Here is a 72,089-nt window from a genome sequence, read left to right as displayed (position 1 = left end):
AGCTTATAGTTAAAAAGTTAAAGTCCTCTACTCTTTAGCTATGCTGCTATAGGCCTAGGCTATTGGGGGAAGGACTGAGCTTCTCTCTCGCTCTCTCTCTGTCTCTCCCTGTCTCTCCCTGTTATCCTCTCTCCCCCTCTCCCTCTTTCTCTCTCCCTCCGTCTCACTCGCTCTCCTTTCCTACCACCTTGCATGCGCTGATAAGAACCATCCTTTTTAAAAAACACAGTTTCACCCAGTTCTAAGCATTTATACTGCATTTACTAACCATGTTCTGCCAAAGTCTCTCTCAGCTCCTCTCCTCTCTCTCCCTGTCCTCATCCTGCAGGTGTTGACTCATCGCCATCCCATGTTCCTGCAACACCTGCTGGTCCCATACTTCATGAATTCTGTATTACAGCTCAACTCCATGAACTTCATGCAGCACCTACACCCCACCCCCCTCCAATGCCTGTCTCTCTCTCTCTCTCTCTCTCTCTCTCAACCCAACCGGTCGAGGCAGATGGCCGCCCCCCCTGAGCCTGGTTCTGCTCGAGGTTTCTGCCTCTTAAAGGAAGTTTTTTCTTGCCACTGTTGCCATGTGCTTGCTCATCGGGGGATCTGTTGGGTCTCTTTAAATAAATTTCTAAAGAGTTTGGTCTAGACCTGCTCTATATGTAAAGTGCCTTGATGTAACTTTGTTATGATTTGGCGCTATACAAAAAAATCAATAAATCTGATTTGATTTGATTTGATTATGTAGCAGGGTCTTCTGTGGCCAGGGAAGGAGATGAAGACGTGCACCAGGGATTTAAGTGGCAGGGTAACACGTTTTATGGTGCGGCAAATTGTCCCTTTATTGAGGTTCTCTGCATCCCTAACAGAATAGAGGAAACTACCGCTTACAAGGACTGTTGACTCAGTTTTAGTGTATCCACCACTTCCTGTTTTATGTTGTAAGTCTTGTCCCCTCAGTGTTTTCCTTCCCTTTTGTGTTCTGTTTCCCACCTCTGCTGGTTGATTGCCTTCCCTGCCCTCATGTGTTTCACCTGTGTTTCTTTAAGTTCAGTTTGTATTTAAGTCTGGGTATCTATTTAGTCAGTGTCGGATCCTTGTTTGTCCTATTGCTATCCCTGGTTGTCTTGTTGTCCTCCTGTCCCTCTTGTTTTCCTCTGTTACCCTGTGTACTAGCCTCTTCATGTTTGCTCTGTTTGTCTTTTTGTGTAAGACCACTTGTCTTGGATTTTCCTGCCTATTTTGGTTGCCCGTACCTGCCTGTCGTTCCATGTATGACCACCTGCCTCCATCTGATTAAAGACCTTCCTTTGTTGGACTCTTGATACCTTGCATTGCTTCCCTTTTTGCTCCCACATGTGGGTCCTTACTCAAGTACAGACCACCGTGACACCCAGCAGCCGACACAAATACCTAAAGCCATCACCTGAAAATCTGTACCTCTCAAACAGATAATCATCTTTGAAGGCCAATGGGTCCGACCTGTCCTGGAACACATGCTCTCACCTAAATGCTCATCTGAGGATTAGGGCTTCCGCCTCTAAAACAGGCATGCCATTATGAAGAGGTAACAGGTGACCTGTTATATATATATATATACCCCGTTGCCCTCGTCACAGACTTAATTGAAACCATCTTTGCTACTTTATCAGCCCCCTTTTTTTAATGTCATTAAAGGCAATAATACACATTCATCAAACCTTTGATGGCAATTTGACAACCAGTCTTCCTTAGCATAGCATTACAACACTCAAATTGACAGTAATAATGCCACGACTGAATATAAAAAGACTGTTGCAATTAGAAACAGTAAACAGACATCAATGATGGGATAATTGCCAAATTGCTACAGTTACGACTATATTTCAGCTTCTCCAGTGGGATCATAGAGAGCACCTCTTTAACCCAGTGTTTCAATGAGGGAGGTCTTGCATACTTACATTGCATGAGAATTAATCTCTGTGCCATCAGCGTTGGGCACACTATGTCTCACACCGTGGTGACTTTATTTTGAAAGTTCTAACTCTCCTCTTGTTTCAGAGCACTTGCCCTTCCTCATGTGTCACCCGTGCGTCTACCCTGATTACCGATTGCCTCCACCTGTGCCCCAATTCCGTCCATGTGGTTAAATAGTCTGCGTTCCCCTTATCTTGTGCCAGTGTCTTTGTCCAGCACCCGAGCGCTCATCCATGCCCACAGCCCCAGAGAAATTTCTAGTAAGCCTTACTAGAAGAGTGATTTTGTTTGTAATTTCTGTACCTTAGCTTATGTTTTTTTTTTTTTTTCCTGATTCCTAAAGTTTATAGCCAGTTTTTTCTGCTTCATGAGTGATTTTTGATTTTAATAGATCATCTTGGAGCCTTTGCTTTGTAGCTTGAGTTGTTTTCGTTTGTTAAATTTCTTTTTAGGTTAGGTTTTCTCATAGATTATTTTAGAACCTCAGCTTAGTGGTGTGAGTTGTTTTGTTTATCTATTTCTTTATTAGGTCAGGATTTCCTCATGCCGTGTTTTGTGTTAGACCTTAGCTTATAAGCCTTTTTTTTTTTTTTTTTTGCCTTGTGACCTGCCTAGCCTACCTACCTTGCCTAGTAATTTTCACATAGCCTTTTGCCTTTTGTTTTGTCACTCTTTTTTGAGGTCATCAGTGTTACAAATAAAATCTGTAAGTCACAACATCTCTGCATCTGAGTTCTACCTAGAGTCCCTGCCTGACGCTATGGCATTCATCTGTAGGGTAATAAAATGTTTTTCTGAGAAAATTGTCCCAAAGATGGCGATTACTGGGCCAGGGTCTACAATAATACTACATATGTGAAATATAGCTGCAACGATTTTTGTCCAGAAGGTGTTTTGAGATCTGCACAACCAAAACACGTGACCCACTGTCACTGAACTGTGGCTGCATCTTGGGCATTCAGAATTGATTGTTAGGGTATAGGGTATGCCAGTTTCTCATTTGAGTAGTGCAATCTATGTACAACTTTAAATTGGATAAGACCAAGCCGTATGCAAAGATGTGTTTTTTGTTTTTTTGCCATATCTCCTCAGACAGTGCAGAGTGTACTTCCTTTTCCCATGCCAACCGAGTCTCAAATATCAATATCTTGCAACATTTGATAGATCTTGGCTACTGTTGCAACCGCACTTCCTATGCTCTTCTCATGGCTGCTGTCCCAAAGTCCGAATTAATGCAAAGACAGGTAAACCGGGTGAGGATAAACACTTCTTTATTCAACAATCGTTGGAGAGCATTACATGCAAGCGCCGTGTGTGAAAATGCTCTGAACAACAAAGAGAGGTCCCAGTCTTTTGCATCCCCGGATCCCCCTATGCTTCTGGTATATTATCTTATTATGGAGTTGTTTTTCTGCTTTCGAATGACAGTGAGTCTTTGCAGTTCTCGGGTCTCCCCCCCTTTTTCTTGTTCAGAGCAGTTTTCTCAAGGCCATTATTATATAAACTGCTCTGCTTTACTGTTACATAACTAGATTATGATTCTTACAATTGTTACAGTACCGGATTATGATTCAAACATATATCAAATCAAATCAGATCAGATCAAATCATAACAAAGTTACATCAAGGCACTTTATATATAGAGCAGGTCTAGACCAAGCTCTTTATAAAATTATTTAAAGAGACCCAACAGATCCCCCGATGAGCAAGCACATGGCAACAGTGGCAAAGAAAAACTTCGTTTAAGAGGCAGAAACCTCGAGCAGAACCAGGATCATCACCATCTGCCTCGACCGGTTGGGTTAAGAGTGGGAGAGAGAGAGAGGCATTGGGGGGGAGGGGGGTGTAGGCGGGAACATGTTGCTCCATGAAGTTCATGGAGTTAAGCTGTAGTACAGAATTCATGAAATATGGGACCAGCAGGTGTTGCTGCAGCAGGTGTCACAAAAACTTGCGATTTCACAACTATTAAATCCATATTATCAGCTATTCCACTTGCCTGACCTGTTTGAACCTATGTGCCAATTCTGAAGGGTCATTGCATCAGTGTGTCAGCAAGCTAAAATACATCAAATTAAATCAAATCAGATTTATTTGTATATGTACTTCATGGGCCTGTCGTAGATGATTTTGTGTCATGTTGTGACCAATCTTTCCTCCAACTAAATATGTCCAAAACCAAGGGCATGATGATTGGTTTTAGGAAACCCAGTATCCTTGTCCTGCATTAACCAGCAATTGTCACGGCCCTGGCCGTGTCATTTGTTCCCTGTGTTTTTTTCCCTGTCCTGTTTCCCCTCCCCCTGTCTGTCTCTGTCTGTGTCTGTGCTGTGGGCGTGGCAACTCCCTCTCTCCCCTGGGTTCCTAATTGCATCTTTCAACTCACCTGTTCCCTGCTGCTCACCTGAGATCCATCCAGTATCAACCCCTGCAGTTTAAAAACACCGGTGCTCTTCTCCGGTCTTTGCCAGATCGTTGTATCTATCACTGTGGATCTCCTGCGTGCCTGCCTGCCTGCCTGCCTGCCTGCCAGCCTGCCTGCCACACTTCCAGCCAGCTAAGATCCTCCACCCTCGTCTCTGTACCTTGGCCATCTACCGACTCCCCTCAGCCTCCAACCCATGGACATCTTCTCCTCATGCTACATTTATCATTCCTGCAATAAACTCCCATTCTTTCCTCCCCACACTCCGGTTGTCTGTGTTCTGCATTTCGGTCCTCCTCATTGATTATAACAGCAATAAAGGCTAAGATATTGAGCTGAGGGACAACTATAACCCGGGAGTGGTTGTGGACAATAAATTATGCTTCGATGCTCACATTGCCTCCACAATTAAAAAAAAGTAAAGGAACGGAATTCAGAGATGATGGCCCTCTTTTATAGAGGTTTTATTGAATCGGTTTTCATATTTTGCGTTGTTGCCTGGTTTGGAAACCTGACTCTGGCAAACAAAAACAGCCTCAGTAACCTTGTTAAAGTGGCCAGTAAGGTTACGAGGAGGTGCCAAGTCCAGCTCACTGACCTGTACAGCAGGCAATTAGGAAAGCCTAATTTTAGAGTGTGAAAATCACCCCAATACGTCCGGCTACATCTGCCCATGACACTTATTATGGGCATATATTGTTGTTGACTGTCTGTGTGTTGTGTTTGAATGTCTTTGTATACATCTTCCTGGCTGAAAACCCATACCCATAACCCAAACCCATTTGTCATAATGATTAAGATCTGGACCCAAGATGCAGAACAAAGGCTCAGGTTGATAGTAACAAAAAGACAGGATTTTGACAACCATGCACAAGGTGATGGCTGTTTTTCCACTAAATCACAGTAGCACAGAGGCTAAAGTCCACACAGTGCCAGATGGGGATGTTTGAACTGAAGCCCAAACAAGAGTGTGCCACTAGGTGGAGCTCAACATTTTATGTATTGAAACAAATTCTTGAAACATGCCATCTCCACCTTGTCTCTCATCAACACACCAGTTGATGCTCTATGTCAAGAGGAATGGGAGCTGGTGAAAGAGGTCTGCACCGTCCTGCAACTGTGCAGAAAGTAAAGGAATGGTTGCAGCTCTTTGTTCAGCCATGGAACAAAAATTTCTGCATATGCACTGTTTTCTCAGAAACCACATTGGATCCTAGGTTTAAAAAAAACTTGCATTCAACGACAACAGAGCTGTTGATAAGGCACTTCAGAGAGTTAGTGCAGCAGCAGCAAAATGCACCCCCAGCAGCCAGCCAACTCCACCACTAGAGGGCCAAGTGGAGGAGGAGACACAAACCTCTGCTGTTGAAAGACTCTTTGATGAAAGAGCTACAGGAGATACTGCAAGGAGAAATCCTACAGCTGATGATAAATGGAGGTGAGATCCTATCTTGAGGAGCCCCTCATCCAACAAGCAGAAGACCCACTGAGCTACTGGCAGGCCAAGGCCCCAGTCTTCCCACGCCTGGTGAAGGTGATAGAGGGGAGACTGTGTATTGTGGCAGTGTCTGTTCTTTCCAAGTGAATAGTCTCAAAAACAGGGCAAATACTTACAGAAAAAACTCTATATGTAAAGTGCCTTGATGTAACTTTGTTATGATTTAGTGTTAGGGTTAACCTATACAAATAAATCTGATATGATTTGAAATCTCATCCGCCCATCCAAGCTAAGGCATCAGATTTTTCTCAATGCCAGCCTGCACTGAATTTGCAGTTTATTTGCATTTATGTATTTATTTCTTATTTGCATATTTGTATTTGTGCAATTAAAAAGTGTGATTAAAATATTAAACAGAATATTAACAGAATAAATGCATAAAATGAGGCAATTATAGGGCATCTAATAAAAACACTGAATGCAAAAGGGTTTTCATGAAACAAACCATTAATTTTTGTGAAGTTAAGCTAAAATATGAGACTACAAAAGATTCTAAATTAAGAGTCGTTTGAGAGTGCCGGCTCTCCAAAAAATAGTTGAACTTCCCATCACTATTGTCTCGTTTCTTTGCTCTTTGCGCCACCAACCGGTGTTTCACAGTAGCGATATGGTGTGTTTAAGTGCAACCAGAAAATCAACATTATCAATCTGGCACAGGCGTCAAAATAAAACAACCAGTCAGTCATTTTAATCTTTCCTAAATGTCTTTTTTGTTGTTAAGTTTTTTGAACCGAACCTGAACCAGGGTCTGTATCCCCACCCTGCTTTCACTGGTGCAGTTGGTGAGAGGTCAGAGTAGGTGATAGTAGTGCTGTTTGAGATAGTTGTCTTTGTGTGAGGAGTGGTGATGGCTGGCATTAGGGGGGTGACTCTGGGACGACAGTGTTCACGGTCTAGCCTTCTGGAGGTGTTGTGGGCCTAACTAGACGAAACACCGGTGAAAGGAGGTTCCCACCTGATGACCCCAAAGACATGATAGCTATCACCGCTCACTGGTCTAGTTGGATATTATCTGTAGGGAACATAGAGCAGTGCAAAATTTTGTTGCTAGGAAGGTGATCACTGAGTCTGGTCCATTTTTTGTCGCACAAGTTTCTTGTGTTTCTCTAAATTCGTATGTGTTTGTTTTTTTGTTTTTTTTTAGTAATCAGATTTTACCTTAGGAAAACTCATGTTAATAGACAAAGTTGTTTTATTGCAGAAGCAGTCCATTAAATTTAGTAGTTCCCATACACAACCTATTTTTTGTCATTTCGAGTAATGCAGCGTTTCCGATGGTCTTTGAACGTCTTAATTAACCATGCTCTTGTTCACGTCATCACCATGAGACAGAAAGAGGTGAAAGTTGTGCACTGACGGTCAGGTGAATACCAGGACCACCTAGCTTTATATCGGCACGATGATGAATATCAAAAGATTGGCCGTCTTCTCGAAAAGTGTCCGGTTCGAAAAGAGGCTGCTTACCGCGAGGCATGCTAAGATAAGGGAGCTGGAAGTGCAGCGGAGATCCTTTAAAACTCAGTCAAGAACCCTGGCGTACGCCAAGGATCTTTTTCTGGGTCAGATAAACAAGGTGCGTCTTTTGTTATTGTTTATTCAAACTGACGTTGGCACAAAACTTAAATGTATACAAAAAATATGTCATGTCATCTGTGGAGGTTTAAAAAAGGTAACGAGCCTGTTTTTACAATGTAATGAGTAGAAAGTATAAATGTAGTGAGTAAAAGGAAAAAGTCGTCAGAAAAATTAAATACTCAAGTACAGATACCTGAAAAATCTACTGAAGTACAGTCACCTCTGATCAGCTCCCGTTTCCGGCTTCAACAAGCACCTCAACCCGTTTCCTCAGCTCCGGAACTCAGAACACGTCCACAGGATAGTCAAATGATAGACAACTAAAAGCATTCCTAATTGAGATACTTTAAGGCTATTTGCATATAGATCAGGTCTACACCAAACACTTAAAAGAATTACACAACAAATCCCTTCATGAGAAAACACTTGGTGACAGTGGGGAGATAAACTTATTTTGACACAGAAAATTCAAACATAACCAGACTGAGGGAGGGCAGACCATCTGCCTCAAATGGTTGGGTTGAGAGAAGGAGCAAATAGGAGAGAAAATATAATAAAAAATGCAAGCAAACTGACGTTGGCACAAACCTTAGATGTATACAAAAAATATGTACATAAGAGTATTAATGACTGTTACCTGCACATCAGTACGTTGCAGTAAGTAAAAAAAAAAAAAATCTGGTGATAATAGTAGTGATCAATAATAGGAGATAATTATAACTAAAAGCAGTTCAGCAGGAACAAGAATCAGCGATGATTTACCAGCTGTAGGACAGGGAGAGGAAGAGAGAGGGCAGGAGCAACAAACACGTGCTATGGGAAGAAACAAAGTTAGTGACATGGAATGTAAATTAGTTATGCTGCTACAGTCTCTGCCTGTAATAAGCATAATTTAAGAGCAGTTAAACTTTAACTGTAGGCTTAGTCAAAGAGGAAGGTTTTAAGATGACACTGGAAGTTGGTCCCACAGAAGAGGATCTGCCTACTGATTTACTCTTGCAGACTGTAGGTAAACTTCCATCAAGAGAGTGACTTGACTTACTGGGACAGTAAGGAACTATGAGCACTCTCTTCTCCAGAGATCCTGTGAAGACATTTCCACAAATATTATAGGACAAACAAACTGGTTGTGTTTAATGAAATTTACGTGCCTAGCAACAATTGTGGAAATGATGTGGGAGCGTGTGTGAAACTACTCTTTTGTATTTTCATGTTGAAACTGGATACACATTGCCATATTTGAATTTGAACTGTGCGGCTGTGGATATGTCCACTGTAGTTGTCTTGTAACACAGTCTGTGTCCATCCATCCCTGTTTTTCCTCCAGACTGAGGTCTTCCCTTATCCAGAAATTGGAAATGAGGAACTTGAGGAGATCAACCAACTTGTTGCACCCGTGGAGAAATTCTTCAATGAAGAAGGCAAGAAAAGAGACTGGGTACATTCTAAAGTTAAAAGAGCAAATGTCATTTGCAATCTGAAAATTTTGTGTGGGTGTGTGTTCAGTTGACTCAGCAAAGATTGACCATGAAGCCAAGATCCCTGCAGAGACATTGAATGGGTTGAAGGAGCTGGGGCTGTTTGGAATCATGATCCCTGAGGAATTTGGTGAGATTACTAACCTGAAAAAATGTTTGAAGCCCTTCAGTAGTTCTTACTAAATCATGTTCTAACCTCAGTTACTAGCCCAGTTTAATGTAACCATTGTTCACCAATTAAATGGAATCTAACTATTATTAAAAAACAGCACTAAATGCGGACATTACTTTGCTTGTTGCTTTGTTACTTTACTTTGAATATCAGTTGATACTTGTTTGCTTTGCTGCATGGTGTTAGCTGAGCTAACTGGTTCTCCTCTTCATGCTAAGCCCATTAGCTCCTAAAGTAACCTGATCATTGGTCATGGTCTATGCATAGATCAAAGAACAGTATCCTTTAATAACATTATAGTTTATAATAGTTGAAGGGCCCAGTGAATTTAAACAATGCAGTGTTCCTATTCTTCGCTCTTGTCTCAGGGGGTCTTGGATTGTCCAACACCATGTATGCACGATTGGCAGAGATCATCTCATTAGATGGCTCTATTGCTGTAACACTGGCTGCACATCAAGCCATTGGACTAAAGGTATAAAATTCACTCATGGGACAGTGTGCATGAAATCTATGGCTCATTATCAGACTTGACTGCTATAAAGTGCAAAGGCTCTAGTTTATGACCACATAATCAGTTGGGACACTAACATTTTTGATGATTCCTCTAATGCGTTTTGCTAATAGCTGTCTCGGGTTTCAGGGGATTCTGATAGCAGGAAGTGAAGCCCAGAAGCAGAAGTATCTTCCCAAACTGGCCTCTGGAGAACACATAGCAGCTTTCTGTCTGACAGAGCCTGGAAGGTAAACATACTGAAAACTAATTTTCAACTTGTTTACAATGTCCCTCTGCAGTTCAGGTATGCTTGTACAGAATATGTATGCACATGTATGCACAACGCGTTAAACACACACACACACATATAGGAGGTGGAAGTAAGGAAACAGACTCCCACGCCTTGTTGTTCTGGTATCTGAACACCTAAGAAGTAAACTGATCCAGCAGAGTATGACCATTGTCATATGAAGTGATTAGAGTCAAAGTTTGTTACACAGAATTGGACCATGGATGGTGGGATGAAGGTGGTCGGGTCTGTTTGATCAGGTTTTAGGCCAATATAGTTTATGCACTTGCAACGATGAAGATGATGATTATTATTATTATTATTAATATCATTATTATCAGGCTCAAGTGAACTGGATCACTTTAATGAGTGACTTGGATTAAACTGAGTCCATAAAATGAACCAAATTTGTCACCAGTACTGTTGCTCTCACCTCATCTCTACCTGGCATGGCTGACCAACTGACTTGGGAATGCACACTTCTCATTGGCTGAGAGCATCATGTAGTACTGTCATAAAGTAGTACTGCAAAAGCTAGAAACGCTGTGGAGGTTAAAATAGTAATGGACAGTCCAAGTACACTAATTCTCAATGAATTGGCCTGGGTGGTCAGGCTTTGGGGTTGAGATTGCAGTTTGTGGTTAAACTAGGGTTGCCAACAACCTGAAGTCGAAATAAATGACAATAATTTTTAATTATTTATTTATTTTTGGGCGGGGGGTGGGGGGATTATATTACCTGTGCATTAAGTATGCTCTATAGATATGTCTTACACCTTCATCATTGCATTTTTACTATAGCTACTATATTTGATTTGGCTGTGCCACAGACGCTGATCACTTTTTTTTTTTTTTTCTGGTCAAAGCGAACCAATAGAAACAGCACAATTCTCGTAGCTCAAGTGATACTGCATTGTTTCATTGGTCAATGAGAAGGTTATCCCAGACAGGCACAGGGTTAGCAGCAGCAGTCAGAGCCACACAGTTTCATTGTAATAGAAGTGGATATTAAAAAATACAGCGCAAAATGCATAATTTTTCAGTCCAATAAGCGATGCATCTTTTAGTTTCCTTATGCTGGATGATTCTGTATTTTAATAGGTGGTTGGCAACCCTAGTTACAACCATAGTGGAGCAAAGCGGACTTGGGAGCAAGTCTGTTTACTTCGTCTGGAAAATGAATTCTTGAGAGTTCCCCTCATGTTTCCATCCCGCACATCAATGGGCTTGCCCATTTTCCAAGGGAACTAATTAGTCAGTAGGTGGTCTAATATAACTACTGAGCACTGAATCCTGACCATAACATGCTCCGGGGCAAATTAGGTGTTCCGTGTAAATTACCATGACAACGTAACTTGATAGGCAGTAGCCAATTTTATGAGATTGAAAACCCAGGGTTAATCCTGAAGTTAGCTTGCTAAACAGAAATCCAGCTTCTTGATATAGACCTCAAGACTGTTTTGATGGTAAACATTGTTTGATTATTACATTTTGACTATACATTATTTGACTGCAGAACAAACACAGTTGTTGCTATTGTCCTTTCCCCCCATCTTTTAAATATTATCCATCCATCTCGCACTGCAAACTTAACAACTCTTTGCCTCCATAAACCCTGTGTACACGATGGCTGAAGGTTTGAGAAGCAAAGCCGGGTCTGACCCTCTGAAAGATGATGAAAAGTTGGAGTCATTTTAGATAGCTGTCTCGTCCATGCTAGCTACTGCAATGAAAGAACAGGAATCGTGTTCCTACAGGAGACACATCTCTCTGAATCAGATCACGCTAAACTGAAAAGAAGGGGATTTAATAAGGTTTTTTCTGCTTCTTACAAATTGTGTGCAAGAAGGGGGGTCTCAGCAATAATATCAGAAAGATTAACATTTGAAGTCAAGTTTGAAATTAAAGATACATTATGGTGGGTGGATTAATGGAAGAGAAAGAAGTCACTTTACTGAATGTCTATGCACCTCCCGGGGAAAATTTGTCGTTTTATAAACAAATATTAATGTTTGACTTAATGTTATGTGATGGATGTTATGGAGGAGACTTAAACGTTAGACTAAACCCTAATTTAGACTCTTCTCACTGGACCTCCGCCCCAAATAGTCCACCCAGTAAAAAAATCAACAGCCTAATGCTAGAGTTAGGTATAATTGATGTTTGGAGGAAATTCAACCCCAAAACTGAAGACTACACCTTCAATTCAAATCCCCACACTGCTTACTCCCAAATTGATTTTTACAGTTGAGTAACACTTTCAGTCCAGATGGAAGTGTTACTCAACTGTAAAAAAAGGAATACATCTTGGAGATTAAATAACTATTCGAAATGGGAAGATGAAAGAGGATATGAGGACTGAAATAAAAAAATATGTGGAAGAAAATGACAACGGAGAGGTCTCTCCCTCCATGCTGTGGGATGCCTGCAAAGCAGTGCTACAGTGGAAAATAATTTCTAAGACAACCGCATAAAAAAAAAAAAGCAAACAAGAGGAACTTGTTGATTTGGAAGCAAAATTAAAAGAACTACAGAGGAAACATAAACTAACACTGGATGCAAACCTGGAAAAGGAGATGCATCAAATAAAAACTAAATTAAATGACAATAAATCAAGAGACAGAGAGGGGCAGAAATACTATGAAGTGGGTAGCAAATCAACAAAATTATTGGCAATAAAAATATATAATAAAGGAGCAGCAAACAGAGAGGACTATTTATAAGATAAGGGACTCACATGACAGAAATATAAAATATGGCTTAAATAATATCAGTCAGAGTTTTGAAATGAATTACAAAAAATGATATACTCAACCAAGTTTCAATCATAACAATTTAAGAGTGTCTTTGGTTGAAGAGCTAAAACTCCCAACAATGTCTGAGGCTCAAAACAAATCTTTGTGTGCACCAATAACAGAGGAGGAATTGAACTGGGTAATTTCTAATCATAAATCTAACAAAAGTCCAGGGTTGGATGCATACACATCAGAGTGGTATAAGGCACTGAAGGGAGCCCCTGACACTGCTTGGGACATTCAATTACGTGCTAGAGGGGGGTGACCCCCCCCCGGAGAGAGGCAGTCATTACAGTTATCCCCAAGCAGGGAAAAGATAGGATGGACTGCTCAAATTATAGACCTCTGAGCCTCTTAAACCAGGATTACAAAATTTTTGCATCTATACTAGCCAATCGTCTGGAATGAATTCCACCTGAGATCATACATCCAGATCAAACAGGCTTTGTACAGACAATCCAGAGTCTCTACAACAAACCAACAGCAAGAATTAAAATTAACGGTTCCGTGTCTGCACCCTTTCAGTTGGAACGTGGCTGTCGGCATGAATGCCCTATTAGTCCTCTTCTGTTTGTCCTTTTCATAGAGCCTTTAAGTCAAATGATCAGACAAAATGATAATATGCATGGTATCTCATTGGCAGCGCTTTTTGTGGATGACGTTTTGCTGTTCTTCTCACGCCCAGCCTCCTCTCTCCCCGCATTAATGCCAACACTTTCAGATTTTGGATCAATATCATGTTATGGTATGCCATAGGTCAGTATGCCATTAATGAAGGGAACCAATTGAATTACCTGAATGTGAAGATACCGAAGGACCTCACAAGTCTAACCTCTGAAAACTATGACCCTCTGCTCTCTAACATCAGAAAGGATCTGGACAAGTGGAACCTGTTACCCTTCCTGGGGCTGATTCAACATGTAGAAATAATTAAACTGAACGTGCTCCTGAGGCTGCTTTATTTGTTTCAGTTACTCCCAGTGGAGATCTGTGAGAAGATGTTCGCTGAGTGGGATATGTGGATTTCTAGATTTCTGTGGCAGGGAAAGAAACCTAGAGTTAGATACAAAACACTCTAGGTTCCAAGGTGCAAAGGAGGTCTGGCCCTCCCCTGTCTAAAAATGTATTATCAAGCTGCCCAGGTCAAACCCCTGATCCACATTTGTGACCCAAGCTATTCAACTATATGGAAAACCATCGAATGCAAATGCTCAGATAAGATCCACTACAGGCCATCATTGGGAACAGTGAATTAAAACACCATCTTGACAAAAATCCTAACCCATGGCTAGAGGTATCGCTTAAAATCTGGTTTAAAATGGCGAAGTCATATGGACAGAAGGAACCTTATTTACTGATACAGTGGGTGGCCCAGGCTTCACTCCAAACAGACTGGATGCAACCTTTAAGTTATGGCAGCAGAAAGGGATCAATATTTATTTGGACCTTTTATAAAGGAAAAAAAAAACTCTTTTAAAAGTTTTCAAAACTTGAAGAACAGATATGGAATGACCAACCAGGATCTCTTTAGATATTTGCAGTTAAGACACCCTATAGAAAGAATTATTTAAAAAAAAAAGATAATCTGGGAAAATCTACATCTGAATCAGGGCTGTTGAGAATTTTTATTGCTGCATACAGAGCAGACCCAGGTGCAGGGACCATTTCCAAACCATATAAAGGCCTTCAGGAGCTAAGTGGGACCAACACATCTTATATAAACAAGAAATGGAAAAACAAAGGGAACTTTGCACTATCACTAGATGATTGGGAGAATGTAAATGTCATACAATGGAAATCAACTAACTCTTTGACATGAAGAGAATATAACTGGAAAAATAGTGTCAGATATTGAGTGCAGAACACCTGCACTCAAGCATCATGTGGGGAAGTAGACAATATGCTGGAGAGGCTGTGGCACAGACAGAGTAAACCACATCCATGTGTTTTGGGAATGCACTGTGATTCATCAATATTGTATTGAAATCAGAGAAAGTGTGAATAATGTATTAAGATGTGACATAGAATTCTGTTTTCAAGTCATGTATTTGGGTAAAAAGCCACACTAGCTTTTAGTATTTCCAAAATTATGTTTAACATAATGCTGGTCGCTAGTAAAAAAGCGATCACGAAAAAATGTGATGCATAAACTTTATGTCATGGAAAAATTAACATTCGCCTTGAGACTCAAGATGGATCAATTTGAAGAATGCTGGAAAGGATGGATTGATTTCATTAGCCCACGTAGATCAGACTAACCCCTATGTCCTTTCTGTGATACATGCCCCCCTTTTCATTTTATATATTTTATTTAATCTTTACTTTTATTCCATTTGCTTTCTTTTTCTGTTTGCCCAATTTGTACTATTTCAGTTGTTAAAAAATAAGTGTACAAAGTATTCCGCATAGAGAACTTAATGAAAAGACAATAAGAAAAATAAAAAAATAAAGTACATATAACAACTTTAAAATTTATATTGGCAAGTATTTGTTTACATTTTTAAACTCAAAAATGTTCAGTAACTTTACTAAAGACAGACATTTGCTACATTTATGTAATATTTTACAGATGCTCTTGTACTATGTACATTTCATTTATTTCGAAATAAGTTTTTAGCTAAAGTTGTACTTTATATCTTCCACTCCAATACCAGGTTTTGTCTTTCCTGCCATTGTCCTTATAAGTATCTGTGGTGTCATGAATAATTTTTTTTTCTGCTTCCACAATGAGTCTCTCGTCGTCCATGGTGACAATCTACTATGAGATCCTGTGCCCAAATGACTTCTGAACTGTGGCCACCGGATATGACGTAACGTTGATGTGGGTGTTTGACACATGACCGGCGCATTGTGTCTTATTTTGAAAGGTGACGGAAGTTTTATGTTGAAACTTTATCTGACTTCCTATGTGATGCGATTCGATGAGCAGAGATTGAACAGCTGAGAAGCGGGCTCCGTGAAAAATAGACACACCGCTGGTGGGACGTTGCCGATCCGGTGGTGGAAACTGTCTCCTTGATTTTAATGGCGGCTCCCGGTGGAAATTAGGTTTTAGCGTTGGGGTTTCCACTTCGCCGCGGAGTACACTAACTGCACCATCAAACGGCATCGCTCATTTTTTGGAGTCAGCGAAAAAGCTTTGCTTCATTCCGTTCCTGATACCCGACTAAACTAAAGCTGTTCCGCCGATCAGAAGTGCACATTTTTGAGACCCAGACAGAGGCTGAGGTTTTCCACAGCGCCCACTTTTTGTTTGACAAACATCTCAAAGAACTCTAACTTTGATGGGTCATTTTTGTTGAGTTCCCAAAGTGAACTCACGCGTCATATGTTTTATTTTAACACTAACAGTAAAATATACTATAAAAAAAGAGATCTTCACAGAGCTCTGGACCAGATTATGTTTTCCTGACAAGCAGACAACTCCAGCACCAGTTCACAAAGTCTGATGCACTATCTTTCCCTGGTCCAGCTTTTGTTATGGTTACACAAAGGAAATGAGGTATGTGGGTGTGACTTCTTTGGATTGCACAATTCCTCCTCATATTGTCTGGCTCCTTTCCTGCGATCAGCCCCCAATTGCTGTTGTAGGTCCCTGTTTTCTGTGGATGAGAAAGGAGAACAGACATGTTATAAAGACTATGTTACACATAGCTAGCTGGAAGATAAATGGCCTGAATTTGCCAATTAAGAGCTCAATGTGTGTAGATTGGCTTAAGAGACACAAGATAGACGTGGTCTTCATTCAAGAGTCTCATTTTAAACACTGATAAACAACGCTTGTCGAACCGTTATACTCCAACTGCAGCTACTTCCAACTCTAAAAGTTGTGATGCTCTGGTGGTGTTGAGACAAAACACACAGAACAGAGGGTGGTCTTTCTGTGCCTAACTTTAAGTACTACTTTTGGTCATTTGTATTGAGAGCACTCACAGATTGGCTTAACCCAAATTCTGATCCCTGCTGGGGATCAGAAAAGAACTTAGCATCCCCACACAGATCTGATCTACTCTGCTGTTCCTTTGAAACAAACTAAGCTGTGGCTTGGTACCATAATGAGTTTCGTCATGGGTTACTGCTGAGAAGGAATCTAAAAGTACATGCAAATAGAACCTGAATAGTCCAATAACTATTCCCTTCTCACTGGGGAGGTACCATTCTCATCTCAGGACTGGTGTTCTCGGGGTGTCTATATTTTGGCATATGTATATGAGTATGGGCTTTGTGACTTTAATGATTTTTGAATGTTTTAGCATTTGCCTGGAACATCATTGCTTTTGTATTTTCAACTATACTGTGTTTTTGTACCGGTTGAGGCAGATGGCCGCCGCCCCTGAGCCTGGTTCTGCCTGAGGTTTTAAGGGAAGTTTTTCCTTGCTACTGTTGTCAAGTACTTGCTCTTGGGGGTTCTTTTGGGTCTCTTAAAATAATTTTATGAAGAGTTTAGTCTAGAGCAGCTCTATACGTAAAGTGCCTTGATGTAACTTTGCTATGATTTGGCACTATACAAATAAATCTGATTTGATTTGAACTGCAATCATCCATGAAAGCATATGGAGTGCCATGGAATTCTTCTCTTACTACCCATCCTTTGCACTCCATTGTATACAATAGAGGACGAAAAAGAGGGTTGGTCTTCCAATTATATTCTCTCTTATAAAGCCCTCCCTATTATGCGTGTATGGTCTAGTGAACTGGAGCACTACGTCGGAGGTGATTCACTGATTAGGAACAGATCTGGTCCTCAATTGTCTGGAGCTGACACTATCCTAGGATGGGAAACAATGGCAGATAAGATTAAGAAATTGATGTAATCACTATCTTTGATTTGCAAAATGTGGTCTTTCATGTGCTGCTAGATGTGAGGGGTGTGGTGGGGGGTCGCCAGTACCTTCTTTTTTTCTTTTTTTTTTTTTTTCCTTCCTATGCTTTATTCATCTTTCTGATGACAATTTAAATGTTATGTTGCCTGATTGCTGTACTTGTGTATACTTTAAAACAATACAAAGTTGTTCACAAAAAAAACCCCACAAATAATTCCAAAAGCTTACAATCAACATGATTTGATCATATGACTCATTTATTCATTCATTAATCTTATACTCCTTTTCCATTTCTGGGTCATGGGGGATGCTGGAGCCAATCCCAGCTCACACTAGGCGAGGGCTGGGTGTACCCTCGACAGGTCACCAGTCTATCGCAGGGCCAACATACAGAGACAGAAAAAGACGGATAACCACTCACACTCACTCTCCTGCCTACACCCAGTCCATTGCAGACATGAGTCAAACTTTTCTTTAAAAGTCATTTTACTAACACTCTAAGATATCTATGAAACACCCATGTATGAATGATTTTTTTTTCTTGTAAAATGATTAAAAAATGAAAACTCCTGAGGGAGAGTGATAGTTTTTCATTTCACTGTGTTCCAATATTATTTGTATTGCACCAGTTATAGTTTTACCTGATGTTGTCTGAGGTTAAAGGTTGTTTGGAATCAATGAGCACCTTTCTGATGTTGGGTAAGAAGTGATATTGTCTACACTTTGTCTCAGTATGTTTTTGAAGCATAGTGGTTAAGGCTGTTGCCTCACAGAAAGAAGATCGTGGGCCTGATTCCCAGGCCTGGGGCCTTTTTGTGTGCAGTGGGTTTCCTCCAAGTAATTCCAAAGACATGTCTAGGTTGATTGGTGACTTAATTGCCTGTAGGTATGAATGTGAGTGGTTGTCCGTCTGTCTTTCTCTGTGTTGGTCCTACAATGGACTGGTGGCTTGTCCACTGTGTAAATCGCCCTCACCCAATGTGAGCTGCAATTGTCTCCAGCACCCCCTGTGACCCAGAAACAGATGAGCAATAGAAGATAGATGAATGAATGTTGCCCAAGTTTCACTTTCACTCTTTCATCATTTCAGTGGAAGTGATGCCGCCTCCATTCAGACCCGTGCAACCTTGTCAGAGGATAGGAAACATTTCCTGCTTAATGGCACCAAGGTGAGATAGCTCAAGCTTGCCAAAGTTTGATCTGGACTTGTTAGATTTGATTTGATTTTAATTTCATCTGGGCTTGCTAATTCAAAAATAGTTGGAATTCTTTTGGCATTTAATTCCTGTGTGGTTTAATATCTTTTCAGATATGGATTTCAAATGGAGGATTTGCTGATATCATGACAGTTTTTGCCAGGACAGAAGTGACTGTAGATGGTGTGAAGAAAGATAAGATTTCTGCATTTATCGTGGAAAGAGCTTTCGGGGGCATCACTAGTGGCAAGCCTGAGGATAAACTTGGCATCCGGGGCTCCAACAGTAAGCCTTCATGAGTTAACATTAATAAATTAGTTCTGACAACAATCTTTGGCCCAGTGTGTGCTTTATAGTGTAATTTGTAAAGATAAAGTATTTGACTCTTTCAGCTTGCGAGGTGTCCTTTGACAATGCCCCAGTGCCAGTAGAGAATGTACTAGGAGAGATAGGTGGTGGATTTAAGGTAAGGTGTTGTTCTGTCCACAGTCTGTTAGCTCATGTAACTGTAAGGTTGTGTGACTTATTGCTTTGTTTTGGACAGATTGCCATGAACATCCTGAACTCAGGGAGGTTCAGCATGGGGAGTTCATCAGCTGGAATGATAAAAAAACTGATAGGTGGGTAAAAGCCTTACAGCAGCTGAAGTAAATGTCACTCAGGTTACTTAAGTTTAAGGTCATCTGTGTGATTGCAGAGCTGACCTCTGAGTATGCTGCAACCAGGAAGCAGTTCAACAAAAGCCTGAGTGAATTTGGTATGATCCAGGTATAGTTGACTGTTCCCTCAGTGGTAATAATCTCCACATCTCAGTCCAGTCAGAAGTGAAAAGGAGTGTGTTTGCTTTGTTGTTGTAGGAGAAGTTTGCTGTGATGGCCCTGAATGCCTTTGTGATGGAGAGCATGGCATACCTTACTGCAGGGATGATGGACCGGCCGGGGCTTGCAGACAGTTCTGTGGAGGCTGCCATGGTCAAGGTTGGTTAGTTTTGTCTCTAAAGGTTGTTTGTGAGAAATTAAACACAATTGGAGCAAATAACGTGTTGTCTATCTTGTTTTTAGGTGTTCAGCTCAGAGGGAGGCTGGATTTGTGTCAGTGAAGCACTTCAGGTCCTTGGAGGTCTGGGTTATACAAAGAACTACCCATATGAACGTTACGTCAGGGACTGTCGCATCTTGCCCATTTTTGAGGTACTCATTATCACTGAGGTCAAAGACAAGTTAGCAAGATAAATACACTACTCACAATAAGTTAGGGATATTGTTATTTACATGAGTACTTTTCCTATTTGGTCTGAATTTTAATGAAATAAGTAAAAGTTCCCTTTGATATTTCTAATAATGAATGAGAAGAAACACCATTTTCAAAAATTTAGACAATAAGAAGGATAGCCCCAAATAACAAAAATTGACAATGTCAGAGTGTTTCCACCATTTGCCGCAATGACAGCTTGACAGCAACGTCTCATGCTCCTCACTAGCCTCATAATGTTGTTCTGAGGCAATGCCTTCCACTTTTCCACAAGTGCTACACGCAGTTCTGCCAGGTCACGTGGGGGTGGGGTACGATCATCCAGTCTCTGCTTCAGCTGGTCCCAGATGTGCTCTATGGGGTTCAGGTCAGGGGACATTGCTGGCCATACCATATGCACTCTGACTTCCTGAAGTCGAGCTGTGACAATTCTGGCACAATGTGATGGAGCATTATCATCCATGAACAGAATGTTGGGGGATGTGCTGGCGGAATTGGGGGATGATGATGGGTTCTATGATAACTCTGAGGTAAGAACGTGCAGTGACTGAGCCATCTAAAAAAAACAAATCTGTTTGGCGTGACTGGTGATGCCTGCGCAGACAGTTGCACCTCCACCAAAGCAAACCCTGGGGACCATGTTGACCTCAGCGCACCGCTCACCTGGCCTTCTCCAGCAACGCTGACGATCATCATTTCTGTGCAAGGTGACCCGACACTCATCAGTGAAAAGGACGGTAGACTACTGCTGCATTGTCCAGGTCACATGGTCTTGTGCCCACTGCAAACGTTCACGGTGGTGTCTTGGTGTCAGTGGACTCACACATACAACTGTATGAACAGTCAGTCAGTGAGCCCTCAAAACATACAGCTTATATAATGTTCTTGAAAGAGATGAGGTCTTGCATGACCGCGGCCATCTCTTTGTTTATGGTACACTTAGTTTGTGTCTTCTCTGTGTCTGGCAATGCTATTGCAGGATTACGCAAGCAATAACCGGGGTTAATGAACAGAAGAGTTATGTCAGAATTTTCCATCACAGGGGTCACTTTTAGGGCCATCCGATCCCTAAATACACAAAACCTAAGGTGTGTACGGATACTCAGCAGTAAGTCGGACTTGTTTCTGGTGGGTGTGCCAGGGCTGTGCCTTGTGTCCAATTCTTTTCATGATATTCATGGACAGAGTTTTGCAGGATCACATCGTTGCTTTTTGTGGATGAAGTTGTCCTTTTGGCACTATCACCCCTAGATCTACAGTGCAAACTGGATCTGTTCACAGCTGAGTGTGAAGTGGCAGGGATGAGGATCAGCACCTCTAAATCTGAGGCCATGGTTCTCTGTAAGAAACTGATAGATTTCCGAATCCAGCTGGGGAATGAGTCCTTGCCCTAAGTGAAGGGGTTCAAGTATCTCGGGGTCTTGTTCATGAGTAAGGGAACTCTGGAGTTTGAGAATGATCGGAGAATCTGGGCAGCTGTTGTGATGCTGCATTCGTTTTACCACACTGTTGTAACAAAAAGGGCGCTGAGCCAGAAAGCAAAGCTCTCAATCTACAGGTTAATCTTCGTTCCTACATTTATGGTCATGAGCAATGGGTCATGACCTAAAAAACAAGATCGCAGATACAAGCAGCCGAAATAGGTTTTCTCTGCATGGTGGCTTGGGGCGCCCATAGAGATCGGATGAGAAGCTCAGTCCTCTGGGAGAGACTCAGAATAGGGTAATGGTAAGTAGAGCTGCTCCTTTGTGTGGAAAGGACCCAGTTGAGGTGGTTCAAGCATCTGTTAAGGATGCCTCCAGGGCATCTCCCCAGGGAGGTACTCCTGGAACATCCAATTGGGAGGACACCTCGGAGCAGACCCAGGGCCAAATTATATCTCCTCACTGGCCTGGGAGCACCTCAGGATGTCTTAGCCAGAGTTAGCCGAGGTTGGAAAAAGTCTGGGGCTCATTGTTAAAGCTGTTACCCGCAACCCGATTTCTGATAAGAGGTTGAAGATTGATGGAAGGATGGACGGATGGTTAGCATTCCTGCTGCCCTCAGGTCTTTGCAGCCCAGATCCACTGACCTGAACCACAATAATAAAAGATGCTTCACTGTGAGGTTGTGTTCAGGCTTTTTTTTTTTTTTTATCAAAATGCCATGACCAGAATACTTGAGCAGTCTAGTAGGTTCACAGGATCAAAACAGATTTGATGAGTAATACCAAAACCGTAATAGAAATGAGGCAAGTTACTGTAGTAGAACAGGAAAAAAACGGTAATAAATCAGGAAAATAATTTTAAATAAATTCTGAAGCAAAAGGAAACCTAATGCAACGATAAGACAGGTGACATTGATGTGTTGTGTGTTTTCAGGGGACCAATGAAATCCTGAGGATGTACATCGCTCTGACTGGAATGCAGTATGCTGGCAAAGTGCTCACAGCACAAATAAAGTAAGAATTTGAGGGTAATATTGTCATTGACCCACAATGTTCTCCAGCATGTGTGTGGGGGTACTATAAATGAAAAGTGTGTTGTTCATAAAATTGTTCTTCAAGTTAATTTTTACAAAGTGCAATACACAAACTGTCAGAAACTGTTGTATCTCCTGCCTAAATTGGCACCTGGGACTCCACACAACCAAATTAATTTAAAAATATGTTTTGTCCATGGGCTGTAGGTGTATTTCAAGGTACTTTGCAGAAAGTTTTTTCAAAGGATCTTGGTAAACTTGTCACACTTATCCTGTGGGTTCAGGGTCTGTTTCTTCATTCCATCCTAAACCAGACGAAGCCATGTGATGCAAATTTACTTCTCTCTGTCTGCCAGTAGCTCTTAATGAGTCTGTTTACGTGTCTGTGCTCATTGTTATATAGGTTAGAAGGCCTGAGGTGTGTATTGCAAAGCAAGATTAGTGCCCCAGCGAAGTATGTTGAGCCTAGAGCCAGGCTTTTCCATCTCACGAATGTGGCTCTCTTTTAAACTGGCTATATCAGGACCAGTTCCCCCCGCCCCCCCGACTTTTGGCTAAAAGTCGCCTTTAAAAAGGGCGCCTTTTAAAAAGCGCCGCCCTTTCACTGGTAAGATCCAGTGGATTTAGGTGCACAAAATTATTACAGGTGCTGTTCGGAGGGAGAGATTTTTTCGAGACCGGAGTGATCCATTGGCGTTTCTGGACGATATTCTCTATGAGCAATTCCCTCAGATGAGGGAATACATTACATATGCAATCTTGTTGAACCATTTGTAAGTAATGTGACCAAACAAAGCCATTCACTTACAGTAACGCAGCCATCAGCAGCAGTTTTTCACCCATTAAAAATAAATAAATAAATAAATAAATAAACACCAATCACAGGATGTGTTTTATTATTTATTAAAGCGCTGCCTTTTCTGGGAAAAGGAAGTATACAACGTCAATCATGCTTAACTTAACATTTTAAAGTACCATTTACTGTAGTACCTTTTTCTCATACTCCAGTTGCTCAAGCTCAAGTTTTAGTTTCTTGCGTTCCAGCTCTTTTTTCTGATCATCCAGCTTTTATAAAGGACCCTCACATTGTCTGCTCCAATGTGTATTAATAGGACATCAAGCAACAGAGATGAGTGAGATAGACTTGTCAGTTATGTTGGTGTACTGTGTTCATCATTCACTTATGCGGAATTGGTAATGATTATTTAAAAAAAAAAAAAAAAAGTAGACATGCTAGACACTGCTCGAAACGAAAAAACTTTTTTTTTATTTTTTGGTGGGCCTCGAGGTAGAGGCCACAGGCTGAGGGGAGGGTTCCACAATGTCCTCTCCCTGTGAAATTAATGAGCAAGACACTTAATCATTTCTAATTTTAAAAGATAAACTTAAACTTTACATTAAATTCTTATTTAGATTATTAAGATATCTACCCCCAATGTTACCTCTGAATACACTGAAAGTGTCTCATTAATGATCTCCACCTGTGGAATAGTTTGAGAGAAATTAATAAAGTTTATTCAACACAGCACACAAAGTACATGACAAATTGCTTTGACAGTTACGTCCGTGTGGGGGTCATCAAGGGCGTGTCCTAGTGGCTTGAGCAATAATACATTGTCTCCTTCAACTGTAAATTAGATTAAGACTTGTCTCATCTGAGAAACAATAAATATGCATTTAGTATTTTACCACCAAGTACTTATACATACTCTGGAAAAAGAATTGCTGCTGGGAGCTGCTAGCACCAGGGTCTGATTGAATATCCCCGTGTATCCCCTCCATGATCGGCTGCCCTTCATTGTTTGCAAGGGCCAGCTCCTCTGAGGCTGTGTAATCTGCTGGAGCAGGCTCCTTAAAGTCTTTCTCCTCTAATTTTTCTTTTTGTTTGCTTCAGATAATATTAACACACAATATGTTACACAGTGCATTATCCACATTATACTAAAAGAATGATAAATACATACCACTTTGGACTATATTTTTGTGCTTTGTCCGAATTTGATGCCAAGACCATTTTGCACTGCTAGTACTACAACTAATAGAACACCAATTAGAAAATAACAGACTTTATCACAAATAAGACAAATCAAATAAATCTCACTTTGATTTGGCCCTAATTTACCTGATATCCATGTATCCTTTGTTGTGAGACCATGTCAAGGAGGAAATGAAAATTTTATAATGTATATGTATGATATATGTATTATATCAGCCATATTAACGTGCATTTACACGATTGGCAATTTTTGGCAGACTTCCTCTCTTGCCTTGTTCACAGCAACAGTTTTGCTTTTAGCGTAATCGGACAATTTTTCTGCGGAAATGACGTCAAATGACACCTAAACGCCCCTTTTTATGTGTATGTGCATAGAGCTTGATGAGCCAAGCCTGGGTCGACAAATCCAGTTGATAACCACCATCGTGATACTCGTTATCTCTGGTTGGAGCTTTTGGCTTTGTCAAGCTGGCTCACCTAAAGAAAGCCCGGCTCTGTGTAGATTCCTTCGTAGTACACTCCTCTGGGGTCTGTGTGGAAATCTCTCGATGTTTGCAGGGGCTTCCTCCAGGTACTCCAGCTTCCTCCCACCATCCAAAAAGGTTGATTGTTGACTCTAAAAATTGCCTGTAGGTCTGAGTGTGAGTGGTTGTCTTTGTATTTTTGCCCTGAAATTAAATGGCAACCTGTCCGGCTCCTTGCCCAATGCCAGCTGGGATTGGTTGCAGCACCCCCCACGAAGAAACAGATTAGTGTTAGAAGATGAATGAATTAATTCTCTGGTACTGCACCAAAGTATAATAAATCTAGACATAGACTGATTATTGTGACAAGGACCAACAAACTCCCAAAAATATCCAAGCCAACTCTACAAATATGTTGAGTTATTTAGTGACATGAATTAAACAGAGTTAATCTAAAAATCACCGTTGTTGATTTCTCAACTCAAACCTCAAGCTGAAAGACAGTAGGAAACATAGGCTTTCTATGAGTGGATGAATGCTCTGCGTCTGTAAAGGCAAGTCTATGACGAAGAGCCTAAAACGTGAAGAGCGTAACATTCTCTCCAATGACTTTCAGAGGTTTGGAAAAAGAATTCAGATTGTATCATCTTTGTGGAAAATGTCCCTCCTTCTCCCTTGATTTATTGGTTTAATAAACATTTCCAAGGTGAGTTCCAAATGGTCTCATTCTCTAGTTTCAAGTCTTCAATACAACATGATGTTAATTTTTTAAATGATGGTCACAATTAAAGGAAAATAGACAAGAAAACAGGATAAAATAGGGACCATGTTTACTGTGTGACTGACAGACTGTATCACCCTATCAGGATAGAGTACAGAGCAGATCAGATTTACCCCTTACTCTCATGAGCTCCTTTTGGTTTCTTTTGTTTTCAAAAATCCAGGATGACTCACTGGCAAGTTATAACCTGGAAGCCTAGCCCTAACCCAGACCCGCAGTTTACAACCTAACACATCACTCGGTAGAGCCAAAATATTTAGCGCATTGTTTTTGGTTCCATTAATTGATGAATACTTAGACTTATTAGACTTGGACTGTTTAGTGTTGGTCATTATGGTGATACCTGATTAGCCAAATATTTTCTGAGGTGGTACTTGGTGCAAAAAGTTTTAGAACCACTGCATTAATATAAGTCTTGATTGGTGCATCACAGACAATTGATTCCTAGGTTACTTAATTCACTGGATTACCCAGGAGTCTCTGTGGCAAAGATCTTTGACTGATTGTGTGTAAATAGTTTTTTAAACTAAAAAGTAAAGTAAAGATCATCACAGTGATATTCAAATTCATTCAGAAATCCTCTGACTGGTCTTCTGTCCCTTTGTCTTTCCTCTGTTCTCTCTCCAGGGAGATGAAGAAGGGAAATATAGGCCTTGCTTTGGGCATGATGGGCAAGAAATTGAAGAGTTCATTTGGAGTGTCAGTGGACCTTGGTCTCATTGGAAAAGATGGTGTGGTGCATCCCAGCTTGGCTGTAAGGACGTCATGTAAAAGTTTAAAGGATCTTTCTTCTTTTTTTTACTTGGTTTGTTTTCCAGAGGCTCAGTGTTTTTTCTTTCCAGGAAAGTGCAAAGAAGTTGGAGCAGAATGTTAGTCTTTTTGGCTCAACCGTGGAAAGTTTGCTCTACAGGTTTGGAAAGGTAACATTTCATATTCTTCCAAAAAGAATGACTGTGGGATTCCCCACTCAAAAGTTTCCACATACTTTATAAAATTCCTATTTCTTTTAAACTGTTCATTCTTACTGAATGTGCCATTTTAAGTCTCCTCATTTCAGGGGCTCAAAGGTAATTGGAAAAATTAACATTGCCATCAAATAAATGTTAATTTTTAATACTTTGTTGAGAATCCTTTGCAGACAATGACTGCCTCAAGTCTGGAACCCATTGATATCACTAAATGCTGGTTTTCCTCCTTTGTGATGGTTTGCCAGGCCTTTACAGCAGCTGTCTTCAGTATTGTCTAAAACAAGTAAAATGCACGCTCAATCAGGTTTGAGATCTGGTGATAGACTCTGCCATTGGAGAATATTCCGCTTCTTCATCTTAAAAAAAAAAAAAAAAAAAATTCACATTGGCAGTATGTTTTGGATGTTATGTCATCATCCATCTGTACTTTGAAGCGCCATCGAGTCGACTTTGCTGCATTTGACTGAATCTGAGCAGGAAGTATATCCCTATAGACCTCAGAATTCATCCAACTGCTTCTGTCACATCATCAATAAATAATTAGTGACCCAGTGCCATTGGAAGCCATGCATGCTCTTGCCATCACACTGCCATCACACTGCCTGCACCATGTACATTTTTTAGAAAAAACACAAGAAACTTGTGTGACAAAAAATGGACCAGACTCAGTGATCACCTTCCTAGCAACAAACTTTCACCCTGCTCTATGTTCCCTACAGATAATATCCAACTAGGCCAGCGAGTGGTGATAGCTATCATGTCTTTGGGGTCATCAGGTGGGAACCTCCTTTCACCTGTGTTTCGTCTAGTTAGGCCCACAACACCTCCAGAAGGCTAGACCGTGAATACTGGCGTCCCAGAGTCACTCCCCTAATGCCAGCCATCACCACTCCTCACACAAAGACAACTATCTCAAACAGCACGACTATCAACTACTCTGACCTCTCACCAACTGCACCAGTGAAAGTGGGGTGGGGATACAGACCCTGGTTTGGGTAGGGGGCATGAAAGTATAGAGGGTGCAGGAGGTGGAGGCACTACAAGCTAGACTAGCAGATTCAGCAACTAAACTCACCTGAACAATCCTATATTCAAATAAAATCAACACACCAACACAGGCCAACTCACCTGGACTAACCGCATGGTGGCAAAGAAGCTCAAACAGGTCATACCCTCCACTTAAATACACTTCCCCTTCCTGGATTTCTTCCTCTGCTTCACCCTAGAGTCTGTCTATCTTAAGAGCTCCCCCTGCTGGGCCCCCAGCTACTATTACTTCTTCTAACCCAAATCCACTGACTGGATCTTACTGCCTCATCTGACATTTCCTTCACTATTTTCCTCACCCTCTGTCCCCTTCCTCCTAACTCCTTCAACAAAGCAACAACAGATCTGGCTACAAACAAACCCTCTACATCCTACTTCCACTGGACAAATCCTAACCTTCCATCCTCGCTGCTCTGCATCCTTACCTAGATCTGCATACCTGAGCTTTCTCCTTTCATATGCTGCTTCAACTAAATCCTCCCACGGCACAGTCAGCTCTATGAAATATACTTTCTTTCTACTCCTAGACCACAAAATTATGTCAGGCCTTAGCTTTGTGCAGGCTATTTCCTGGGGAACAACAAGCTTTCCTCCTAAATCTACCTGCAACAGTCACTAGCATCCTCTAAGCTGCCTTGTTTCCTTATTAACTTATTTCCCTCCTTCCTGCACAAACTGTATTGCAACTCTCTTTGTCTTAGACCCTCCTAAAATTGCCTGCCTCCGTATATCTTCAATGCCTGCAGCTAAGCTTTTTAAAACCTGGTTATGTCGCCACATATATCGGCCTTGTGAGAGACTAACCTTACAACCGGACAAGATGTGCTTTAGAGTTGCAGTACCTGAACACAACGAACATAACGGGTCTCCATTTACCCAGAGTTTTAGGTTCTGGGGAGTTGGCAATACCCCTATCAGAAATCTAATACTACTTTCCTCCATACTACACAGCTCTTTCCAACTAAGCTTTTTCTTCTCTACACCTTCCCAGTTCAACCACTGTCCCTGCTTAGCCTGAGCCACTGCCCTTGCACCTCTTAATATTTCCTCCTGTCTACAAACCTGCTCTACAATTAGCTTCTTCTTCTCTTTGGGATCTGCTCTACTCCACACCGGTTTGCCTGAGCCAAGCCCCAAGCCTCTACGCCATGCTCTGGGAATAGACTGTTTCTTCCAAACTATTCTTAATTGCCTCCACAAAAACTTTAGGATATCAGGTGCGCTTTTATAGACCCGGTAGGGGACTCCATTTGACCCTGGGGCCGAAGAAGCCTTCGCACACATGACTACCTCCTCTGCCTCCTTCCACCTAGGTGGTCTAACATCCATTTCTAGATCTATCTCCCCTAATGGTGGCGTGTCAGGTGGAAGTCCTACTACTCTACTCTGCTCAGAATCTGAATATGTATTTCTCAGGTACTCTTCTACTTCTATCTTTGTCGCTTTAAGCTGCTCTCCCTTTTCCTGGTTAAACAATACTTTAACAAACTTGAATGGGTCCCTGTAAAATGCTGTTCTTACATATTCTTTCTTTTTTCTCTTTTTTCTAAGATGTTCAGCCCTTCTGAGTACAGCTAGCCTATTTCTCAATCCCTCTTGCAACACATTAATTCCCTCTCTCTCTTCCTCTGTAGCTCTTTTCCACTGCTTTCTTAATTGTCTTCTTTCTTTCACTAATTTCTCAATTTCTCTTTGCCGTCTAGACTTAGCTACCTGTACTCTTTCAACCCTCTTTCTATCTTGCACCCCAAATCTTTCGACACCATAAGAGTAAATTATGTCTCCCATTTTCTCTAATCTACCACTTGCGTCTCCTCCTAGTGTACTCAGAATTATTGACAAATCCCTATTGACTGTCTCCCATTCCTTGCTACTATTTGCACTCGGCCATCTAACTCTAGCTTTCTGCTCCATATTTCTCTCTCTAACTGGCCTGTTCACCTCAATATCAGCTGCATCCCTTCTTATAACCTCTTCCTCCACCTCTGTGGCTGTGTTGTTGATATCCTTCAAACTGTGGTTTTCTACCTGTCGCTGGATTTCATCCGACTTACTCAATTGACTTCTTAAAAAGTTCTGATCGATGCGGCCACACTGCCGTCCTTTCCCACACATCTCATTCTTCCTTGATGCACTCTAAGGCCTCTAACTGATGTTATTTTCTGCCAACCACAAGGACAAACCTGGAGAATCTTTCCCTCTAATCTACCATTTTTATTCTCTCCAGCCACACTCGCTATGCCCTTCAAACTATTCTGCCCACTTCTAGTCCTAGAGAATAGGTTCGTGCCCCTATCCTTCACTGAGTCACATATCCAACTCGTAGTCTTATTCGTTCCAGTATCTGTTACCATGTAGTCTGCCTGTGAGTCATCTTCCACCCCTGCTCTCGCTGACCCTTGGGGCATTTTCCTTATCTGACTTGTAGCTCGTGCTGGTTGTGACAAGGCTGTTACGCCCTGCCACTGCTACCTTGGATTGCTAGCCCACGGCAGCACCTATGGGGTCTTTGCCTTACAGAAGATATTGTGTGCTTCGGATCATGAGCTGTTCCAAGCCTTATCCATACTTTCTTTTTTCCACCATTCTGGTACAGGTTGATCTTAGGTTTCATCTGTCCAAAGAATGCTGTTCCAGAACTGGGCTGGCTTCTTCAGATTTTTTTTTGGGAAAGTTTAATCTGGCCTTTCTATTTTTAAGGCTGATTTGCACCTTGTGGTGAACTTTTTTTTGCTATCATGAAGTCTTCTCTTTATTGTAGATTTAGACACTGAGACATACTGGAGAGTATTCTTCACTTGGGTGGATGTTGTGTCAGGGTTTTTCTTCAGCATGGAAAGGATCCTGCAATCATCCACCACTGTAATCTTCTGCTGACTTCTAGGCCTTTTGGAGTTCCTAAGCTCACCAGTGCGCTCTTTTTTTCCTCAGAATGTACCAAACTGTTGATTTGGCCACTCCTAAACATTTCTGCTCTCTCTCTGATGGATTTCTTTTTTTATTTTTTATTTTCCAACCTAAGGATAGTCCGTTTCACTTCCATTTAGAGCTCATTTGACCACATGTTGTGGGTTCACAGCAGCAGCTTCCAAATGCAAATTATCCACCTGAATAAACTCCAGGTTTTGCCTGCTTGATTGATGATGATTTAATGACGTAATAACTCACACCTGTTCATGAAACAGCTTTTGAATCAAATGCCCAATTACTTTTGTTCCCCTGAAGAAGAGGCAGCTGCATATTTTAAAGAGCTGTAATTCCTAAACCATTCCTCCCATTTCGATGTGACTACCCTCAAATTAAAGCTTGGAGTCTGCACTTTAAACCCATATTGATGGTGTAATTGTATCTTGAATATGATTGGTAAACGGCTAAAATAATAAAACTTGTGTTACTGTCCAAATGATTCTGGGCCTAACTGTATGTACAGATTTCTTGATCAGAATGACACCAGGGTCATAGATTATATAAAACATACCCTGAGCTCAGTCCCAGCCAACAATGGGTTCAGGAGGGTAAGGCAGGTCTCCAGTCTATCCCAGATTTAACACGCAGGCAAGATCTAACATGCAGCACAGCTGCAGCTACAACATCACAATCAATTACAACATGGCACCAAATGTGAACAGTGGGAACATTAGAGGCTAAAAGCTCACTGTCAATGGGGCAAATAATGACAATTTCAATGATGAAGTGTCCAAGCTAAAATATAATCCTTTTAATTAAGATAATGCTAATGCAAGTATTAGAGAAGTCTTTACTGTGCATGTGGGTTGTCCTCTGTTGTCCGATGGTTTGAAACATCACAAGTCCGAAACCCCACCAGGCAGTATGTCTGACCTTATAAAAATGTAAACATTACAAAGTGGAACATCCAAGCTCCACAAATCTAGATCTGGTATATCTGTAAATCTGGTCTAACCCTTAACATAGCAAGAATTCATCATAAGTCTTCTCTGAGCAGCAGCCAGGGAGCTTCCATCCAGAGAAAGCTGCACTCTTGCAGACACATTCTATTAACACTGGGTACCTTTCCTTTTTCTCTGGGTTGAGCATTAATCATTTACCTCTCAGCAGTGATGACTTTTTTACGAATAAAATCATAACAATTAGAGCCAAAATTCAACAGCTTTTACCTACCATGGGCAGTGGTCCATTATCAAATGCTGCCACTTTTAATCAACTGTAACACCTGCTTTGTTGTTCTATCATCTCATCTTTTAAACCATCAACCTGTCTTTTAAACCCGATACCTCCCAGGCTATTTAAAGATGTTTTTCCACTAATTAACATTTATATTCTTGAGCTGATCAAAGTGAGTCTTGAATCAGATCTAATCTTGAATCAGAGCTTTTGGCTAATTATACACCCATATCTGATAGAAGCACTCTTTCATTTCCAAAATCATTGAAAAAGCAGTTGTGAACATCTGCATAGGAATGGTTTGTTTGAAGAGTTTCAGTCAGGTTTTAGAGTACATCATAGCACAGAAAAACCACTTGTATCGTATTGTAATGGCTGCAGACAATGGACTGGCCTGCATACTTGTTCTGTTAGATCCTAGTGCTGCTTTTGACACCATTTACCATAATATTTTATTACAACGGCTGAAACATTAGGATCAAAGGAGCCACAAGCTGGTTCAAATCATACTTAGAAGACAGATATCACCTAGTTAATAATTCCAAAGAGGTCTGTCCTTGGAGCAGTCCTTTTCACCCCATATATGCTATGTTATTCAGAAACACAGCATCAATTTTCACTGTTATGCAGATGAGATCACAGCTCTCCTCTGCTAGCTTCTCTTCATTTGCTCTCAGTAAAATTCAGAATAGAAATTAAAATATTAAGCTCCATCATATCTCTAAGAGTTCATAGTTCCTTACTGTCCCAGTAGGCCACTATGCTCTTTAGATGGCCTTTCTGTGCAGAGTTTGCATGTTCTCCCCAAGCCTGCGTGGGTTTTGTCTAGATACTGTGGTTTCCTTCCACTGTCCAAAGACATCATGTTTGGGTTAATTTGTGACTCTAAATTGTCCATAGTTCCAGGGTGTATCCTGCCCTCGCAGGGTGAGTTGGTGTGAGCTAGTTTGAGCTGGGATTGGCTCCAGCACCCCCACGACCCAGAAATGTATAAATGGTTGAAGATGAATGAATATTGCCAAGGGCTTTTTTTATGATTTGGTGAAATATAAATAAATTTGATTTGATATTTAAAAAAAAACAAAAAACAACATTTTATACTATATATCTTTTGTGTTTTTTTTCCCCCATATCAGGTCATAGACATGGATATCTAGCAGGCTTGACTTTGCAACTTCAGTTTTGCTGTGGTTGGAAATGATTGGTGATTAGAGTTTCTCTGATTTTATTCTGATGTCAGACCATCGTGGATGAGCAGCTCATCCTGAAGAGAGTAGCAGACCTGGTGATCAACCTCTATGCCATGACAGCTGTTCTGTCAAGAGCCAGCCGCTCCATCAGCATTGGCCTCAGGAATCATGACTATGAAGTGTGTAAAGTACTTGCACACACACACACACACACACACACACACACACACACACACACACACTACTATGGGCTTCAAGCTGCAAGCTCAACAACAACCCACTGACATTTGTCTCTATGTAACAAACCTTACTTCTCCCCCACCATTGTCACTGTGTGTGTGTGTGATGAATTCTTCAATCAAGAAATCTCATCAGTTTGCATGATAACAAAAAAAAAACTAGCATATCAAGCCCAGGACCCATAATTTTGGGATTTATGAAGCCCAAAGTTATGGGTCCTAAAGCCCAGGATCTGTTTAATCCAAGAGTTATGGTGAGAGGTTTTGGTCTTAATCTTTTAACTAATAGAGTTTTGTAAGGTTGTAAAATTACAAAGCAAAATCCTGGACCTGCAAAGAGCAGCTCTTACATAAGGTAAATGTTTGTGAAAAAAAATTGTAAACATTAAAAATTAAAATAATTAAAAATTAAAAAAATTGTGTAAATGTTGAGAATATTTTGAGGAGAAACAGATCCAGTGCAATTAAACATTTTCTGGAATTAAATGACCACTTTGTAATTATACAGTCAAATTCTAATCTACCCAACACCCACATTTAAAATTGGAATCTTGCATTTATTACTCAAGAAAAAAAGCTATCCAACTGAAGAATAGAATGAAGTAGATGGACCCTTGAAGGACTTTATCCATTTCTGTTTCACAGCATGCACACCCAAAATAACCAATGCCCAGTGGGCAATGCTTTGGAAGATATACAGACTTTTGCTTTATCAAAATCTATCTGATCCTTATAAAATTAACAATAGCTAGTATAAATTTCTTTATGAATAGTAAACATAGCTCAAATTTTGTCTGTAATCCCCTCTTTTTGGCAAGATGTCTGTCTCTCTGATTTTCACCTGGCTGGCTAGTAGTTTACTACCTCCGTCACCACATTTGCTCTAAATTTACAGGGACTATTCAGCTTTTTTGTGAGTATAATATTTAATTTCTATTTAGTTTTAACTAGATTGACAAAGCAGGTATTGCTTTATTTTTCCCAGAATTCTTATTCCAGTTTTTTAATTTCCTTTTCTTTTTTTTTTTGAAGATTTTTAGCTTGTCCTGTATGCAATTTGTTGTATCATGATACCCTCTATAAAAGTTCCCAGAAAATAACCTGGTCAATTGCACTTTTGTTCATTTCCAAAAAATGTCCGATGTGTTTTTTAAGATTTGTACGAAGCTCCTCATTTTATAATAGACAATAGCCAATAGTGATCATTTGCCATCCTTCTTTGTCTTTCTTGTGCCACACCTAAAGGGATAGCCCCCCGCCAAATATTACTGGGAAATTGCCAAAGTCCATTATAATTTTCTTTAATTATTTATGTAAAAATAAATTTGGATTGTTAAATGTTGGGTGCGTACAGGATACCTAAAATTATGTTTTGCCCTGCTAGATTAGCAAAGAGTATTGGTTTTTTTCCACAATTTGTCTTTCTTATTATTATTTTATTACACTTTCAGTTTTGATTACTCTATCATGGATTCTAGGTGTATCTTTTTACAAAAGGTGTGTCTTCTGGAGCATAACCACATCAGAATCTCTTTGTTTTAGGCAGCTTAAAACCTTTCACCTTTCACATATGAATGCAAGCCATTTATATATCTCATCACAGTTAAGTTTAGTATAAGTATTTGACATGAAAATCCTGGACCAGCTGACCTCAGTGATTATAACAATGAACAGTGCATAGAAACCCTGACTGGCGACCCCTCCCTTTGCAAAAATATCAGCCTCCCCTCCAGCTCCATTCAACAAAACCGTAGTCCTCATGATGTCTCTCGAGCACACATCTCTCCAGCTACTCATATGGACAAACTTGTTGGTACTCTTCAGTTAAAGAAAAGCACATAATGGTCATTGAAATAACCTGAAACTGACAAAAGTAATAATAAATTAGAATTTATTGAAAATGTACAAATGAAAATCAGACATTGCTTTTGAATTGTGGCTCAACAGCATTACAAAAAAAAATCAAAAAAGGAAGTTTGAGGGACAGCAAGTTGTTCAAATGTAGATTCCAAATTTCCAAGATTTCATTCCGTTCCACCATCTGTGTGATTTTTCTGGACCAGAAAGTCCAGATTCATGTTCATGCTTCTGATTCATAGAGGCTCACAACTGGCAGGAAAGAAAGATATGTTGCTAATGTTACTGTCAATATAGGGTTAGGGTGTGCAAGTGCTTGCAAAGAGTTTGATCTAGACCTGCTATGTATGTAAAGTGCTGTGATTTGGCACTATACAAATAAATCTGATTTGATTTGATTGGAATATCCCGTAGCTCAGATTCAGGGTCTAGATCAGTCCACACCTCCAGGAGAAGGGCTGATTTGGTTGCTAAGACAATATGAAGCAGGTGGTCATAATGTAAGGCAAGGCAAATGTATTTATAGAGCTGAATTAGTACACAGGGTAGCTCAAAGTGTTTGACAGATACAAAAGTACTATATTCATAAGAGATAAACATTGTAGTCCATCAATCTTAAAAAATTTTAATTTATACATTAATTTAATCTGTTTGTTCACTTTGCTGGGCCGTGACGAAAAAGCCAATGTTTTTTAGCTAAAATGCTGGTTAGTTATAATTTCTGGCATTTTCACATTGTATTTAGATGGGAAGACATTGCGAGAATCCTATGCAACAGCATTTTTCGTATGATCCAGCTACCAACAAAACCAAGTGTAGCATAGAGGGATGAAATTACGGGAAATCATGGCGGCAATTTACAGAGGCACATTCAACAAAAGCATCCAGACGTCTTCAAGAATTTGGCAAAGATCCCATTGCCTCAGTGTTGGATGCTTATGCAAGAGAAGCACGTTTAAAGCGCAGCGAGAACGTCCTGCGTTACCGGGGATCCATGGCTGCAACAAATCCAGACTTCCAGAAATTTGCAATGAGTGTCATAGCGCTCCCTGTCACCCAGGTCAGCGTGCAACGTGCATTTTCATGTTTGAAGTTTATTTATTTATTTTTTGTCAACATATCTAGCCATTCATTAGGCTATGTGTTAAAATGGTAGCTGTAGCTCTGTTTTTGCTATTTCCTCATATTGAGCTATGGGAGAAGCACAATGAAATCTGCTGTTTGGCAATAAATGACTTTGCAGTAATTATTCTTGTATTATTTCATGTAGTTTCTAAGTTGTAGGCATAGGCCTTAACTACAGTGATGCAGCTTGCATAAAGCAGAGGCCTATTGCTGTTGTACTGTTTACTGTAGGGTAGGGACGTATCTACAGTATGTAGACTAATTGCCTTAAATGCCAATTTAAAAGTCCTAAAGCTACCTACCTCTTTATATTTACAAGGAATGTTATTAACCTGTTCGGTAACAAAATTTTTTTTGTTCAAACCGGTTCAGGAACGTCAATTCTTGGGTGAAACATAAAACCGGAAACATTATAATACTGTTTCTGTTCGGAACAAACTGGCAAAAAATTCTGGTTCAAAGCTCTTCGTAAAATACTTTCAAGGATTTAAACATTGTCAGAGTTGAGGCCTGTCTCACATCTTCTGAAAGACTGTTCCAGACTTTAGCAGCATAAAACTGGAATGCAGCCTTACCATGTTTAGTCCTGACTCTGGGTACAACCAGGAGACCACTCCCCGAGGGTCTCAGAGCCTGAGATGGTTCATATGGCTCTAACATGTACGAGATGTACTTCGGTGCTAGACCATGAAGAGACTTGTACGCAAGCAGAGCTTTTTTAAAGTCTATTCTCTGAGCAATGTTGTCCATATCTTCTGTCCATGGTAATCTGAAAACTGCTGGTCTCAGTTTTATAAAAACACATTTCATCAACAATATTGTGCATAATAATTCCAATTCAAGTGCTAGTGATTAAAAAATTAACCAATAAATCCCCACAATTTCTTGTGGTCATATTTCTGTTTGCAGCAGCCTCCTCCTGTGTAATATTTAGTTTTCCATTTAACCATTTTTTCCTAGTCCACTTCATATCTGGTTTTGATGATTGCCCATGTTTCCCACATTTCTAGGTGCTGCTTGCAAATACATTCTGTGCCGAAGCATTCTTTAAGAACAACTATAAAATGACTCAGTTGCAAAAACGTAAGTACAACAGAAATGATAGTGAGCCCTGAGCTTTTTTCAAAATTTCATTAATTTATTTTTTTTAACAGCATGTGTTGTGGAATTACCCCCACCGAGTTGCACATACCATTTTTTTGTTTTTAATTTATGAACTGTGTGCATGTTATCCAGACAAACATTAGAGTGTCATTTGTATTTAGCAAAAGATATCACAATATGTTTCAGATTCTCCTGAAAACAATGATGCCAACATGAAGAAAATTGCCAAGGCGCTCTTGGAGAACAGAGCCTACATCTGCTCTCATCCCCTTGAAAGAACATACTGAGACCAGAATGCTGTCTCTTCATTTTTATTTTTACATTTTTTTGTTTGTATATTATTCATTTAGTTTGACATTAAACATTAAATATTAATTGTAGGGATTTTTATTGATATTTTTGATTTTATTGATTTTATTGAAATATCAAACGTCAGATCTCTGGTGGTTAAGTCAGAAGTTCTCTATAAAATTATTGCTGCAATGCTTTATTGCGTAGGAAACACATTTTAATGCTTATTTTTTGTTTGGGAGCTACTGTCTTTGAAGCTTCTTCTCAAGTATTCCTGGAATACTAATCATCTGGCATGAAGATGCCCTTCTCAGGGTCGGTCAGATCCACAGAAGTCCAAATGTCCAGGAAGTGATACTCTTCACTGAGTCAAGTACAGGAAACAACAGAATGATTAAACTAGGCTTTAATATTTTCTTTAGTATCTGTCAAGCTTGTTTCAAATAAAACTGTTCCATTGTTGACTTGTAGTCATTCTTGAGATATGTATGGTTATGATAATCTTGCTGCTATCCCTGCGCATGCTGGGGAAAAAACAAAGTCAACTAGAAGATTCCTTGGCAGAAATTTCGAGAGTGACGTGGGGGGGGGCTGTTCCCGGGATGGGGACGTTGGACGCGCAATTCCAAAAGCATGATGTGTGTCTCTCTCTATATGTGTGTGTTTGTGTCTTTGTATGTCTGTATATGTGTTTCTGTATGTATGTATGTACACTCACCGGCCACTTTATTAGGTACACCATGCTAGTAACGGGTTGGACCCCTTTTTGCCTTCAGAACTGCCTCAATTCTTCGTGGCATAGATTCAACAAGGTGCTGGAAGCATTCCTCAGAGAGTTTGGTCCATATTGAAATGATGGCATCACACAGTTGCTGCAGATTTGTCGGCTGCACATCCATGATGCGAATCTCCCGTTCCACCACATCCCAAAGATGCTCTATTGGATTGAGATCTGGTGACTGTGGAGGCCATTTGAGTACAGTGAACTCATTGTCATGTTCAAGAAACCAGTCTGAGATGATTCCAGCTTTATGACGTGGCACATTATCCTGCTGAAAGTAGCCATCAGAAGTTGGGTACATTGTGGTCATAAAGGGATGGACATGGTCAGCAACAATACTCAGGTAGGCTGTGGCGTTGCAACGATGCTCAATTGGTGCCAAGAAAATATTCCCCACACCATTACACCACCACCACCAGCCTGAACCGTTGATACAAGGCAGGATGGATCCATGCTTTCATGTTGTTGACGCCAAATTCTGACCCTACCATCCGAATGTCGCAGAAGAAATCGAGACTCATCAGATCAGGCAACGTTTTTCCAATCTTCTATTGTCCAATTTCCATGAGCTTGTGCAAATTGTAGCCTCAGTTTCCTGTTCTTAGCTGAAAGGAGTGGCACCCGGTGTGGTCTTCTGCTGCTGTAGCCCATCTGCCTCAAAGTTCGACGTACTGTGCGTTCAGAGATGTTCTTCTGCCTACCTTGGTTGTAACGGGTGGTTATTTGAGTCACTGTTGCCTTTCTATCAGCTCGAACCAGTCTGGCCATTCTCCTCTGACCTCTGGCATCAACAAGGCATTTCTGCCCACAGAACTGCCGCTCACTGGATATTTTTTCTTTTTCGGACCATTCTCTGTAAACCCTAGAGATGGTTGTGCGTGAAAATCCCAGTAGATCAGCAGTTTCTGAAATACTCAGACCAGCCCTTCTGGCACCAACAACCATGCCACGTTCAAAGTCACTCAAATCACCCTTCTTCCCCATACTGATGCTCGGTTTGAACTGCAGGAGATTGTCTTGACCATATCTACATGCCTCAATGCACTGAGTTGCCGCCATGTGATTGGGTGATTAGAAATTAAGTGTTAACAAGCAGTTGGACAGGTGTACCTAATAAAGTGGCTGGTGAGTGTATGTGCCTATGTATAGGGCTGTATGTATGAATATTTGTGTCTCTTTGTATGTCCCTGGCTGCGTTTTTTGGTCCCCGTCTGTCTATAAGTGTGTGTATGTGTCTGCGTGTGTCTGTATGCGTACTTATATCAGTCTCTGTGTGTTGTGTAGTCGAACACAAATGTCAGTCGTCACAGTTGATCAGCTGCTCTCATATCAGAGGAGTCAGGGATGAGTACATGGATTTGTCAGTCAGAGAGGAAATCCTTCAAAATGATGGCCATAGTCAGTTTTCGTCAGCTGTGTGTTTGTGTGTGTGTCAGCTATTTGTGTATCTCTTTGGGTTTGGGTGTGTCTGTCTTTGTGTGTATTTGTGTCTGTATATTTGTCTGTGTGAGTCTGTGTCTTTGTGTGTCTGTATGTGTGCATTCCACTGTCTCTGTGTGTGAGTTTGTGTGCATGTCTGGTTAGGGTTAGGGTGTGGGTAGACGAGCAGACGCCGAGTGCCACAAGTGTCTGAAGCTGTGTGTGTATTTTGGTGTTTCTAGGATGTAAAATGTGGACACGGGAGCGATTTAAAAACATCTGAAAATGTGAACTCCTCTCCTTCCGGCCAGAGAAAAATACATGGGGAGTAATAGGAGAGACAAGGGGTGAGCATGTCCTTTAGAGGGGTACAGTTCTAATTTGGTTTGTCCGACTATTGAAGTAAAGACATTTTTCAAGAGAGGACAAGAATCTTTACTACTTTAGAGAAAATTAAGTGCATACCTTAAACTATGTGCCCGCGAGGGCGATTTACAAATAATTTTTCCGATAATCCTCAGCTCACTGACGCACTCTAACAGAAGATTCCTCCACTCTGACCCACCAACATTCTGTGCAATACACACACATGGGAAACTAAAATTTTCAGCAGAAATGAGGTGAGAGGAGCATCACACTTGAATAATCGCTGATCGAAAACTATAAAAGATATCAGAAAGATGAAAACACCACTTGAAAGACAAGCTTTTCTCCGTTTTGAAGGTAAAAATGGACTGTGTAGCTGGACGTATGCCAAAGTATCAGAGGTTTGAAAAAGCTGAAGATTTTTGAGGATTTTCGCCATCTCTCATAGCAAATGAATGGAGTTTTTTGGCCACGTTTTCGCCGTTTACGGCGCCAAAATTTCGTATTCTACCCAGGAAACGGATAGCACCACAGTGTGTGTGGGTGTCTGGATATGTATGAGTGCATCTGTAAATCTGTCTCTGTTTGTGTCTGTGTATGTGTGTGAGTGCGTCTCTATATCTGTGTGTGTGTCTTTGGAGAAGAAATCATTCAAAGTGATGGCCGTAGCCAACAGACAGGCATGTTGGTATGTTGGGCTAGTTGGGATTTCATGGTAATGTCAACAACCTTTTCAAACAACGCAGATGGTAGAAGTGTTCTTAATTTTTCGAAAAAGTGGTCAGCTATTTACATATGGGACACAACACAGACAGGGCGTAAACACACACACACACACAAAACAGGTCCAACCCTACTCTACCATGTACTTTTCACAAACATAAGGAACCCAGTCATAACACATTTCACAAATGTTAGAATAATGGTCCAAAATTGTGTTAAAATGTACAAAACTGTGAAATTTATCTTGCCCGGCTGGCCAGCACTCTGAGTGCTTAGCACCCCTAAAGCTCTGATCCTAGAATCACCCCTGGTACCGACTATCCTTGCAAACAATAAACCAGGAGACCTGTTTTTTGATGCACTTGAATGAATTAATAGGTGGATGAGTGGATGAATGAATGAGGTGCTGTTGGGTGAGGTTCACATTTATTTTCAACTTCTAAGTAGCATCTTGGTAACTGAAGACAAAGTGTGAAATGATGTTTTGAGGTTTGGTGATGTATTAAGCATGCAAGCTGTTCATGGTGGGGAAGCAGACAAGCAAGCAAGCAGTAAAAACTGTGCAATCTCCCCGTCACCCATACGTGATGGGCCACGCTTTACACCTTAAATGCTTAAATACCTGACATCACCTATCCTGACACAAACCCAACCTATCACCCTAAGCTACACAAGTCACTTGTGTGTCACCCAAGTGACAAATTATAAAATAAACAGACTGAAAACATGCAGACAAAAAAATGGCTCCTATCGAAAATATTGTAGCTAATATGTTACCCTCACTGAATAGTATGGATATTAGCTCAATGATACACACATCCTGACCTTGACCATGACCTTCAAAGATTTTTTCATTCTATAAGGTGAACCTTATATAGATAAACGATAAACAACAGGGAAAACACAGATCATTGATTCCCTTTCCGGTTTGTTTCTGGACTTGTAAATTTGTCTCAAGCTTTGTAAAAGTGTTTCAGATTTTGTAATGTTGGTTTGCACCTCCCAGCCACTGTAGAAATACTGCCCATCCCCAGGCATAATGTTATGCCTGATTATTGTGATTGACCAATGCTTTTTCACACTTCATATGCTTCTTCAGGCAATATTATGAGAAAGAAGCACATTTTTTTTATTGTTATGCAGCTGAAACCAATCTGTATTAATCTGTAAAGCAAAATTAAGATAATCAGGTGGTCACCCCTCAGCAATGTCTAAAAGGCATGGAGGTCTGGTTCCCAGAAGTTTTTACATTTAACTTCAGACAAAAAAGTAATTTATTGTGTTTGGCTTTAAGCAATTTCGACAAACAACACTGATCATGTAGTGACTTTGGATGGCGTTGGCTTAGCCTCCAAGTAGTCTAAGGAGGGAACAGTGGTGAACCAGCAACAGGGTTATTGGCGGCCAAGGCTAATTGATGCTTGTGGTCAACAAAGTTTGGCCCGTCTGGTCAGATCCAACAGACAAGCTACTGTTGCTGACATGCTGTGCCTGATCTGTGTGTTTTCTCCATTTCAAGTGTCCAGCAAGTAAACATTACTGACTGGATGAAAATTGTTCGAACCTTTTCTCAGGTTTCATGTTGAAGCCAAAAACCTTGAAAATATGATGATCATAGCTTTGTTTTAATTTTAAACTGTCAATGCATCAAACAGTGTTTAGCTCTAAATCCAGCAATGATCAGTGCATTTGAGCTTGAAGATGAACCTCACAAATGTGTAGGAGAAACTATGATATACTCCAAGCTCAGGCCTGATCTGGAGTCATCCCCCATTCAAAATGCAGATGTCACCTACTTTGTAGATTTGCAGATCAGAGTGAGCAGAACCTCTGGAGACAAAGAAACGCTACAATGAGTGAGACAGGTCACATGAAGATCTAGGAGCAGGAACTGTCATCAAATTCCTAATCAGAGAAGTCATCCCATGTTTTGGTAGAAATCAGCCCTGACAATGGCAAAGCATTTGTGGAAAAAGTTGCAAAAGGCATTTTGCAGCAGTTACAGATTGAACAGACATTAGGAGCTGTCTATCATCCACAAAGTCAAAGAATGGTTGAAAGAATCAAAAATACCTTCAAAGCAAAACTGAATGATATGTGCTTCTACCAAACTGAGCTGGGTTGGCGCTTTGCCAATCGCACTAATGAGCTATTGTATGCAAGCACATAGAAGTACGCATGAAATGCTCCCTGGTAGACCTATGCCTGCACCACAAGAGGTCGTCATGAGGGGCCGTTGCTTGAACAATTGCAAGATGAGCTATAACCATACATTAAACAACTAACTGCTATCCATAGATCTATATACTTGCAGGAAAAAGCCAGAGAGGTCAACCAGGACCAGGATCCAGCCCGACCAGCGGTGGCTGAAAGCAAACATGGCTGATGAATCTGTCAATCAAAACCATACATTTGATTGACAACTTTATCAGCCAATGGTGACTTTGGTTGCGACATCAGATCAGTTTCAAAATTCAACATACAAATTTTGTAATTGCACATTCAGCAATTTGTATGAATTTATATTACAAGCGTGCCTCAAAATTACATTTATGAAGTCTGAAAGAGTACGAAACTACAAAACCCCCCGCAGGTTCTGATTCCATATTAAGCCAACAGTTAAAATTATTAAGGTTGGAAAAATCGCTCCAACCCCATATAAGACAAAGCAGAATGAGCAAGACATATATGACGACTATAGCCAGGACTACGATCAAGCCGATATAGACCAGTTGCTTAGACAGAGGAAGCAATGGAATGCTCTTCAGCCAAGACATAAGAGCGTCATGGCGGCACTGGGGAACTTTGGTAGGCTGCTAATAATAATGGGTGGTATAAGTGGGTAAAGCATACTACCAGAAGAATGGCTAGTAACAAGTGTTTAGAATGTGCCGAGTTTCCTGATACGATTCCCATGGTGATTCCAGCGAAACATACTTTTAACATGTCCTGAGGGAAGGTAGCCACAGGAAGAAGCGAGCCCCAAAACATAACTATTTGGATAAATGTCCGAACTGTTGGTGCAAAGAGCAGTGTGAAGAGTTTGGCATGCTTACATCACAGAGTGAGCCACCAACCAATTACAAAGTTGACTATACACGAAAGTATGAGTGTTTTGCCAGTGGAGGTTTCCTGAATGATTATCGAGGTATAATGGTGGGGAATACAACTGTTAACTCAGTCACAGATAAAACTTTAATTTACTACCCAGACTGTATGGTTTGAGAATCCAGTGTCGTTGAGCCAAGAATGTAAGACCATAAATATGACCCGCCCAATAAAAGATGCATTGGTCTGCTAAGTGAGCAGACAGTTTTTGGATGTGTGGGAAGGATGTGTTGCATAATGTTCTCCCATTAAGGTGGATAGCATTATATGCTTAGGTTAGACTGCAAATTCCAATGGTAGTTATGTATGAAGGAGTGAATGAAACAGTCAAGCAGGAAATGGAGTCAGATCAACCTCAAAGGTCAAAGCAACATTTCATTCTTCACGAAGGAACACAGTTAGATGCGATAGGACTGCCAACAGGAATTCTCGATGAATTTAAGGCACAAAATGAAGTGAAGGCAGGATTAGTGTCCATATTGACCTGGATTACAATTAATAAGAATGTAGCCTGGATAAATTACATTTACTACAATCAACAGAGGTACACTAGCTACAGCAGTGAATTGTTTAGAGCTTTGGGGGAACAGTTGCATGCAACTACCACGGTAACATGGCAAAATTGACAGGTGTTGGAATGGATGACACCAGAACGAGGAGGTGTGTGACAAATGTTCAAAAAATACTGTTGTAATTACATCCCATGTAACACAAATGCAGATGGTTCATTCACAAAGGCCATGACTAACCTACTAAAGTTAAAAGACAAATTAAGGGGGAATTCTGGTAGGAGAGGTAGCCTGTCTTTGTATTGGCTGGACCTAAATTTGGGGAAATGGGAAGTCGTTTTGGCCAAAGCAGCCATGAGTGCTGTCATAGTTTTAATTCTGGGTTCTGTTTTTGACCTGTTGCATCGTTCCCATGCTGAGGAGACAGTGCCTGCGGGCAACAGACAGACACACAAACATGTTGATGGGCATGCAGGCAGCTCAGATGGTAAATAATCTAGCAAATGGACAAATGACTCACATGTGTCCAGTGGTCCAAGGACTACTGGGGGACGTGAAGTGGTTCGCAACACTGGATTATTTGAACAATGCCGACGATTCATAAGGCGAATTAAAGTAAGAGTAGAACGAGTTCTGAGTACAAAAAATAAATAAATAAATAAAATTAGGCAGCTATTAAAGGAAATGTGTTGGAACGGAAAGGAGCCTGATAGGGGGGACATGCAGATTGAGACCTGTTGATGGACTCAATGGACTAAATTGCACCACAATACACTGGATTATGCACCCATAAATCACCTATATCCTGTAACATCTCTGAAGTTTTGAACTGTCTCATGTATTCCAAGTGCATCCGGGTGAATGTTATTATCACTGTGTATATACATATAAGTATATATAAATCAGTAACATTCACCTGATAAATAGAACACATTTATTTACACAAATACTTTCAAATGCTAATCTTCTACATAAGAACATAATATATACAGTGATGTAGGTACTCAAACTACTCTGTTCTCAGGTCAACGTAGGCATCTTTTAATTCATGTGCATCTTAAGGTTTTGAAATGGGACAAATGAGCGCAATGTGTTAGTGTACTAACACTAACACATTGCGCAAAGAGCTACCCTTTCAGTGTTATTAGACACTTCAATTTCAACAGTTAATTAATAAATTATTACTCATCACTGGGCCAGCCCAGTTCCAGAACTAACAGCACTTTAGTCTTTAAAATGATCACACCATCTTGCATCCATCTTATTTATCAAAACCCCCATTTTCAACCTGCTGCTGTGTCAAGGTCCCTCCTTAAGCAACACCCATCAAATAAAACTGGGTCTGATTATCTCCTTCCAACCACTTGGAAAACTTTGGCTATGTTTTGGAGTGATTCAAGAAAATCCACAATTCAAGGATCTGGAAAGCAGCACATCTGAGAAACTTTTGTGAGAACCTGAATGAACTTTACTTGGTTTCAAACTTGTCAATCACGCCATTTGATAGTAATGATCCTTATCCAGCAGTACCCTACAGGTGAATACAAAACAGTTTAATTATAAATGATGTGACGGGGATTTGCATTATCAAAAGAAGACTGTTGATGTACTTAGCAGCCAGTTCTTTTTACTGTCCAAACTACAACATGCGGGGGGGGTCAAGACCCCTAGTCAGGGGCAGAACTCACTCATTACAGACAAAGACACACCCATGTATTCGCTAAAACTTGTGGAAAAGTGTAGGGAACACCTGGATATTTCAGTTACATGGGTCATTCATTTCAGATGTCAGATTAACACATTCATTTTGTTCTTGCACTCCGGCTGCACCTGGATATGGGAGGACTAGTGCAATGGGACATGTCTAGTTCTTCAACCAAGCTGAGGTGTGGAACAGGTGGGAGAGATGATGGTGGATTTAGATGAGGTGTTACTGTGGGGCACCAGCAGCAGCGGGTACCACAGTGCTCAGGGCATTGGTGGCAGCAGACAGGACCGGTGTGCCAGTCAGAGGGCCAAGGGCAGTAGAGGCTGGCAAGGCAGCGATACCTGTAGATAAGAGTAAGAGACAATTTGAAAGCTAAGACGACAAACTTTAAACTCAGGCAAATTAGAAAAATCTCTGTATTCCAGTCACACATCCTATTTATCCCATATAAATCCATACATTGTGAACAACTACTACTGTTAAAATTCACAGTAACCAGCACAACAAACCTCTCTATCAAAATCTTGCATGTAGTCTCTCCACATGCTATTTTAGCCACTAACACAACAACTACTCTGTCAGCACGGATTCCTTTTCAAGAATTAAGAACACAGACTTCATAATTATAAATAAATTAACAAATCCTTTGTTTGATGCTGTGTTCACTCATGTTGATTATGCCTTAATTTCTAGGGGACGTTCTGTAAAAATAAATAAATAAATTCAGTAGATGTAGCTTTTAGCTGCCACTTCTAGGTATTTTTGGTACAAGACACCATTTTGTTTTCATTTGGATTTGTATCATTTATTTGGGTGTTATCCAGGTTTGCTGGATCAGAAACATGATTGATATAAGGGAACTTGTCAGATTTTGTCTAGATGTATGTGAAGATGTATGTATTCAAGTATAACCAGTATCACCAGTGATTATGCTGGCTTTGCCAACAGCTGTGTTCCCACCAGGCATGCTGGCTGATCCAGTGGCACAAGACTGATCCTTCACAATGGGGACTACAGGGAAAAACAGAAATAATTTTGTATAACTGTTGCATTTGATATTGAAAAACAAAACCACTGGATTTTTTGGAGCTTACAGAAGTATGGGTGATCCATGGCCTCATGTGCAGTCAGCCGGGCTTGATGGTCATAGCGCAGCAGCTTATCTAAGAAATCCAGAGCCTCTGGGCTGACCAGGTGCTGGTTTTCACTGTGGACAAACCTCTCCCACCGCTTACGAGAATGCCTGTATTAAAAAAAAATAAATAAAAATAAAAAGACAACAATAAAATAAAATAAAAAACCCTAACAAACAGTGAAGTGTGGAATCACTTTAGACTGAAGAAAGTCTTTGGAAAGACAATTGTGACTCTAACCCACTGAGCAAAGAGCTGAAGAATCATAGACTAATAGATATTACAGTACTACAGTAACAGTGTTCACCTCCCCAGGATGTCATTGAAGCGAGGTTCCAACTCTATGTTGTACTTGTCGATGTAGTCATAGAGGTCTTCAGTTCCCAGGACCTTTGCAATTCTCACCAACTAGAAGAAAACAAACAGGAAACAACCTGTTACCTGGGCCTTGTATTTCAAAACTTTCAATTTACATCAGAATTACCCAGATCTGGAATCCCTCTTTTTGCTATTGCAGATAAAACTGATGCTTGTTGTCCTGGTTTTTCAAAGACTTCCGAGATAGGATAAGTGTGATTCAGGTAGAACATCACGATCACAGAATCTGGATTTGTGTATTTCTGGACAAGTGCATTACATATATTAAACCAACAGATGGCTACTTTTTCTGACTGGAAAATTGAATCACAACAAATTGAAACACAACATCTCTCCAAATTCACACAATCTGTTTTGTTGCTTGATGCAAAACAATATTCTATGCAGACATTTAAGAACATAAATATTCGTTGATTATTAAGGAGTTTATACCAATGCATGGTATTGTTTTCTCTTAGTCCGTTTCAATTTCATATGCAAAAATCAAGTGACCCAGACGCTGACGCAAGTTGGCTGCCGCTTCTCTTCAGCTCACAAACCGATGGTGATATCCAAATGGTCTATATCCCACACATCAAATGACGAGGCGTGGCGTGCCTGTCAGTTCTTAATGTTTGTGTTTGGCAAAAAATCGGCCACAGGCTAACACACCGACCGACGGAATTATGTTTTAGTACTCCATCTCAAAAATCGGGTCTCGACACCTGCATTTTACCGTGTCCTTCAGCCTTTCAAGAGCGCAGACTTCAACGCAGACCTCGATACCTCCATGGAAGCTCTCGGCGAAAATTGTTTACCATCATCAACCCGGCCACTCCGCTCACGCTGTCCCATTCACCTGGTCCAGTGTCGCTCCTCCGACACGTCAACAGAGCGCCGTCACTCTTGGTGTATATAACACAGCGAGATCTCTGCATCCGTACACCGGAAACATCGCCATGTCCAACTGGATTCAAAACGTGGACCGGATTACAGTATACGCGGAGTGGGCTTTAGTGTAGTACAACCACTATATCAGTGGTCAAACTGGAACTTTTCAACACACAATTCATCAATAACAAAGCATCCCTCATACATGACCACATACTGGACGACACTTAATGTGTCATACAGAAACTTGGCACCAACCAGAGGTTTACTCAGCCCTTAATGAAGCCTGTCCTCCTGGGTACAGCTACATGCAGAGAGCACACAGCACTGGGCGCGGTGGTAGACTGGCAGTGCCACACCGACAGGGACTGCAACTATCCCTCATCATCCTGCCCACACTGTCATCATCTGAGTGACTTGCCTTCACATGTAAGACCCCCTTCCCCATGACAAATTAAATTCCGCCTTTTTCTCTGAGATACAAAATCACCTTACCACTCTCTGCACAACCTCTGCCAACATCATACTTCTCAGAGATATGAATATTCATATTAACACCCCTCCTATCAACTTGGACACCCTCACCATGTACATTCAACACCTCTCCTCTGGCTGTGCCGAACTCTCCTCAGTCTCAGCGTTAGTGGACTTTTACAGCCAGTCGTTGGGCTTTCTTCTGGACCTTCAAGTCACAAACAGTCACCTTTGCACACTCAGCCCCTTGGTATACCAGTGAGCTACGGACGGCTGGGTGTTAGTGATGTGTCGTTCATGAACAATTTGTTAATTTCGAACTAATCTTTTATATGACTTGGGAGTAACAAGTCATCTCAGTAAGTGATTCGTTCTTTTTTCCTTGGTCCGCACATGCTTGCCACAGGCTCAGATTTGTTCATGAACAGGTCTTCCTGCCACATATTCTCAGTATTCTCATTCGCAAATCATAAAATAGGGTCTTTGGATCTGAGTCTCTCATTCACATGTCACATGACCACTGTGCATTCTCAGTGTAGGCGTGACGGATTCGTTCAAGATTCAAAAGTATGGATCTTTGGGTCTGAGTCTCTTGTTCACTTGTCCCATGGATGCTGCACAGGCTCAGTATAGAAATTAGTGATTCATTCACGACTCAGAAGTATGGGTCTTCGGGTCTGAGTCTCTTGTTCACTTGTTCCATGGCCCCTGAGTAGTGTTCCTGGCCTGAGCATTCCCCTTTAAGGAGGTTGCCTTGTGGATAGTGTGTGATGTAGTCAGTACGTAGCCGTGCCATTGTGTGTATGTTTGAGGAGAAGCGTATATGTCCCTCTCTGCGGTGAATTGTGTGAGAAGTAACACCAGCTGTAGCCACTCTAAGCTTTATAATCAGTGTGATGGTACTCAACTCTGCAGCCATAGAAGTACTATGTTGTAATGTTTGAAGGAAGAAAGGAGCCGAATAAAGCCCTAGTCCATGTGTTCAACTACTCTGCCTCTCCTCCTCTGTGTGCGAAACTAGCCTGGACTGCTAGCTACCAGCGTCAATGAGCCAAGCTAAGATGAAACGAGACTTAGTTTTATAACCAGCTGTTTTATACGTTGGTTAGGAACTACAAAGCTGAGGAGGTAACAGCAGGCTCACTCTAGACATGAATGATTTGTTCATGACTCATAAGTATGGGTCTTTGGGTCTTTCATTCATTATTCACGTAGTTACAGCAGTGACATGACCACTGCTGCTACTACTGGTGAGGAGAGCTATCTTTGCTGCTTTGATGCCATCTTACAGCTGAAGGTTGAGGACATCATCAGGAAAATTAAGGTGTCCATCTGTGTTCTGGACCCCAGATTTGGTGAAGTCAAATCTCACTGCTATCAGCCCACTCAACACCATCATCATAAACCACTCCCTACAAGCTGGTCATGTCACACTTCAACTGAAAACTGCTGTCATCAGGCCACTCCTGAAAAAAATTACATGAGACCCAGACATACTTAGACCAATCTCCAACCTCCCATTCACTCATTCCCATTCAAATTGCAGTCTGGTTTCCGCCCTGCACACAGCCCAGAATCGGCCCTAGTCAGGGTTACCAACAACCTCCTGATGACATTTGACACTGGTTCCCCATGTCAATGTCATGACCATGTCAAGGGCAAGCATGGAGAGTCATTCCTTTGCTATGCTGATGACCCATTTTTACTTGAGAACAAATCCCACCCCCTCTACACCCCTGCCACTATCCATCCTGACCACCTGCCTGGAGGAGGTAGAAGCATGGATGAAGGTGGACTTCCTCCAGATAGATGTTCAAAGACTGAAGCCACCCAAACAGGGGCTGAGCTCTTGTCAGGCGCGGACATAGTTCAAGATAACCCAGGCCCAATAAGACCACCAGCCAGGGGCCCAACCTAACCCTAACCCTAATCCTCACCAATCCTTTGATGGATAAGAGCGCCCCAATTTGGCAAACCAATAGCCCAAAAACCACAAATGTGGTCTATGGCATAAAATGCCTTAAGTGCCAAAAAAAAACCTATATTGGGGAAACCACAAATACATTGGGAATGGGAGTAAAACAACATCCCTATAAAATCAGAAAAGGAAGGAAGGAACGCCTCTTTTATTCACATTTACTCTTACATTCCACTGATAATGTACAAGTCTTCGGCCTGGAGGGCAGCAAAAATTGGCCAACCTTTCCAAGGAAGAGAACAGAGAGGAAATGGATAAATATTTTTAATTCCATTGGCCCCTTAGGCCTGAATATGAAATAACAGACCCAACTCAATCTTGGAACTGCTACATCCTGTCTAGTGTATGCCCCTGAATCACTGGACAAGGAACCGCTATTATATATTAAAAAAGAAAAAAACAAAAAACACTTGGTTCCACCTAGTGTATTATTTTTAAATAAAACTAATATGAAAGATTAAGATTTATTAACCTTTTGTTTTATTCTAATTTATCTTTATCATTTCTTTTTATTTATTTGGTTTTGTTTTTTATTATATCTCTTTTACCATGTATCTTATGCACTTGAAAAACATATCAACTCTTTCTCAATTAAGAAAATAAAGGGACCTGGTATGGTCTTACACCTTTATTTAGGAGAGGAAGGTTTGGGGGTGGGTGGTTGGGGGAAGGCGGAGGACAGTGATGGCTGCGAGTTGAGCAGGAGGACAGTTCTGGCCACAAAGGTTGCACTCCTGCTTTGGGCCCTGCAGCCCGGGCAAATGTAGAGAAGAGCGGGTGGGGTGGGTCCTGCAGGATCCTGCTGGCTTTCCTCAAAGTCTGTTGCTCACAGAAGGTGGAGAGGGATCTTAGAGGAAGACCAATGATTTTGGAGCAGAGCTTCACTACACCAAATAACCAGTTTCAATTTTGAAGTGAGTTGGAATGGAGCCAGCATGTGAAGGAGAAGGTGATGATGCTCTCTATGAAGGAGTGGTAAAATGTCGTGAGGATGTTTTTGCTTACACCAAAGGAGTTCAGTTTCCTCAATAGATACTGACGTTGCTGGCACAAACTTCAGCTGGTGATCAAATACTGTGCCCAGCTACTTGTACCTCGCCACTATTTCCACTGGTTCCCCATGGATGGTGGTCACTACAGCCTCAGCCAACTCCCTCTGTCTTTTAAAGAAGGTAACTATCATCTCGTGGGTTTTAGTCACATTCAGCTCCAGGCATGATCTATCACACGAGTCCACAAAGTCACTGAGAGACGACCTTAGGTGATGGAAGGAGCCAGACAGAATGGACAGCAAACTTGACCAGATGGCAGTTATGGTGGATAGTCCTGCAGTCATCAGTGTATAGAATGAACAGAAGAGGGTGAGAGAACACAGCCATGTGGTGAGCCAGTTGAAGTGTAGGTGAGATCAGAAAAAAAATTATTAACAACACTCTCTGTGGCCTGTTAGTTAGAAAATTCAGGATCCACTGAATAAGACCGGTATTAAGATGGAAGCGGGAGGTGAGTCTCTCAGCTAGAATATGTGGTTGCAGGGTATTAAATGCAGAGGAAAAGTCAGCGAACAGCAACCTAGCTGTTGTGTTTGGGGTTTCAAGATGCTTGTGTATGGTGTCTAGGATAAAGACTTTTGCATCGTCCACCCCCCTTCCTACCCAATTCACAAATTGGAGTGGATCCAGTTGGAAGTCTGCTGTTGTGATGAAGCAATATTTTATCACCCTCTCCAAGGCCTTCATTACAAGTGAAGTCAGAGCAACAGTTCCTGAGATCGTTCGGAATCCTTACAGCGCTTTTTTTGTGGAGGGGGAAAGACAGTACATTGTGTCCACAGCTGGGGAACTGTGGAGCTGGCAACTGAGCTCTGGAAAAAGAGCTGGAATACACCACCTAGCTTGTCAGCACAATGCTTCAGAGTTCGGCCACAGATCTTTTCGGGCCCAGGTGCTGTGTTGACTTTGATCCTCTTAAGGACTCTCACTACCTCTTCAGCACAAATGTTAAGTACAAAACCACCAGTTTTTAGTGAAGTGATGGTTGTTTCAAGCTCGGTGCTATTGTCAGTCTCAAATCTTGTGAAAAAGAGTTGAGGTCCTTAGGTAATGACGCTGGACTTCTGCCCTCAACATGGATGGCTTTGTGAGAGGTGGAGGTTGTATTCATAGCTGCCACATTTTTCGTCCCTGTGCCTTAGCTTGGCAACTTTTATGGCCCGCTTCACCTCTTTGTTGATCTCTTTTTTCTCATTGTCAGAGGCAGAGAAAAATATTCTCTTTTTCATATTGAGAAGAGTTAAGTTCTTTTGTCACCCATGGTTTGTTATTGGGAAAGATGGTGATTGTTTTGATTGGAATGTTATCCAATGTTAGAATGTTATCCACAAAATGAAATGTATGATGTTACAGTGTCGGCCTGCTCATTGATGAGGGCACTGTTAGGTTGATCTAGTCAGTGGCTTCAATTCACCCTTGTAGCCTCTTAATACTGTCACTTGCCCATTGCTTGATATCCTTAATGACCTTCTCTGCTCTCCTCACAACAGCTAGGTGTGCTGTTGCAAGCAGGGTGGAGGTATGATCAGCAGATCCAAGTGGGGGGAGGGCAACAGATTTCTATGCACCAGAAGCAGATCCATTGCATTGGTCATTAGCCTTCCCTATTTGTGTGGTGCCGATGATGTATTGATGAAAACCTTTAAGAAAATTCTTGTCAGCACAGCAGCGATTAAAATCACCAAGAACAAATTTTGGAGAGTCTGGGGAGATAAGTTCAAACCTGCTGAGTGTGGACATGATGTGATCAGAAGCTGCCAATGACTTTGCTTTAGGCTGGATATACATCAAGATTAAAAAAAATAGCTGAGGGAATTCTCTGGATAGGTAGAAGGGACACAGGGAAACCAACAAAAGTTCAATGTCCACAGTACACAGTCTCTCCGTCACTGTAACAGAGGAGCACCACTGTTTGTTTACATAGAGGCAGACACCGCCACCATGTTTCTTGCCAGTCAGCTGACTGTTCCAGTTGAGGCTAGTTGGCGTCCCGAATCCATCAATATACAGAGAACCATTGCTATCATTGCTGCTAAGCCAGGTTTCCGTGAATGCCAAAATTGCAGCTGTCCTGTACTCGTACATGTATATCACATTAGCTTGTAGTTCGTCGATCTCGTTACATACACATACATTTAGCGCTCACTCCGCTTTTTTTTCTTTTTGTTAGTATCTGGGGTGTAGTTAGTTTGAGTGACAAGTATCTCCCCTGGAATCATCTCTGATCCGGGTGCTTGGCGAGCATGGAGCCGAAGCTAGAGAAGGAGGAGTATGCAACTCGCCAGTTGATTACTGTACCCGACGAGTAATCCGCACATTGCATAAGTAACAGAAGTGCCAATATAATAAACAGTCCCAGGTAATCCTTTGCGCATAAAGTCACAAATCCAAGGATAAAAGGAGGGTAAAAAGATAACTACTCAGCGACCCAGCCTTATATGTACTGAATACTTGTTTCAGCCAAGTATCCAGCTCAACTCTAATGGATACCCACCTTTCTTTCGAGATGCACATCAACTACTTCTGCAAGACATCCTTCTTCCACTTCCGAAATATTGCCAAACTCCAACCCCCTCTCACTGGTGCCGATGCAGAGAAGCTCGTCCACGCTTTTGTCTCCTCTAGGCTGGATTACTGTAACACACTCTTCACCGGGATCCCTGGCCAGAGCCTAAATAGGCTTCAATACATTCAGAACAGCACAGCCAGTATCCTGATGAGGGTGCAAAAGTATTATCACATCACCTCCCCCCTCAAATCATTCCACTGGCTTCCTGTCCCACTCAGGATCAAATACAAACTTTCCCTCCTCACCCACCAGTGCATCCATGGACATATCCCCAATACCTCAAGGAACTCCTCACCCCTCAGACCTCCTCAAACTGCCCAAGGCCAAGCCCCACACTATAGGGGATCGGGCCTTCTCTTTGGCCACTCCCAGTCTGTGGAACACCCTCCCATACGACCTGAGGGGACCACGGACTGATGATGCTTTTAAATGAGGATTAAAAACTTACCTCTTCAAAAACAGCTTTTGACTACACTCTGCAGACTTGCACTCACCTTGTTGTTGTCTTCATCATTGTCCATTTGTTTTATGTTTTTAACCTTGTAGCATTTTGAGATTTTCTATAAGATGTATAGTGCATTGCAAATAAAATTAATTATTGTTAAATATGTGCAATGTTTCCTGCATTTCTCGTCATCCACCTTGAATCCAGGCTGAATCCACTTTTAAGAAGGAATCGGATAATTCTTGATGTATAGCATATCTATTTGCTCAAATCAAATCTATTTTAATCTCCACCTTGAAGCTTTGAAATACCCAAATTCACTCACTTCAGATTCTGGGTAGGACTGGATCACTAAATCAAGACCCAAATTTTGTAGGATCAGGATAACATAATTTGTTTTGAAATGTCAAATTTTCACTCAATTATATCGAGAAGCATGTCAGATGTGGTCAAAGAAATAAGTGGCGTCTGAGCTGAGTTATTTAAGTTATTTGGGGATCCTAACCAACCAATGGCCCAGCCTGGTATGTACCTGATCATAGTTGTCATGGCCATGGAAGAAGGGCTCCTTTCTGAAGATCATGCTTGCCAGCATACAGCCAAGGCTCCACATATCCAGACTGTAGTCATACATCTGGAACACACAAAACAAGTCTCAAGTCTACTCTGGCGCTGATCAGTATTGGGGTCAACACATTTTGGTGAACCCAATGTTTCATCTAAGACCTTCTCATCAGGTCTTAGCACAGACCCACAGTTGTCACCTGCCCAGCAAAGTACTGCTAGATCAGAACTGCTGTGGCCCCGCTGCACTCTGGGATGAATGAGCTGAAGGCTTGATGTAAAAGAAAACGAGAAATCATCATCAGTCTCACACAGCGTCCTTGACTCTTTGAAGATGGAACAACCCGGATATTGGGTTCCTCATTAAGTGGGACTATTTCCAGTTTTAAACTATTTTGGGGTCAAACTTCGAGATGAATCGCACATGAAGTCTGGGGCATAAATCAACCGTCTTTATCATGGCAAATACATCACAAACTTACAAAGGACAAACCAGTTTTGGTTTAGGATGTTCTCCTACTAAATGCAGAAAAAATATCTTTAAGGCGTACCATTCTTGATTCACCTCTCAAACAATTAAAATGTGAAATGTGTCTTGGCTCATCTGCAACTAATAAATCAAGTGCAAGCAAAGGAACAGGACACAGAGAAGGGTCAAATCAAATCAAATCAAATCATATTTATTTGTATAGTGCCAAGTCATAACAAAGTTACATCAATGCACTTTACATATAGAGCATGTCTAAACCAAATTCTTTATAAAAATTATTTAAAGAGACCCAAGAGATCCCCAGATGAGCAAGCACTTGGCAACAGTGGCAAGGAAAAACTTCCTTTAAGAGGCAGAAACCTCTGGCAGAACCAGGCTTGGAGGGGAGAGGGGGGCGCCATCTGCTATGACCGATTGGGTTGAGAAGGGTCATGACATAATGAAAATACAGTGGATACGGAAAGTATTCCGACCCCCTTAAAGTATTTGTTCTGTTTTATATTGCAGCCCCATTTGCCAAAAGAAGATAAGAGCTAAGATAATACTTTATCAATCCCCATTGGGGAAATTCGGGGGGGGAAAAAAAATAAAAAAAATAAAGTTCTTTTTTCTCCTCATTAACGTACACACAGTAGTCCAAAAAAAACCAACAAGAAAAAAAACACAAAATTATAGAACTTTTTGGCAAATTTATGAACAAACAAAAACTTAAATATCATATGGTCACAATTTTCTGTCAAAATGGGGCGCTGTGTGTACAGTAATGAGGAAAAAAAAAATCAACAAATTATTTTAGCAAATGGCCACAATGTAACAAAGAGTAAAGAATTTAAGGGGGTATGAATACTTTCGTACCCACTTTATGCTGAATTCACCTGATGAAGACATACCTGATAATCCACCAGAAGCTCAGGTCCTTTAAAATAGCGCGAAGCAACCCTCACATTATACTCCTGCCCTGGATGATAAAACTCTGCCAGACCCCAATCAATAAGGCGCAACTGCAGACAGACAATGCAGACAGCTCATGTATTCATGATTTAGCACAGCCACTAATGATTATTTGTCAAATTAGTTACATTTTTTAGTTAGTTAACGTTAATGTTGAGTGAGTTAATGCAAAAACAGATTAAAAGATAACAGCAAAAAGGAAAAAAACATGCAAACAAAAAGCTGCACAACAAAAATGACCAAATTTGGTTAATATTCACATTTTTAAAACATTTTATTTATAAGTTTTGGATAAGGAAGCGAAACCAGCAAGTGTGTTTATTACTGACCTTCTGGTGCTCGTGATCGATCATCACATTATGTGGCTTTACATCTCTATGCATAATTCCCATGCTGTGGCAGTAGTCCAGGGCCTACAGAAATAAAACAGAGGGACTTTGGTTTCCATTGCTAATGGAAGGCCATAGGGCTTAATACTTAATACCCAAAAAGAACAAAACCAAAAAGCCTATTAGAGTCTTGTTTAAGAAATTGCACTAAGAGGTTAGACATGAGGCTGGAGGACTAACCTTGAGGATCTCGTACATATAGAATCGGATGTCATAGTCCGTCAGGGTCTGGTACAGTTGCTGGAAACCAAAATAAAGTAATTTGTCTTTATCTGGTAATTTCCTACAGCGAGTGAAAAGCAGATATTTAACAGAAAACATGGAGGTATTGTGCCAGTGACTGAGAGTAGAACCAGAAGAGGGTAGACTTTCTGGCACCAAAGATAACACTAGACTTTCATTTTCTTCTGTCACATATACACATGTGCACACATAATCCACTCGTATGCCAAGAAAGGAGGTATCAATTTTATCATACAATAAACGTTTACAAATAAAGGAAAGTTTAATTCCTACCTTGAAGTCTGTGTTGTTGACATGTTCAAAGACCAAAGCAGGTGTGCGGGACTGCAAAATGTAAAAGTTGTGTATTTAATTTGTTGCAGGCTCAACAAACATATGCCACAAAGTGCTGTTTTAGTGTAAATTAATTGGTTGAACTAAAACAGATGTAATAACCTTCATAATGCGTGCTCTACAAATGCCCACTGTACTGACTGTATGAACTGAACCATATTGACAGCCAAATGGTGAGCAAAACTATGGTGAAATTCTACTTGTTTCTTGTAGACATGAGCAAGCAGGCAACTCTTGCTTTTGTTTCTTTTGAGTCTCATTAACAAAACTTCAAGGCAAATGGCAAGATTCATTACTCATTCATTATACAAGGCACAGAAAAGATGTACAGTGTAAGGAACAGAGTAAATAAAGAAGGGAAATGTGTGTGAAGATGTATGTGATTTGAAGAGATCTAAGTGTATGTGCAGAGTGATGCGCAAAGTGATTTGTAAAATGACAAAGAACAAAGAGCTCCATATGTATCATAATGTATGCTCACAGCAGACAGGCTAGAGTAAGCAACTGATAAGCTAGAGTTAGCAGCTGCACTTCTATGATTATATTTCAACAACTAAGTGTGCGATTCGCTGAATTTCAGTGGGGCAGCTCAGTATCAAGGCCCTGAAGTGCCTATGAAATAATTTCTTTATGTTTCTAAGTGAGCAGTTACAAGCACCTGCATTACTTTTCCATTCTTTACAGAAACATTCTGGACTTTTCCTAGATATTCAGCGATTTTTCCACTGCATTCCAAACGAGTGACATAAAATCCATAGAAACGTTACTTAAAAATATATGAAATATTGTTTGTTTCAAAAATTCCACAACAGAACCTCAATCCGCCTATGAGGAGTCATCAGGCCAGATATCAGCTGTCAATTGGCAATCACATTTCAGCAATTGCAATTTCTCACCATTTCATTATTGAAAAGGTCAAATGCTCAAAACACATTTCCACACTTTAAAATCAAATGAACTGACATCTCAAAAACAAGGTTATTAGCTCTTGAATCTAATGATGAGATAAAATAAAAAAATTACACTATAATATGCACTTACTAGCTAATTATTCTGACCTGCACTAAAAATTCTAACTTTTGGTGACAGAGTGAACTGACAGCTATCTATGCTATTAATCAGCATTAAAAATCACAAGCTGCAAGCACCAAGTAATAAAAAGTCTCATTTATCTGACAAAACAAAGGGTATTAAATCTATAATGATCAAAACAAAAGCATAAAACTTATTATGATATTGCAAAAGTGCTGTGATTTTATCTGGACCACCAATTGGTGATGTAGGGTGATGACTTAAAATAATTAGTGGCAGTTTTTACGGAGTCAGACCAGTCTCATAATGAATGAACTCTCACGGGGCTTTTCACAAATGCACACGCTTTGTTTCGTAGCTGTATTTTGGACAAATGCACACGCTCTGCTTCACAAATGTTGAGGCACACTTGTAATATAATGTTGTGAGGTCCGGAAAGGGGGGGGGGGGTGGGGGGGGAGTACAGATTCCCAGCTCCCACACCCCTCAGGTTTCAAAGAGACTGTTGCCTCCAACAGAGATTTCCCAGATCTCTGCTAAGTGCCATCCCGGACTCTTATCTGACTTTGACATCGAAAGACCCTGCTTTCCCAAACAATAAATTACAATTCATGCCACAAATCAGCAGAACCTGTCTAACCAAGTCCACCGAACTAACCACAACAAGCAGAGAAAACTGTTCTTACGAAAATAATACATTTCTCTTTGTTTTATATGCAACTTCAAACTTGGGTAAATGAAAGGCGTAGTTAAAATCCAAAAATCGCCTTCGTTATGCCGTGAAACTAGAGGGAGAAATTTGATTGGACCAAATTTGCTCCGACAACCAGACCACGCCGGTGAGTTGGCCCCCAATAAACAATCAATACAAATTTTATCAGGGCAAAAGTTCGAAAAAATTGGAGAGAGGGGTTCTGGGAAAGCTGTGAAGAGGAGAGCTTCCCCAGGAGACCTGATGGATCAACAACAACAACAAAAAGAAACTCAGGAGTGAGAACTTAGCCGCTAAACTATAAGGGCTAAGTTCCAACTTGAAGCCAAGGCTGCTTGCGACCGTAACAAGTTTAGTCGCACCGCATTCAGCCTCCAGCGTCTCGAGTTGCCGTGGTAACAGGGGGCCGCTTGTGCTGTGCGTGGCTCCAATCTGTTTTCATCAGGAAAGAGAATAATTTGGACATTAACTTAATAACCAAGCCAATCGCACAAAAGATGAGACAAACCAACAGCCACTTCAGCCGAGGACCAGTCTAGCTTAGAAGGCCACGACGAAGGACCTCGTCGAATATCTCATCTGCCCTTTTCGTGGCCAGGTGAATCGCCAATCCAAACTAAGGTTGCACATATCTGCTCTCATAGCTGGTTGTTCTGAGTGGTGCGAGACATGGCTATTAAACAATATTGACCCAAATTTTAGCTTCAAACCCTCTCCTTCCTCAGAAAATCATTGTATTTAACAAACCTTCCGTTCATTCGCCCAAGTTCAAGTTAGTCACCAGTTGCTTGATTATCATTGTCATATCATGTCATTCTATTTACATATCCGAGCTCCCCTGTTTATGCTTTATGCTTTGAGCTGCACCTGTATAGAATGAGCACGTTTTGATGTATCCCATAATAATTAATTAATAACCCCCCCCCCCCCCCCCAAAATAAATAAATAAATAAATAAAAAATAAGCCATTGTTACACTCCTTTCTTCAGTAAAGAACATCCCTTCCAGATTGAGGCTTGATAAGAGGCAAGAATATACACAATCATAGGCACAACAATAAATACACAGAGCATACGAATTGCTGAATGTGCATTTACGAAATCTGTGCATTGAATTTTGAGATTGTCCTGACGTTGCAGGTCAACGTCACAATTGGCTTATAAAGCTGTCAATCAATCAAATGTTTCTGTCTGACAGATTCATCAGTCAATCAGGTGTGTTTACTTACAGCCAATCATATGGCTCCTTACATTTCTTCACCTCACATCTCCAACACACACATTTGGTAAATGCAGTCAGCAATTTGTATGATCTGGGAATTTATATTACAAGTGTGCTTCAAAATTATATTTGTGAAGCAGAGCACGTGCATTTCTGAATTTAAATTACAAGTTTGCATACAAATTACATTTGTGAACCAAAGCATGGATATTTGCCAAACAGATTGTGTGCATTTGTGAGTCCGAAATACAACTACAAAACAAAGCATGTGCATTCGTGAAAAGCTACGACTATTCTGAGTCCATAGGTTTTGGGCTTTAAACACTGGCATTGGCTCTTTCAAAATTATTAAAGTATGTCTATTGTGTAATTGGGAGTTGTTTACAGTGGATGCACCATAAGTTCAAGTTACATGCTTTAGTTTTCTTCATTCGTCTCTGTGCTACATTATGAATAGTAGGTATGTGCCTTGGTATTGAAATAATGGTTGCAAATGCAAAAAAAAAAAAAAAAAAAAAAAAAACTTGATCTTGTTTTTATTTATTGTTAAATTGGAAACATAAAACAGTGAATACTTTAAACATAACACAATTCCCTGAACAAAGGACAAAGGAAGTTTTTAAATTAAAACCTGAGTCTAGGTACGAAAATAAAATAAGTATTAAAATAACAATCGATTAAAATGCAGCATGAAGAAATTTTTAAATTTGAAAAGCATTTTCAACTTCACATTCAAACTGCTCACATTAAAAAAAAACCCAAAACTGTTTCACTTTAGTATGCAAGTTTAAATAAACTTTAAATCTTACTCATATGCTTAATTCTTCAATGTAGAAAAAACAAACTATTATCCTCATGCTCCCCTGTACTAACGCTAGGTGCCACAATGAGTTGCCAGCTGGCTCCATGTTGCTCGTCTTTACTAATGTGAGACTGGGTCATTAGTTAGATTAATTAACTATAATTTGCTTGTATTTGCTCAAGCTCAGTGAGGCTGGTCTGCACACCACACTGCACATTTGGCACACGCGTGTATTCATACAGAAAGGCTCAGTACAAATACACGTACCATTACATCCCTAACATATAGTATTTAAACATAGCCCAATTCCTATTTTTCTGTTTTGTTTTTTTTTTTGAGATTTGTCTCTATCATGCAGCTAATTTCTTTTCATTTGTCACAACACAATTTTGCTCAACTCTAATTCTGTATTCAAACAGTTGTCTTTGTAATAAATGCTTGACTTTACAATGTAGGGCTGTTTGTTTTCCTGGATGAACGAGGTGTTGCTTTAGTGAAGTCTCAGTCACTTGTTCTTCTTTATGAACAACTTACTAATGGGGGAATCATTTTGTAACACTGCTCATCAATGGCTACTCTATTCATGAAATGATATTCATAACATGAGAGCACCATACTCTTCCACTCTGGAGAAAGTCCCAGCAGTGATGAGACTGGCCAAAAATATAAATACATCTAGCCACAGCTTACTAAGTATTTATACACATATTTCTCCAACCCAAACCTGCACAAATGACAGGCTCATCATGTCAATGGTAAAAAATAAATAAATAAATCATATTTTAGAACACTAAAAGGTGTTTTTACAACTGTCACTTTTTCAAAGACTAATGGCGGAACAGATTTCAAATTACCCTTACCTTAAATTGTTCTAAGAATTTCAGAATAAATGCCTGCTTAGGGCTTCTGTACTTTGTGCCTGTTAGGTATAACTGAATAATAATAATAAAAACAGTCTTGTTTTTTAAAGTGCTACAATAGCCAAAACACAGAGCAGTGGCGTGACTTTGCCACTCAACCAAAACTACTTCCACAAACTACTAATTAGATGTTTTGGTGTTCTGCTACAGATGGCTCTCCTTGCTAATATCCACTGTTTTTGCAACAACATTGACTTGGCCTTAGTTTACTGATGTCTATAGGCCCCAGGGCATTAAATAAGGTCAAGCCTATTGTTAATTTTTAAAGCATCTTCTGCTGGATATCAAATAGTCTATTACGCTCACAGAGACTGCAGAGTAAATGTTGTATGATTATTACATCATAAGTATGAACTTTTCATCCCAGATTTGAATGAATAAAAAGTAAAAACACAAGTTGGAAAATACAAAAAACAAATAATTTCAAATTAGCATTATCTGTAATCATGACCAAGACTCAGGTGTTGAAAATCATCACTTACAACTGGGTCTTTTACAATATCGATGAGGGAGATTATGTTACGACCACCTCGTAAATTCTCCAAAATCTTAATTTCCCGTTTGATCTTCTTTTTCTTCACAGGCTAAAGGGAAAAGGGTGACACAATTAGATGGAGGACAGAATCTGACTAATCATTCAGTGCCCTGGCTTAATCTAGACTCCTGTCTTTATATAGATTTACCTTCAGTATCTTCACCACCACCTTTTCATTATTGGTAATGTTGATTGCTTCGAAAACTTCACTGTACTTGCCACGCCCTAGCTTCCGTACCAGCTGAAAGTCGTCCTGGTTTCTGTGAAATAAAAATCACATCCAAACATCAGCTGGAAGGATTACCAAAAAGCATGCTGAGTGTTATGTGATGGTCAAAGAAATACTTACCCCCAGTCAACCACATGAGACTCGTAGTCCCAGTATTCCCTAGGACGGTGAGTGTTGACCTCAGTGTACACCCTAGCCCGACTCAGCACAGGTCTTGACATGTCCGACAGCTTGTCAGATGTTGTGGAGTGCTTTTATTGCATCAGGAGACAGTTGGACAGAGTTTGAGATTGGGATGAAGAGAGGAAGGGGAGGGAAGGGAGTGTTGTTTAAGGAGAGGGGGGCAGGGGCACGGTGGTGGAATAGCTAACAAATGAATAGAGAGAAAATTAATCATTCATTCATCACCAATAATTCAATCAAAATAATATGGAATGAAGAAAAAGCCACAAATCTTTAGGCCACTTTATTTGATATAGCGCCTTAATAAAATTATAATTATTGTCACATTTGACAGAAAGGACAACACCAAACTAACTAAAGCTAACAAAACTTTTACTCTTTTTTCTGCTTATCTCTCCCTCAAAGCGATTGTGAGACAGTTTAGAAATAACTGCATCATATATAACATTTCAGTTGGATTTCCTGATTGAGGGTAGGCATATGATTATGCCATAACCATATATGCCTCATGGCATATGAGGAGAGAAGTGGTACTTAAAGCTCACAAATTGTGGCCAGAACTCTAGGTAGAGTGAATACAAGGGTGACCAAAATGACTGTCCATCACAGGGCCCATCATTGGCTGGCAAGTCAGATTACATCGGTCTCGACTCAAAGAGACCTATGTAAACTGCTAAACTTCAGAGTCAATGCTGCAGTCTTGGTGTTACAATGAAACATGCAATTCAAAAATGACAACGCCTCATACAACCTCAAATCAAATTCTACCTTATAAAACCTAGCATTGCACGACAAACACTCTAATAATAGATTGCCCCTTTAAGAAGCCTATTGCGGGTGGCTGTCTTCGGTTATATGTTACTGCTAACAACGAAAGGCTTAACTGTTTGTAAACAACCGCAGCGATATGAATTATGATATTCTTCAGAACTGCCACTTTATTTGACGTTACTGTACGAGACCAAAGGGCGCTGACGTATATGTTTAGTTGTAATGACTCAGGCGATCAAGACGGAGAGATGGGTACGTGCATTATTTAAATCAATGTATATTCCAAGCTATCTCCATACAGTTATTCATTCGAAAGGATCAGACATCCATTCTGTTTACGGTCCATAATCATCCGCAAAACCGGAAGATTTGGTGGTTCCGCGTTTTCTTTCAAACAGTTGTTGAAGTGGTACACTTTTCGGATATCTGCGAAACGAATAAGTTCTTCGTTCGGTGTGAAAGTACGATGCGTGAAACTTCTCGGCTCTAAGAGGGCCCTGGTTGCTAGCCTGCTAACATTAGCTCAAATAACGTGAGCATTCGTAAACCGCCACAAAAAATACAGCCATTGTCAACAGTAAAGACAATATAGAAGTCGGTATTTACCCCCTTGGTCAATTCAAAGACTGAAATGCTTTCCAAACAGCTGAGTTTTGTCTGGACAGGCTCTCGTTCCCCCGCCCCCCGCCCCCCACCCCGCTGCCGGTGTCTGCGTACTAGTGTGTAATTACGGCTCTACCGAAGACAAAATGGCTGAACACAGAGACTTACATTTTTGAGTATTGTAACGGATGCCGCGAAGGGACATTTCTTCTTCTTAGTTTTTTTTTTTTTTTTTTACGGCGGGTGGCACAAGCTTTAAGGTGTATTACTGCCACCTACTGTGTTGGCATGTGAAACATAGTAATTACCCACATTATGCCTTATACCTGAAAATACACTTAGAAATTCTATGATAAACCTAGATTCTTTGTATTAAGCCTGTCTCAGTAAGGTATTTGAATAACCATTTTTGTCCTATCGTGACCACATCTTTCAGTGTCATCTCAGGCCCTAATTTCCTAATTTCCCATGAAGGGACAAAGTCGCAGATCAAGCAGACAACAATCTGCTTTCTTCTAATTTTTGTTGTTTTATGGCAGTTGGCATCCAGCTTAATTGTGCATTATTTTGTCAGTACAGCCATGCCAAATCCTGTCACACCAGTGTCTGTTTTTTTGGCACTATCTGTGTAAACCAGTGTAAATTTTCTTGTATTTTTTTTCTACAGACTCATTAAATACCCTTACCAGGTCTGTCCTTTCCTTTTCCTTTCTTTTAGTTTCTAACAATTGCCAGCCTATGTTTGGCATCCAGGTGGGCAGATCTGGATACACCACTGTAGGGCTTATCTTCAATCCTATTACTCCCATCTCTCGCAATTTAATTCCCTATTCTACCAAAGTTACTTCTCTGGCTCCTGCCATTTTCCTAGCACCCCTGTAGCACTGCTTTGGTTGGGTGAGAGTCCTTGTGCCCTTGCAGATTAGCCTAGTAATTAGTCATCAGCTGCTTCCTTCTAATTTCTAAGGGAATTTCACTCATTTCTGGGTGGTACTGGTGAGGTTTTAAATGCCCTGCCGCACACTCTTAAGGCCTGTGCCTGCACTATATCCAGCCTTTTTAGTTGAGATCTGGCTGCAGAACAATACGTAACACACCCATAATTAATCACAGATCTAATCAAGGCCACATATATTATTTGAACAACTTGAACAACTTGCCCCCAAATTGCTACCTGTCAGACAACTCATCACATTTATTACTTTTTTACATTTGTTTTCTATTCTTTGTATATGTCTTGACCAAATTAGTCGAGTGTCAAAGTTGCAATGAGCACCCCTAAGAACTTGAAAGTTTCAACCCTTTGTAATTCCTTTTCATACATTTTTAGCTTCAGCTCTTCTTTCACTTTCCTCCTTGTAAAAAAATACAGTCTGTCTTTTCCACTGAGAATCTGCAGCCCCACTCATATCCCCATTCCACCACCTCATCAACTGCTCTTTGCACTTTCCGAACCGCATATTCCATATTCCTGCCTCTTTTCCACAGGGTCCCATCATCAGCAAACAGTGACCTTCCTATATCTTGTGGTAGCTTTGCAAAGACATCATTAATCATTATACTAAATAATAATGAGCTGATAACACTGCCTTGTGGAGTACCATTTACAACAATATGCTGTCTCAAGCTTTCAGAGCCAATCTGGACCTCAATTTTCCTTCCAAATAAAAAATCTTAGATTCAGTTGAACATTCTTCCTCCAATACTCATCTTATGCAGCTTCTTTGCACTTCTTCCCTCCACATCATGTCATATGCCTTTTCTATGTCCAGAAACACTGTGATGACTGACTCATTACTCTGTGTTTTTCTTATCTCAGTTTCTAGCCTTATCACTGAATCCATTGTGTTTCTACTTCTTCTAAACCCACTTTGATAATTTGTGAGCAATCCTTTCTCTTCTAGTTCATACACAAGCCTTTCTGTTATTATCCTCTCCATTATTTCGAATAGGTTAGAAGTCAATGCTATTGGCCTGTAACTTTTGCGTTTAGATGGGTCCTTGACAGGGGATCACTACTGCTTCCTTCCATGCTGCGGGTAGGATTCCCTTCTCCCAAACTTGATTGTATAGTTACAACAGTTTAGTTAATGCTCCTTCTCCTAGGCGTTTTAATAGAACTAACCCCGTCTTTTCCTGGGACAGTTGGCCTAGCCCTGTTTATAGGCTTCTCCATTTCTCCTAGTGAGAACAGTTTGTCCATCAAGTGGTTTATTCCCTCCCTGCTGTCTAACACCCCTGCATACTGGTTTAATGTTTTTTCCCTCCTCCTTCTCCCCTCTTCTGACAGATTTTCTGAGCTGTGTATTTTTGCAAATGTTTTAACCATAATCTCTGCTTTATATTTATTGGTGAATGCCATTTCTCACACACCATGGTGAGGTTGTCTTGTCCTGGTTTTGTTTTGTCCCATCATTTCCTGTTTTATTTTGAAAGTTCTAACTCACCTCTTGTTTCAGAGCACTTGTCCTTTGTTATGTGTCACCTGTGCGTCTACCCTGATTACCAATCATCTCCACCTGTTCCCCATTCTGAGCATCAATTGCCTTTTTTAGGTCATGCCACAGGATCTCAATTGGGTCCAGGTCTGGACTTTGACTAGGCCACTCCAAAACCCTCACTTTGTTTTTTTTTTTTTTGCCATTCAGAAGTGGACTGCTGTGCTTTGGATCATTGTCCTGCCGCAGAGTGCTCTTCAGCTTGAGGTCATGAACTGATGGCTGGACATTCTCCGTCAGGTTCAAAACAGCCACAAATTCAATCTCAAATAACACTGCAATTAAATGTGGACTGTTGAATATTTGATCACTACCATCAAAATTCCTACTAGTTAATGATCTCATAACTGATTATCGTATAAATTTGTTTTGTATAACTGAAACGTGGCTGCAGCAGGATGAGTATGTAGGTCTTAATGAAGCTACACCCCCCACTCATGTTAATTTTCATATCCCTCATACGACAGGTCGAAAAGGGGGGGTGGCTGCAATATTTCAATCAAACCTATTAATCAACCCCAGACCAAAAGCTGGCTGTAGGTCTTTCGAAAGCCTCACTCTTAGTGTTTCCCACTCAAACTGAGAGGCAACTTAACCTCCCATAGTCTATTAGACCCAGTACCAACTAGCCTCTATAAAGAGATTTTTTTACTTAATTGAGCCGTTAATTCTAGATCTGATTAATTTCACCTTATCTTTGGGTTATGTACGTCAGGCTCTTAAGACCGCAGTCATCAAACCCCAGCTTAAAAAGCCAACTATAGACCCATATCGAGCCTTCCTTTAATTTCTAAAATTATTGAGAAAGCAGTAGCAAACCCATTGCATGACCACCTGGATGGGAACAGTTTGTTTGAACAGTTTCAGTCAGGATTTAGAGCCCATCATAGCACAGAAACAGCACTGGTTAAAGTCTCCAATGATATTCTAATGGCTTCAGACAATGGATCAGCCTCCATACTTCTCCTTCTAGATCTTAGTGCTGCATTCAACACCATAGATCATAATATTTTACTGCAGAGACTGGAACATGAAATTGGGATTAAAGGAAATGCACTAAGGTGGTTCAAATCCTACTTATCAGCTAGACATCAGTTTGTTCATGTAAACAACAGCTCCTCCTCATGTACTGTAGTCAGTTATGGAGTCCCATAGGGTTCGGTACTTGGACCAATCCTCTTTACACTTTATTTGCTTCCTCTAGTAAACATTATCAGGAAATATAGCATCAACTTCACTGTTATGCAGATGACACTGAGCTGTACCTATCAATGAAGCCAAATGAAGTCAGTCAGATAGTCAAACTGCAGACATGTCTTGGAGACATGAAAGTCTGGATGATGCAAAACTTTTACTTCTTAACTCTGACAAAACTGAAGTCACTGTATTTGGCCCTAAGCACCTGAGAGAAACACTATCTAATCATCTGATCAGTCTGGATGGCATTAGTTAGGCTTCCAGCTCCATTGTAATGGATGTCAAAGCAAATCTCTGAAAGGCCTTCAGTTGATTCAGAATGCTGCTGCACGAATATTAACAAGAACTAGAAACAGAGATCACATCTCTCCTGTGTTACTTGCTCTTGATTAGCTGCTGGTAAAATACAGAGTAGAATTTAAAATCCTTCTGTTAACATATAAAGGTCTTTACTTTTTGCTTGTTTACTTGTGGTTCCTAGAGTCTCCAAGAGTAAATCTGGAGGCAGATCTTTCAGTTATCAGGCTCCTCTTCTATGGAACCAACTTCCAGTATCGGTCTGGGGAATGGACTAGCAATTTTCAAGACCAAGCTTAAAACTTTTCTGTATGAAAGAGCCTATAGTTAAAAATGTAAAGTCCATCTACTCTTTAACTATGCTGCTATAGGCCTAGGCTACTGGGGGAAGGACTGAGCATCTCTCTCTCTCTCTCTCTCTCCCCCTCTCTGCATTTACTAACCATGTTTTCCCACAGTCTCTGTCTCTCCCAGTTCCTCTCCTCTCTCTCCCTGTCCTCATCTTGCAGGTGGTGACTCATCACCATCCCATGTTCCTCATGCATTCCATACTATAGCATCATCTCCATGAACTTCCTGCAGCATCATGTTCGTGTCTACACCTGTTTGAATATCCCCCTATCCTGCTCTCATTCTTACCCTACACTACACCCCCCGCCCACGTGCCTTTCTCTCTCTAATGGCCGCCCCCCCTGAGCCTGGTTCTGCCTGAGGTTTCTGCCCCTTATAGGAAGTTTTTCCTTGCCATTGTCACCAAGTGCTTGCTTACAGGGGATCTGTTGGGTCTCTCTAAACCATTTTATAAAGAGTTTGAACTACACCTGCTCTATATGTAAAGTGCCTTGTGGTAACTTTGTTATGATTTGGTGCTATACAAATAAAACTGATTTGATTTGGTTTCCATAAACTACCATTACCGCTAAAATTCAGTATAAAAAATGCTCCACTGAGGAGAAATAAAGGGAGCAGAATGATCCCGCTGGTGTATTTTTATGCAGAAAAGGGTTAAATTACTAATTTATAAAGGTACCCTAGCAGAGATCCCTCTTCTGTAACCAAATGATTGAACTTGTAGTAAGCAAATTCGCGAGAAAAGAAATTGACTAAGTGGTCAATACCAGTCTGCGGGAGAACAGATCTAGATGACAAATCAATGGCATCTACCTTTTACAAAATAGGTTGATCACTTCTGGTAACTGACACGGCACAGGTGGCATCAAACCTGTGAGATTTTCAAAAGCACACTGATCCTACGGACACAAATTAATCTTGATCTTTTATCTTATTAGAGTAGTAAGACTGAGATACAACTACCTACAGTAAGGGAGAGATGAAAGTAACATGACAAATCTAACACGGTGATCTACTCAGAGCAAATTACGTCACCGCGTTCGGCAAGCAACACTCCCCAGACCAGAGAAACATTTTGTGAATACGTCACGCTTCCACAAAGTTATTGCCTGAAAACAGTTTTTGAAGAGAAAAAGCGCCAGTCTCATCTGTCTTTGTGTTTCCCTCCTCCAGCTCTGCCTTAGCCTGCCATCAGCCTTGCCTCGCCCAGCCCAGCCATCTTCAGCAACCTGTTCCTGTCCAGCCTTGGTCCTGCTTTTTGAGTTTTATTTGAATAAAACATCATTGCCCAGATCTGCATTGTGGGTTCAGTCTCAGTTCTGTTCAGCTTTTTTGACTCCTGACATGTGTGCTGTGTGGAATCCCTTTTATTAATTTCTCTACTCCACGGGTGGAGATCAATGATGAGGAGACACTTTCAGTGTATTCAGAGGTACCTTCGGGGGTAGATATCTTAATAATCTAAATAAGAATTTAATGTAAAAAGTTAATCAATCTTTTTAAATTAGAAATAATAAAGTTTCTTGCTCATGTCAATGAGAGGACATTGTGCAACCCTCCCCTCAGCCTGTGGCCTCCACCTCTAGGCCCACAAAAAAGGGGGTAAGGGTTTTATCATTTTATAGCAGTTACTGGAAATGCACAAGGACATTAAATGATACAGTTGCAAATGAATTCCACAGAATGACCCTCTGATGTTTACTGAACATTCATCTGTGTCGGTCTGTGCAGTGGAAGTTGAGGGACTCTTCTGCCTCCTGGATCCCCTGGATCCCCCTCAGTAAAGGCAGCAGATACAGTGTCCTTCAAGCTCTTCATCGTAGATTAGTGATATCTTTCAGTATACTTAAACTAACCTTTGGCAAAATCTTTGGAGTATTGCCTACTTACAGTTACAAAGTCTGTTGTGGTGTGAAGGGGCTCCACCTGGCAGATAGAAACACGATCTAAGCAGCTATTCAAGCAGTTTTCCCTTGTAATGTTATTGTGATTGCAAAGGACTACGTTTAAACTTATGCATCGACCCGAGCAGCAATGTTCTCCCATGCCATCTTCCTCTCTTTTGCAGCCACAGCGGTGTTGCAATTATTTCTAAAATCATGTTCAAATTCACCGTATGAGCGCATTAAAATGTTAAATTCTAGTGGGGTGAAAATCGCTGTCCTCCTCTTCCCCGTTGCCATGGTGACTCGTCAAATCGGGGCTCCATTGATGCTGTCCTTTTAGAGTTGTGGCACACGTGCTCAACTCCAGGTAAAACTACTCAGAGTTGATCAAGTAAACTAAAATCTGCTGTTCTGGAACCAAGTTTCAAAACTAAGTTCAGGGTTAAAATCAAAGTTTGTTGAACCTGCTTATATCCTGCCATAAAACTGCCATGAGCTGGCACCCATGACCTCTCCTCCGGGCCATACCCCTCCCAGTCGATGAGGTATTGGAGGCCCCTCCCATGACGACGGGAATACAGCAGGCGGCGAACCGAGAAGGCAGGGCCCCCCTCAATAACCCGAGGAGTAGGTGGTGGCTGAGGGGCAGGCATGAGTGGACTCTCACTCACTGGCTTGATCTTGGAAACATGGAAGGTAGGGTGGATCCGCATGGGCAACTAGAGCCTGATGGCTGCAGGGTTGATGATTCTCTCAA

At 40.8% G+C, this 72,089-nt stretch overlaps 2 protein-coding genes and 1 non-coding gene across 4 annotated transcripts; 1 reads left to right on the top strand and 2 right to left on the bottom strand.

Annotated features, from left to right (window-relative positions):
• The first annotated feature begins 7,212 nt into the window (after window positions 1-7,212).
• Window positions 7,213-38,076, top strand: acad9 (acyl-CoA dehydrogenase family, member 9). The gene is made up of 18 exons (XM_029501480.1): window positions 7,213-7,446; window positions 8,776-8,869; window positions 8,955-9,056; window positions 9,467-9,573; window positions 9,742-9,842; window positions 18,591-18,669; window positions 18,810-18,981; window positions 19,089-19,162; window positions 19,241-19,316; window positions 19,394-19,464; window positions 19,554-19,673; window positions 19,758-19,886; window positions 22,308-22,387; window positions 26,276-26,402; window positions 26,491-26,568; window positions 33,047-33,175; window positions 37,228-37,300; window positions 37,508-38,076. Exons 1-18 carry the CDS (start codon window positions 7,273-7,275, stop codon window positions 37,606-37,608), a joined length of 1,887 nt encoding a protein of 628 aa, XP_029357340.1. The 5' UTR covers window positions 7,213-7,272; the 3' UTR covers window positions 37,609-38,076.
• Window positions 38,077-44,251: 6,175 nt separating this feature from the next.
• On the bottom strand, window positions 44,252-65,250 carry LOC115043125 (casein kinase II subunit alpha-like). 2 transcript variants are annotated; one of them, XM_029501309.1, is made up of 13 exons: window positions 65,107-65,250; window positions 63,667-63,912; window positions 63,466-63,577; window positions 63,265-63,366; window positions 58,036-58,086; window positions 57,700-57,759; window positions 57,460-57,543; window positions 57,070-57,180; window positions 55,658-55,759; window positions 47,667-47,767; window positions 47,321-47,469; window positions 47,187-47,237; window positions 44,252-46,567 (listed from the first exon to the last, which is right to left on the bottom strand). In XM_029501309.1, exons 2-13 carry the CDS (start codon window positions 63,765-63,767, stop codon window positions 46,449-46,451), a joined length of 1,143 nt encoding a protein of 380 aa, XP_029357169.1. In that variant the 5' UTR covers window positions 63,768-63,912; window positions 65,107-65,250; the 3' UTR covers window positions 44,252-46,448. The 2 variants fall into 2 exon arrangements, with proteins under 2 accessions (XP_029357169.1, XP_029357168.1); XM_029501308.1 differs by having other exon boundaries at window positions 44,262-46,567; window positions 47,148-47,237.
• Window positions 57,846-57,980, bottom strand: LOC115044347 (small nucleolar RNA SNORA57). Its single transcript, XR_003840813.1, has one exon. It is a non-coding gene; the product is annotated as a small nucleolar RNA SNORA57 (small nucleolar RNA).
• Window positions 65,251-72,089: the final 6,839 nt, after the last annotated feature.

Source organism: Echeneis naucrates, chromosome 5, assembly GCF_900963305.1.
Source record: "Echeneis naucrates chromosome 5, fEcheNa1.1, whole genome shotgun sequence".
Classification (NCBI taxonomy): domain Eukaryota; kingdom Metazoa; phylum Chordata; class Actinopteri; order Carangiformes; family Echeneidae; genus Echeneis; species Echeneis naucrates.
The sequence above is the reverse complement of the archived record's forward strand: the minus strand, read 5'-3'. Positions and strand labels throughout refer to the sequence as shown.

Excerpts from the sequence above, each read along its gene's own strand:
- acad9 (XM_029501480.1), top strand. The coding sequence starts at position 7,273 with ATGATGAATATCAAAAGATTGGCCGTCTTCTCGAAAAGTGTCCGGTTC. Across the intron at positions 18,982-19,088 it reads TGGCATCCGGGGCTCCAACA|CTTGCGAGGTGTCCTTTGAC; the intron begins GTAAGCCTTCAT and ends TGACTCTTTCAG. Across the intron at positions 19,674-19,757 it reads TGGAGGCTGCCATGGTCAAG|GTGTTCAGCTCAGAGGGAGG; the intron begins GTTGGTTAGTTT and ends TCTTGTTTTTAG.
- LOC115043125 (XM_029501308.1), bottom strand. The coding sequence starts at position 63,767 with ATGTCAAGACCTGTGCTGAGTCGGGCTAGGGTGTACACTGAGGTCAAC. Across the intron at positions 57,544-57,699 it reads ATATGTACGAGATCCTCAAG|GCCCTGGACTACTGCCACAG; the intron begins GTTAGTCCTCCA and ends TTATTTCTGTAG. Across the intron at positions 47,470-47,666 it reads TTCAATGACATCCTGGGGAG|GCATTCTCGTAAGCGGTGGG; the intron begins GTGAACACTGTT and ends TTTTTAATACAG.